Source organism: Vigna angularis, chromosome 5, assembly GCF_016808095.1.
Source record: "Vigna angularis cultivar LongXiaoDou No.4 chromosome 5, ASM1680809v1, whole genome shotgun sequence".
NCBI classification, from domain to species: Eukaryota; Viridiplantae; Streptophyta; class Magnoliopsida; order Fabales; family Fabaceae; genus Vigna; species Vigna angularis.
In genome coordinates, this window is record NC_068974.1 from 9152746 (window position 1) to 9224834 (window position 72089).

Genomic DNA, 72089 nt, shown 5'->3' on the forward strand with positions numbered 1-72089 from the left:
TACAATGTTTAATGGGGACTTGGAATTGTTAGAAAAGTATTTTCCCAAGCAAAAGTTAACGTCATTCAATTTTAAGAACTAATAGTAAGAGTTTCAAAATTATGAGGACTAAAAACCATCAAAGTTTTGAATAGGGACTAAAATCAAAATCGTGTGATCCTTAAGGAATGAAAAACATATTTAACCCTAAAATAAATAAGTATAAATAAACTCTCTCTTTTTTTTTTCTTCTAAAAGTGATGAAGTGATGTAATTATAATTTTAAAAACTTCATACAAAGACCATATATATGTAGTTTAATTGTTCACTCGTTAGTTCGACCACATATCCATCACTTTATGTTATATAACCAAATTGACAATTTAAAATATTTGATGTGATAGTGTGCTAATAATTCATAAAATGTTATCTTCCTTTACTCTAAACCAGAATTGATTAATTAATAAGTAGAATCAAATTGCATGAAAAAAAGGAATAGAACCCAAAGATCACCAATTTTAAACTTAACCCACTTCCTTTCTTTCCTTTTATATGCAGAGAGAATTGAAAAATAAAATTCATGTTATCTTCTAATTTTCAAAAATAAATACATAACTAATAAAAAGGTAATTAATTTATTTTAAAATTTGAAAAAAAAAATTCTTAAAAAGACAGTAAAAGATAAGAAAGATAATCAAAGTAGGTTACTCACTCACCACTCAGAAAGTCTCGCAAGAAATCACATTTCTTATTATCAGCAAATAAATTTCATTAAATGGTTTGAACATTTTTCAATAATAATTAATTGTATGAAATTATTTGAACATTTTTCATTAAATGATATTAATTAATTTTATCACTTTTCGAGAACAGTTACTGAAATTAAATGTTCACGAGCACAATTTATGGCAAGCTCTTAAATTTTAAAATAATGCATCAAATTTCATTCAAGGACATTAAAATAACATTTGTTTGATTAAAACTAAGATCAACTCATTATTTATTTGTTTTTTACATCTCTTTTTCTTTTAAAAATCTTGAAATATACTTCTTATATACTTATTTATAAGTATTTATTTTAGATTTTTTACACTTTTTATAAGACTTTCTTGGAGTTGAACGATGTATTTTTTTTCTTTAATATTTTTAATTAATTTATATGTTTTAAAAAAATAATAAATACTCGTAATTAATAGCATATTTCTTTTCTTTAAACTGATATGAGTGTATAAATACTCAAAGATATCACTCAACTACTTCATATTTCACCGTAAAAGGAGTAATTTTAAATAATAATACAAATTTCTAATAAATTTATAGTTCTGAATTAATTTATTAAAAGTTGTGAATTTGTTGAAAGAGTCCACAAGGAGAATAATAAATAGTACTATGGGCAGGTTTAACTTTCCAACCTTTTTTTTTTTCTGTGGGTTGGTCCGTCCTGCTCCGAATTTGAGTGGAATTGGCTAAAACGAATCGATTAGTCCTTATTATCACACTTTAAAAACAGATTAATACATAATTGATAAAAATAATAATAATTAATGTGATCTAAAACTTTATAAAAATAACAAATAAATAAGAATAATTATTAAACAGATTAATTGTTAAAAAGATAGAAGAGTACTGTTAGGACCCTTAAATTCAGCAACAAAGTGGAATCCAGATGGGTGCATCGGATTGGACCGAGTGGATTTTGACGATAGGATATAATTAGCTTTTTCAAAAACCTCGAGTCATTCTTGCATGCACTTTCTTCTCCAAATGTTTCTGAATTTCAGTTTTCTCCTCCTTCTTTCTAAACTTCTTCTTCTATCTACAAATTCTTATCTTTTCTTCTTCCGATCATCAATCAGGCAACGCCTGAGTCTTCCTGGTGTCAAGGACTTCATTTTTGCACCGATCAAGTTGTTGGTCTGAGCTGGTAAGTTCATTCTCTTCTTAGAATGGTTGTTTTCTATAACATGCAAGGTAGTCTACTGGTTGCATGTGTTCTTCAAACTTCTTTTCCCCTTTCTAACTCCATTTTAGTCCATTGGGTGGTCTTTCCTCACCAATCGGGGAAATATAGGTGTTCTTGGGATTTTCTGGGGAGGAAGCAAAGTTTGGAAAAGAATAATCGTTGATCGGTCCGATCAAGAGGTAATGGAAGCTAGTTAATTTAATTACTTAGTTTTGATGTATGAAACTGTTGTTTGATGATTTTACATGTATGTGAAATTGAATTATTTGATGTTCGGTGATTTTGGGCGTGGACTGTTATATGCAATACTCCGGGTTTGGATGAAATATGTGAAGTGGTTGAGAAGTTCTGCAAGTTTTGTAGAAAATCGATCGATCGGTATAGAACGCTCGTTCTGGTCATATATTTGGGCTTAGCGGTATTAGGCTTCATAGTGATAATGTGGTTATGTGTTGTTCGGTTTAATAGTGACGTTCGGTTTAAAAGTATTCATTTTCAAACTTGATAGTCTTAGGAAGGGTATTATCGGTTGTTATTAGTTGTACTAGGTTTAGCGTTCGTTATTAATAGTACTATGTATTAGCGCTCGGTCTTAACTGAGTTCTACTTTTGTGGATCCTTAGTTAATGACCGATCGGTCTTGTATGGATATCCAGGTGAATATAGTAGTCGGTCTAAGCATATCATTTGGTTTTAAACAACGTTTCAATCTATCATAGGTTTTAACTATTATTGATCGCTTGGTAATGTACTGTCTTGGTAGTGCTCAGTCTTTTACTAGCGCTCATTCTTGGTAAGTGTTTGGTCTTGGACCAATGCTCGTTCGATATAGTGTTCAGTTTTGTACTAGTATTTAGGATAGTGTTAGCGATTGATATTATTGAGTTGTGTGGTCTCTTATGAGCGCTCTTTCTTATACTAGTGCTCGATATCGTACTTGTACTAAGTTAATAGTGTTCGGTCTAAGCTAATATTGTTCGTTCTAAATCATAAGTGCTTGATATAAGTCCAAGTGTTCAACTCCTACTTGAGTCTTATTCTCTAAATGACTATTTGGTCATGTTCTCATATTGGGAGTGCTCTCTCGTTCGATCTTGTTCATAGGTTATGTTGATCTTTCATGTTCGGTCGTGTTCAAAGGTGGGGTTATTGTTTTACTGTTATATGTGATATTTATTTAAAGATGTGATGGATGAGGAATGATCATAATTCTACTGTAATGTGAAAGTATGATGGTATTAAGTTATGATATGATAATTGTGATGGGATGAGAAAGTATGATGTGAAAATTATATTATGGATCTAAAAGAGAATTCCAAGGAGGAAAGTCTCAGTGATTGGTTGTATTGTGGTAAAAGTATGAATAGGGAAAGCTTAGTATTGGCGTTCATTCTGAAATTCTAATGGTCACTGAGTATCAAGTAGAGAATAGTGATGCATATGGTGAGAATAGCAGGAGGCCCTAGCCTGGACAGTATGTATTACCTTGACCTAAGGTGAGGTATAACGAGTTAACCTCGTGTGGCAAGCTCAAGGGTTTTTTCCATGCTGCGGTAATACTGATGATTTTTCCAGGTTACCACCCACGAGTGCACGAACGACCATAGCTCATATTCATACTAGTCCAAACAGTGTAAAGTGATCGGTTATAACATGCTTTTATGATTTCTGTATATGTATAATTGTATTATGTGGGTATCTGAATTGTATGTTAACATAGTCAATTAAATTACACTAGCTTACCCTTATTTTCTTGTCTTGTCATGTTGTCCGTTCGGTCGTCCTTGTCTTTGCGATGATCACCCTGTGAGTGTGAGCAGAAGGTGCAGAAGCTTCTCTAGAGTAGGCGCTGGCAGAAGAGGATGGTCTCCGCTAAGAGTAAGACCGTTTGGTCTTGGCTTTGTTTTGATATTTAGTATAGGACCGTTCGGTTAATACACTTCTTGTATGACCGATCGGTCTACCCTTTTGGGTTATATCAGTGTAGGTTTCTGTAAAGTTTTTAATTTATGGTTATTTAGGATAATTGTAAGTTAATCTTTATTTCCTGTAATTGTTCTATTTTTATTGTAAATGTAAGTACTCTAGAATATAGTTTGCAGCTATATTTTTGGGATGTTACAAGTACTCTCTTTGTTGTTGTTATATATAATAATCACTTCTTCTTTAGAAGAATTTATTTATTTTTATATGTTTCTTTTTAAATTTTAAGATAATATATATTATTTTCAATTATATCTTTATTTTTATTTTTATTATGTGTTATAATTTTTTTGAGAAAGAATACTTAAAGGATATAATAGATAAATAACTTACTTTAATTTACATGAAGAATTAAGTGTTTTCCTGTAAAAACTAATAAAACAAAAGAAGTAAATCTTACATCAAAGTATTAAATCTAATTAAATAACATTAAATTTTTTAAAAATTATATTTTTATAAATTTAATTTATAAATTATATTTTTACTTTTTTTAGGGCAGCATCGAAAGAATACTTTGTTATTATTTGATTGTCGTTTCAAAATTTAGACAATATTAATTATTATTTTGCTATATATATAAAAAATATAAAATAGAAAATAGAAAATATTATAAATACTTTATTAAAGTAAAAAGAAATATGATATGCCTTGATTTTTCTTAAATAAAAAATGCATCAAACCACGCATAGAAAAAAAGGAAGTGAAAAATTACTTTATTTAAAAAAACACAAAAGCCTTATATATGCATGTGTGAGGATGGCAACTCAGAAAGATAAAATGGTCATTAAAAAAATGAACTTTTATATTTATAAAAATAATTAAATATAATGTGAAATAAAATAAATTTAGATGTCAAAAGAATATCATTGCCTATTAAATGTGTTCATTCCCCACATGTACCAACATTCAAGTGTTTTTCTTGAACTTTAACCACTATAGCTGGTGCTATAAAAGCATTCCCAAGTGAGTGAAATCCTCACAATTTGAAAAGTATCAATAAGAAAATCACCTTCTATCTACTCCAATGGCTTCTTCAATAGGTTGGCAACAAGAGAATGAAGAAGAAGATAAGCTCATTTCCTCTCTCCCTAAAGAGAAAGGTTGGTCTTTTCCCTATGTCTATCTATTTGAACACTTTTGGTGTCCATCACCTCTCATCAGAGAAAGAAACATTTTTCAAAAGCACTTTCAAGCAAAACAAAGTGATGTTCTTGTTACAAGCTTTCCAAAATCTGGTACAACATGGTTGAAAGCCCTTACTTTTGCCATTGTCAACCACAAAAACTTCTCCAAAGAGAACCATCCATTGCTTACCTCTAACCCTCACCAACTTGTGCCTCCCCTTTACACATTTCGTGGTAACATCCATGACCAGATTCTTCAATTATCCAACATGCCTGAACCAAGACTTTTTGGTACTCACATTCCGTATCCTTCATTACCCAGGTCAATCGTAGAGTCTCATTGCAGAATAATTTACATTTGCAGGAACCCCTTTGACACTTTTATTTCTGCATGGGCTTTCTATAATAAGATTAAGGTGGAGGCTTCACCGGCATTGACAAAGGAGGAAGCTTTTGAAATGTTTTGCAATGGGGTAATTGAGTTCGGTCCATGGTGGAGTCATGTGTTAGGTTACTGGAACGAAAGTGTAGCCAGACCAAACACTGTCCTATTCTTGAAGTACGAGGATCTTAAAGAAGATGTGAATTCTCAGGTGAAAAAAGTTGCAGAGTTTTTGGGTTGTCCTTTCACTGAAGAGGAAGAAAGTAATGGAGTGATTGAAAGCATAGCCAAGCTGTGTAGCTTTGAGGAGATGAAGGATACGGAAGTCAACAAATCTGGAAAGATAAATTTTGAAATCAAAAGGTTTGAAAATAAGTTGTTTTTCAGAAAGGCAGAAATAGGAGATTGGGTAAATCATTTTTCCCCTTCTATGGTGGAAAAATTATCCAAAATCATTGAAGAAAAATTTAGTGGCTCAGGTCTATCATTTAAAATGCATTCTTAAAACTACTGTTTTACGTGGCTTTGGATTATGTTATTTGTCAAAATAAAGAGGTATCATATGTTGTAATGTAAAGTCAAGTGATTTACCTTTGTAGCTTCCTTCTAAAATAGTTCTATGGAGTTAAATTTTAAGGAAAAGAGGTTATCTTTTTGGATTTTTAGATCTGTATGAATGATCTATTTGTCTTTTTTTTTTCCAGTTCTTACATAAGTTGTTCGATTCTTTTTACTGTGTTTCAATTATTGAACAAGTTTTAATGATAATATTAATAATAATAATAATCATTATTATTGTAATAATATTTTATGCAAATTAAAATTTTATTAATAAATCATTTAAAGAAATTTGTTTCCATTATCATTAAGATCGATATAATGGATCATGATTTATAGGACAGTTGCAGATTTTAACTCGCTAGTTCACTTTGCCTTGTCTCATCTAGTCTGTCAAAAGATAAATCAGGTGAATTCACTGGTCATTTCTAATAAAATTACAAATTAAAATATTAAAAAAATTTAAAAAAATAATTTTTTTATATTATATATATTTCCGATACAAATATGTAATAACATTATGATTTAAATTATTAATATTTACAAATTAAATTTCAATAATTAATTATAATAGAATAATTATATATTGTTTGGGTTATATTGGGGTCCAAGGTGGATTCTCTTCTGTTCTCACCTCGTTCGCATGCAAATATGATTTTCACTATGTCAATCCATTCGTCTAGTGCATAAGTTGTCTTCTCAGTCGATGGTGGTCCTGCAGAAAATACTCCGATAACTCAAGTCACTGTTGCTCAGCCACTGTTTTGACTACGAACCCCTCATGTCGCTCAGTCACTAGGATATAGTACATATATAAATATAATAACTAATTCAATTTATCTAATTAAAGATATTAATTAATTAATTAAAACTTTAAAAAATATTTACATTATTAAATATTTTTTAATAATATATATATATATATATTAAAATCTATTTAATTATATAAATATTTTTAAAAATTTTAATCATATCTTAAAAGCTATTTAAATTTCTGGAAAAAATTTACGGATTCACCTGCCAATTCATTCACTAGTAGAATGAGTCAAGATTTTCAATGCATTGGTGAATGACAAGAGAAAATGGAACGAAGTGAGCATTTTATTATCTCTAACTATCACTTGTACATGTGGTGAAAAGACAAATTAGAAAATGAAAAAAACAATAGAAATAAGAAAAATTGTAACCTTTTATAAAAGCAATATATGAAACGGTGAGGACTTGACACGGTCGATATGGGTGCTTTTTCCACCCATCACTCGTAATCAACTTCATCTTTATAAAACATTATTAGTCAAGTAATCAAATTCCTACACTTTTTTTTTATTTTTTATCTTTTTAATTGAATATTTTAAAATATATTTTCAGATTTGGAAAATATTCTAAACACTCAATCTAAAAATTATGAAAAAATTATATTTCAGATTAAATATTTTGGAAGATATTTTTAAATCTAAACACACATTCCAAAACATTTAATCCAATACACAGGAAGGGAGACGTGGTTGTTGTATGGGAGAGGAAGGAGAAGCGGCTGCATAAAGGATAAAGAATATGATTTTGTTTATTTATAAGAGAGTAAAAATGTCTTTTCACTATACCTAGGGGAGAAAATATGGGGTACACGAAGCATATGTCATAAATCCAAGTTTACATAATTTTTTGAAATTTCAACGCGTAACATGCAATATGCAAATGTGGTATGAAAAGAAAAATAGTGAGATGTGATGTAAAAATGAAATGGGAGTTGCTCCCTCCACCCCCACACATCTCTTCCTCCACCTCCCCTTTACTTTTTTGCCCCTTCCTCCACCTTTCCTTTACTATTTTGCCCCTTAGTAAAATTTTATTTTTAAAATTATTGTTTTTTAATTTTATTCATTTATAACATATTTCACTGATAACCTACGTAGTTCCTTGTATGAGTAAAATATTTTTCTGCAAAGCTTGGTGATCGTGAAAAGAATTATCAAGCAATCTTCCTCTTGTTCTCGGTGCAATACGTGGTGCAGTGCGTTTATGGTGTAGTGTCCTTGTTGTGGTTCCTCTCCAGGTATGTAGTCATAATCCTTCCTATAATTCTAAACCCTAAACCCTTCCCATACTTCCAATAATCCTTTGAATATCCAAGCCTATAATCCTTGCATGAGCCGCAAAACGTAGTAAAATAAAAACGAAACCTAAAAGGAACACTGCCTCTGGACGGATGACTTCCTTCAACGGATGTCAACATCCGTTTAAGGCGAAACGGATGTCGACATCCGTTTTTCCTTAAACGGATGTTGACATCCGTTGAAGGATGTCATCCGTCCAGAGGCAGTGTTCCTTTTACGTTTCGTTTTTATTTTATTTGTTTATTTTATTTACAGTAATTTATATTTAAATTTATAATTTTAAATGTTATATATGGTTAGTTTTTAAACGTAATAATTTTGTTAAAATATGAATTTGTTATAGATGATTTTTGTATCTTTAATTCTTTAATAATTTGATAATTATATAAAAAATTATTTATTACTCTATTTATATCAAATATATAATTTAATTATATTAATATTTTTATATTTGTTTGATTAATTATTAATTATGTTAATAAGGGTCATTATAATTTTGTAGGTGATTATTATTTAAAATGGATGAATATCTTCATATGGATTCTCAGATTGGTTGTAGTTTGAAATCTGATTTGTCTTCATCAATTAGCAAAGTTGTAGAGAGAGATTTAACAAATAGATTTACAACAAATGAAATATTTCATTCACGGGAGCACTTAATTCAATGGGTAAGAGGGATGGCTTTTGATTTAGGATTTGTTATGGTAATAGTAAGATCTGACATAGCTACTGGTGTACGGGGAAGAAAAACGTATGTCATACTTGGATGTGAAAGAGGGGGAAAATATAGGAAATACAAAGCTGATGCAGTGGCTAGTGTATACGACACTCGTAAATGTGAATGTCCGTTTAGATTAAAGGGTAAACCATGTTCAGATGGGGCCGGATGGGTGTTGAAGGTGATGTGTGGACATAACAACCATGAGTTGGCTGAAACTTTAGTGGGTCGCCCTTATGCTGGCAGGTTAAATACGAGTGAGAAGTCATTACTGGTTGATATGACAAAGAGTAAAGTTACACCTGCAAATATTTTATTAACACTCAAACAAAATAATGATCGAAATGTCACAACGATTAAACAAATCTACAACGCAAGGCATGCGTATAAACGATCATTAAGAGGGTCCAGAACTGAACTACAACAACTTATGATGTTGTTGGATCGGGATAAGTACATTCACTGGAGTAGGTGTGTTGATGATTCAAAGGTTGAGTCTAAGCCAGCTTTCTAAGCCAGCTGAGTCTGACTTTCGGACCACATGCGTCCTCCATCTCAGAACCTGCTGTGCCACCATCAACGCCGAGTAGTTGCACAAGGGCTGTACGAGCCTCCTCAAACTCCAACTCCTCCAAATCACACATTTGCCCCATCACGGGTAGGTGAAGTAATGTCGAGACGTCATCAAGAGTAATCGACATCTCCCCTATAGGGAGATGGAAACTACTGGTCTCAAAATGCCACCTCTCTATGAATCCGAGGAGTAACGCCTTATCAACGTAATCATAACAAATCCCTGTAAGAGGCATCAAACTGGAATTCAACACAATGTGTTGAATTCCCTCGTGGCATGGTCCTAACTTATTTACTTTTTTTCCATGAGAGATCAACTTCAGCGTGTCCCCTCGATCCTACACATCAATATTTAATAAATTTTCTATTAAAAAAATAATAAAAAGTTTTATTTTTGCACTCACCCGGCCTTGTGAAATAGCATAAGCTACATGCTGAACATAGTGGGTCAGCAATGAACCATCACGTGGACCTCCAGAAAATCCACCGACATCCTCTTGTATGTCATGAACATCCACATGCTCCTCCTCATCATCATCGTCGTTAGGGGCCGTAAATGCATTCTCTTCACCATGAGTCTCATACGCCTCATATGTTTGTTCCTCAACGGCTCGCTCCTCAACTATGGGGTCATCCTAGATAGGAGCTGCACGACTTCTACGAGCAGAAACGGTAGATCTTCTCCGAGCTTCGCCCTGCGACGAACTCTCTCCTCGAGAACTCTCTCCACGAGAACTAAAAGATGCACCACGTGTTCTTGCCATTTCTAACAATAATTTATTTGTTTAATTTCAAAAATTAAGAAAATTATTATTTTAAATATCATTAATAAACTATAACAAAATACAATTCAAAATAAATTAAACTAATAATAATTATTTTATTAACTACAAAAAAATTAAATAAAATAAACAATTAACTAATTAATTAAAAAAATACATTTAAATATATTTTCATTTAATTATTATTATAAATACAAATTTATTAATATTAAATACAATTAAATTAAGAATATTTATTTCAAGAAATAAAAATAATTTAAATATATAAAAGTTTATATATCTAATTCAAACTTAATCAATTTATTTAAAACATAGCAAAATTTAAAAACTGTAAAAGGTTAAAGAAAATCTAAAAATAATTATATATATCAAATAACTATATTTATATAAAGAATTTAAAATATTAAAAAAAAAATACAGCATCCGAGAGCCAAAACGGATGTGGGATGTCCGATTACCCTTCAACGGATATCCCACATCCGTCGACGGAAGTCCGACATCCGTCGAAGGGTAACGGATCTCCCACATTCGTTTCGGCGCGGACACTGTTGAAACGCGACAAGCACCGGCAGAAAGCACCGAAAACATACTTGTACCACGCCGCACGCTGCAGATCCGCTCCTCTCCCAACTGAACGGCCTCCACCGCACCAAGGCACCAACGGTTCAACGGCTGCTCCGCAAACGCTCTTCCGGAAAATGAAGAAGAAAGAAATGGAGAAATAGAAGTGAAAGGTTGATGAGGCTTGAAGAGAAAATGATAAACAGAAATGGAGAAATGGAGAAGAAGCTTGACGGAAGAGAGAAAGGTAAACGGAAATGGAAGAGAGGAAGAGGTGCAGAGGGAAGTAAATCAGAAGTTTTAAATAAATTAAAATATTAAAATAATAAAAATAAAAAATTTTAACTTTTGAGGATATAATTATCATTTTAGAAGGATATAATTGGTATTTTAGAAAATTGGGAAGGTGGAGGAAGAGACGTGTGGGGGTGGAGGGAGCAACTCCCAAATGAAATAGGCCACTAACCCATAGAATACAAAGAAGGTGTAAAAAGAATGATAGGGAGGTATGGATGTAAAAAAAGTGGTTTGGGGTTCTACCCATAGAGAGGTGTAAAATGAAAAACAGGTGTATATATTAAAATGTGGATTGAGTTGAGATGAAAGAAAAAGAAAACGGGGGGTGTAAAGTAAAGAGTGATTTAGGTCCTACGTTGATTGGGGCCATATTGAGGAGGTTCTAAAAAGAAAACCTGTCGGTGTGAAAAGTAAACATTCTTTTTTTTCTTAATTATTTGTTTATCGTTATTTTTTATTTCACTTCTTTTTATATTGCATTTTTAAAATTAATTAAATATAATTTTTTTTTATATTTTTGGAAATAAATTTTATTTATCTATGAAATTGAGGATTAACAAAGTATTAGATCAATATTGGACAAGTGTTGTCTCCTGAAATTTGCTGCATTTAAAAATAGCATGCACTCCTTGACATATTTGGGTCACTTTTTGCAATCTAAACTTTATTTGCAATATTTAGGACCAATTAGGCATGTAGTTTTACTGAGTAGTTCAAAAAGGGATTTATTTTGTGTATAGAGATTGTTTGAAATATATTTTACTCAGTGTAGAATTGATAAAAAAATATAGGCATAATAGCTTATTTCGTCTCCAAATTAAGAGGTAAATTTCCGTTTAGTATCCGGTTTTAAAAATGAAGATATTCGGTCCCCATATTACGAAAATTGTGTAACTTAAGTCATCACCGTTTAACGGTGTTAAAATCGAAAACGTTGAACTGGGTGTGGATGTGAGGTGTGCAAGAAATGTGGTCGTGACAATGAGTTGGGGTACGTTAGTTGACGTGGCAGACAAAAGAATAAATTATGTGTTATGAAATTAGAGAAATTAAATAATAGGATTTGTTAATCTTCGAATTAAAACATTACGCAAGTTAGGTCATAGATTGGAGATTTTTCACGTTCTGGAAGGATTGACGTTGTGCAAGGATTGACGGTGTCGAAGGAGATTGTTGACCGAAAATGGTTGGTGAAGGAGATTCTTGAGCGAAAAGGATTGACGTTGCAGTGATAGTTCTTCGAAGAGAAAAGGTGCAAGGTATGCTTTTTATCAGTTTTTGATGTAGTTGTTTTCCCCCATGGAAGTATCTTGTCTTCTTGTCCCCTTACTATGTTTTGTTGTGGTCCCCCTTGTTGTCTTGTGGTTCCCCTAATAACGTTGGATTTGTAGTGGTCCCGTTCTTGAGTGCTTTTCGTTTTGTTTTTGGTACTGTTTGTATGGTTTTGGTCCCTAATTAGTGCAAACTGTTTTGTGCTTTTGTCCTCTTAGTGCGTAGTACTATTTTGGATATGGTTTTGTTGAATGTGTGGTTGTTGTTTAACTTGTGGTTGATGCATATTGATTTAAGGTTTAAGCCAAAATGGAATGTTGTAGGTGATACAATGAATGCGTGTGATTACTTTTGTATGCCTACAGGTGTGATAGTTGTTAGTAACGTGGCATCATTACAATGTACATGCATGTGGAGGTCATTAAATACTGATAGTAGATGCATGTGAAGGTCATTAACCAACTGCATGTAGTCTGACACTTTGTTTTATATAGGCATATAATAGTTAACAAATAAAGAAAATGTCTGACTTTGATATTGAGGTGGTGTTTCACCATAGGGGTAAGTTTTTGAATGATGGGTCATTTAGATACCATGGAGGTGATACCAGTACCTTGGTCGTTGACATAGACAGATGGAGTTATTTTGAAATCTTGGCCATACTGAGGGAGATGAGATATATAAATGTTAAGGAGTTGTGGTATTCCCTAGGTGGTTGTGTATTAGAAGATAGGTTGGAATTGTTAAGTGATGACATAAGAGCAATGCATATCGTGAGCATTGCGTTATTGAATGGTAAAGCTCATTTGTTTGTGGTTCACATGGTGTCCGAACTTGATTATATTAATATGTTGCAATATGACGTTGCTGAACAAGGTGAGGATGGTGAAGATAGTGAAGGTCAAGGTAAACTTTGAGAAGAGGTTGAAGAAGAACGGGGTGAGGATGGTGAAGGTGAAGGTGGTGAAGATAGTGAAGTTGGTGAAGTTGGAGAAGATGGTGAAGGTGCTGATGATGGTGAAGTTGGAGATGTTGGTGATGATGGTCATTGGACAGAAGATGGTTTATTTGTAGAAGTTGGTGAAGATGGTCAAGGTGCTGATGATGGTGAAGTTGGTGAAGTTGGAGATGTTGGTGAAGTTGGAGAAGAGGGTGAAGGTGGTGATGATGGTGAAGTTGGTCAAGTTGGAGATGTTGTTGAAGTTGGAGAAGATGGTGAAGGTGCTGATGATGGTGAAGTTGGTCAAGTTGGAGATGTTGGTGAAGTTGGAGAAGAGGGTAAAGGTGTTAATGATGGTGAAGTTGGTCAAGTTGGAGAAGATGGTGAAGGTGTTGATGATGGTGAAGTTGGAGATGTTGGTGATGATGGCATAAGACAGAATATGATTTAGTTGGAGAAGTTGGTGAAATTGGAGAAGATGGTGAAGGTGCTGAAGATGCTGAAGTTGGAGATGTTAGTGAAGTTGGCCATGAGACAAAAGGTGTTGAAGATATGCAGGAGGAGTTTGATGTTAGTAGTTGGATAAGGTCTGATGAAGAGGCTTTTGTTAGTGAAGATGAATTTGTGGATGTTGGTGTGCATGATGATGAACAACTTGAACAACAAGATTGTGAAGGTAGTGTGTTTGTTGAAATGGGTACAGGAAATGGATGCACTACCTCAAAGTTGCATGTACATTAAGTAAACTACACAACGAGTTACTCATTTTCCATTTTACTGATTCCATTTACTAATATTGATTTTTAATACTTTGGCAGTTGGTCAGGTCTACAAGTTTTTGAGATCAACCATGCTTGCAATATTGTTGAAAAGTTTGTGGTTGATGTAGACAAAAGAGATTGTAGCTGCAGGAAGTGGACTGTAACAGGAATACCTTGTTGTGATGCACTCACAGCCATGAGGTTTTTAAACATCAATCCAGAAGACTACATCCCAAATTGGTTTAGAACCTCTACTTATGAAGAAACTTACATTGCATTAATTTTCCATATGAATGGACCTGAACAATGGCAAAAGACTTCATATGCTAATGTTTTGCCTCCTCCGAATAGGGTGTATCCAGGTAGACCAAGGAAAAATGGAAGACTGGAGAGTTGGGAGCAAAAAAGGGATGATACACAACTTAGACAAACCGGAATCCCAAAGAGATGTGGCATTTGTAGACAACTAGGGCATAAAATAACTAATTGCCCTCAAGCACAGCACCAGCAAGCTACAACACACTCCACTCAACCAAGTGAACAACAAGACCACGAAGCTACACCACTACCCACTCAAGCAAGTCAGATTACTCAAGAACCCCAGACCGATCACACTACAACAACACTTTAAAAATTGTTCACCTTTCTGTTTTATTTTGGATATGTACTTTCAACTTTAAGTAGTTTTGCTAAGACATATTCAGGTCATGTTTGACCTTCAATATTATTTTGGATATGATGTATTTTGCACTTAATAACTTTAACATTTTGGATCATCTGTGATGTATTTTGTATAGATTGTTAATATTGATAGTTTGTACAGCTTTATGCTGATGAAATTTTAAACTACTCAATTTAAAAATTAGGCAAACTAAAAAATTGTATTGCCAGCACCGGCTTTCATGTTTTATTCATTCTTTCTATTTTGATGGGTAAACAACTATATTAGATATGATTTTTAGGATTACTTCATTTCATTATTAGTTTACCAAAGCAATGAAAAATAAAGTTATGGAACACTTTAGTGGCTGACAAAAGTAACTGATGACAGAAAGAGAGGGCAATGTAAAATACATAACACATGATCACTACACTTGAAGAATAACACAAACACAATCTCATTACACACACAATGTCATTACAACCAGAATCTTCATTAAGTAACAAACAAACATTACAATATAACCCCATCAAACACCACTTCAACAAAATTAAAACATAAGACATACAAAGATGATGTTAATCAACCCCATCAAACATAAAAACCCCAACAACACCTTCTCCCTTTTCTGACAAACCACAAGTGATTTTTCCAAACAAATAATCTTTCTCCTTTGCCATCCAATTGTACTATCCCTTTCATCTATATAATCTTCAGTGCGTCATTTGAAGAAATTACATCCTCGCACTTCCTCATTTCGACTCCGCTGTTCAAAACATCCAACCGAAAACATCTCAAGATAAAGCGAACTAATGTACCCCAAAATAAAAACACAACGTAGAAAACATACCTTGTAATTAGGGCACCCCAAAAATGTTTCCCCTCGTTCTTAATAGTTTTTGCGACTCTTAATACGGCAAGCTCTCCACAATAGCATATTTGGATGTCAACCATTCCTCGTGATGAACCACCACGCGAGGTCCCCCTTGAGCAAGACGAGCATTGATTCATTGACATTTCCTCTAGGAACCACACAATACTGCTTCCTCCAGACCTACAAAACCACCCCAATCCCAACCACCCAACTTAGGGCACCCACCTCACAAACAACCAACCTTAGAAACAGCGAACTTCACAAACTATGTTAAGATGAACAACTTAGGACACCCCACCTCAGCTCACCACCTTTAGATCAACTCCTTCCCCTAAGCTCGTTGGAGATTAAAATGTTAGGGCAAATCCCTATGCATTTGCTTTTCCAAATTAAAAGGACATTTTCATACCTGGCCAAAGCTAAAAAATGTGTTTTTGCCACGTTGGATAAATAATTTGCCACATCTTTTAACCTTTAACGTCGTTCCTACACCATAACGAAGATGACTTAAGTTACACAATTTTCGTTAAATGGGGACTGAATGTCTTCATTTTTAAAACTGGGTACTAAACAGAAATTCATCTCTTAACTTGGGAACGAAGTAAGCGATTAAGCCAAAAATATAATTATATTGATGTAAGCAATTTTTATGATTTCAATTAAATGAAAACATACAGGATCTTGAATTTCATGTTTCTAACTATTCTCACACACATAGTAGAAAATGACTTACCTGAATTCATTGTATAGTTCTATCCTGTCAATTGTTCTCCCTTCTCTTACTCATCTTTGATCTTTTCTTGATGATATAGAAATTGTCAAGGATGTTTTTTTCTACCAAAGTCACAATTTCTTTTTTCTTTCTGAGAACGTTACTTTTTCTCCCTCATTTTTCAGAAACTTAACGTGTCAACAGAAGTAAACATTTTTTCCTCTTTTATGATATTTAACCAACTTTAATAAAATACCAAAATGTCCTTTATTGAAGTGACAAGAGAGGGATTAATTTTAATAACTCTAAAATAATCCCTATGACTTTAATACATTTATATTCTAATAATCATCACATTAGAATCTTTACATCAAAGTTATACTTTAAATTACATGAACCAATGTTAAATATTAATATAATTCAACATTCTCCCACTTGGTTCATATGATGACTTGAAGATCTAAAACTAAACTTTAAGTGCGCACAATTTATTAGAATTGTCAAGTCATCATCCTTATATGAATTGAAATTATCAGATCATGACGGACAAAAGTCATGAACGACGAGATTCCTTCCATGTATCACATAATTAAACCAACTCAACATAACTTTAATCAATCTTATAACTTTCATGTTTCTAAAAGAGATATAACATGTTACCACAATCAATAATACATGTATATAACTTAATGTGGATAAAAATAGAATAAAGAGAAACATAACTTTAATTGAATTCACAAGTGTCATGACGCTATAAGCATATAATTATACATATCCATATAGATAGATAACATCATCATGTTAATATTGACTTATCCATAATGCCCATACTTTCAACATGGCCAATAAAAGTTTTGGGCGGTAGTCCTTTAGTTAACGAATCTGCTATCATCAAATCAGTACCAATATGCTCAATCAACACTCTATGTTTCTGCACTTCTTCTTTGACTGACAAGTATTTCAAATTCATGTGTTTAGAACCTTTTGAGTACTTATCATATTTAGAAAAGAAGACGGTTGCAGAATTATCACAAAAAATCCTTATCGACCTAACAATACTATCAATAATGCCAAGCCTCGATACAAAGTTCTGCAACCACTAAGCATGATCTGTGGCCTCAAAGCATGCCACAAATTCAACCTCCATGGTGGAAGTAGCAATGACTGATTGTTTTGCACTTTTCCAAGAAATTTCTCCTCCAGCTAATAGATGAACATACCCAAATGTGGATTTTCTTGAATCCACACATCCAACATAGTTTGAATCCAAGTAGCCAATCACCTCAAGATGATCTGACCTTCTGTTGGTGAGCATGTATTCTTTGGTACCTTGTAAGTACTTAAGAACTACTTTGCCATCGCCTTAACCTTCCAACAGCAAAACTGATATATGGTCGAGTACAAGTTTGAGCATACATCAAACTCCCAACCACTGACGCATAAGGAATGGACTCCATGGCCTTTCATTCCAAATCATTCCTAGGACATTGCATTTGACTAAACTTGTCCCCCTTTTGAATTGGAACTACTCCGGAGAGCATTTTTCCATTCTAAATCTCTCTAACACTTTGTTAATATAACCTTTTTGAGACAAGCTTAACAATCCTTGTGATCTATCACAGAATATTTCTATTCCTATCACATAAGATGCCTCATTCATATCTTTCATTTCAAAATTGCTAGAGAGAAACTTCTTTACATCATGTAACATAACAATATTATTAGTAGCAAGAAGAATGTCGTCAACATATAAAACCAATCTAACAAACTTACTCCCACTGATCTTTATATATATATATATACCGGTCAACGGTGTTCTCTACAAAACCATATGAAGTTATGGTATCATTAAATTTTAGATACCATTGTCGAGAAGCTTGTTTCAGTCCATATATTGATTTCTTCAATTTACATACCAAATTTTCTTTTCCTGTTATTGTGAAACCTTCTGGTTGGTCCATATAAACTTGCTCTTCTAAGTCACCATTCAGAAAAGTGGTCTTTACATCCATTTGGTGAAGCTCTAAATCATAATGAGCCACTAAAGCCAAAACAATTCTCAAAGAGTCCTTCTTAGAAACAGGAGAGAAGGTCTCTTTGTCGTCAATGCCATCCTTTTGAGTGAAACCTTTGGCGACTAATCTAGCTTTATACCTTTCAATATTTCCTTTTGAGTCATGTTTAATCTTAAAGACCCATTTACAACTAACTCCTTTTGAACCCTTAGGCAATTCAACTAGATCCCATAGTTTATTGTCATCCGTTGATTTCAATTCTTCTTTCATAGCATTCAACCAATTCTCTGAATTATTACTTTCCATGGCTTGTCTGAAAGAGACTGGATCCTCATCAATGCTTAAGTCATATTCATGTTCAACAGAGTAAACCACATAGTCATTCGAAATAGCAGGTCTTTTTTGCTTTACAGACCTTCTTAATGCTGCTTCTTGTGGTTTCTCTATCAATTGTTCATTTATAACTTGCTCATTTGTTTGCTCATTGCCAATTGACTCAACATTTATATGTTCATTTTGTAGGATTGGATCATTAACTTGTTGTCTATACTTGTTGTATGATTGTAATATAGCAAGAGGGATAACAACTTGAGAAGAAAAATTAGGTGTAGAAACACTATCATTATGCTCTTGAATGTCCAGACTCAACTATTCTTATGGTTAGGGCAATAAAATTTGTATCCCTTTGATTTTTCAGGATAACCGATGAAGTAACCACTAATGGTTCTTGCATCAAGCTTCTTTTCATGTGGATTGTATAACCTTACCTTTGCCGGAAAACCCCAAACATGAAGATGTCTTAAACTGGGTTTCCTTCCAGTCCATAGTTCATAAGGAGCTTTAGAAATTGCTTTGTTAGGAACCCTGTTAAGAAGATATAAAACAGTCTTTAATGAATACATCTACAAAGATAAAGGAATATTACTATGACTTAACATACTCCCACTAGTGCAAAACGGGGTTAAGAACGCGGGTCATATGTCTCGGTTTCTAGAAAATCGAAGCATATGTAAAAGCGGTGGCATTTTTACAATTTCAACGAACTTATACGCCTCGGTTGCAGGGGAACCGAAGCATTTAAGCTAAATTACCTTGGTTAAAAACAAAACCGAGACGTAATGTTCTACCACTTCCCACCTAAAATTGGCTATTCAATTGACGATGTTTTGAAATTGCCCTATTGCCTCGGTTCTCTTACCAACCAAGGTAGAAAGGTTCTGTCCGAAAGGGGTAATTTACCCTAATCAGATTTTATTTTGAAAACCCTTGGCCTTAGGTATCCTTTCTCGCGAGCCTTGGGTATCCTCCATTTCTTTTTTCTCTTCATCATGCGATATCCAGAAGCTTGAAGCTTTTGCACTTTTTCTTCATCGCAACAGACTCAACGTTGGCGGCGAGCGTGGCGAGGCACAGCGAGGGCATCCTGCAACGGTGGCGTTTATGCGAGGGTTCAAACTCCAACTTCTTTCTTTTCTCTTCTTATATTGGATGTAGGCCATCGTCGACGGCCGTCCCTGGCGCTAGTGAAGGAAAACCTCGCAGTAGGCAAGGGGAAGCCGCTGCTGACGAAGACGCAGACGCAAACGCGGAGAGCTAATGAGGGAGGATGGGATGATTGGGACAACGAGGGGAGTTCGGCGGACATCTAAAGTAGGTCAATTGGGGACTTCAGGAGCTTGAACGGCGTGGGTGTGCCGGCGAGGTCTAGGTGGACGGAGGACATCACGCGGTCGTAGGTGGAGGCCTCAACGACGAACAAGGAAAGCTTCTTCGCGAGGAAGATGGTAGAGAACGATTCGAGGTCTGAGGGGCTTCCACCGTCGCAGGGAGGGAAGTACATAGGGTTCAAAGGCTATCACCATTAAACGGCAAAGAAGGATCCTCATTTCTGGATCCATTCATTACCCAAGAAGCACCCATGAGGTATTGTTACTCTCAAATGTGGTTCAAGGTCCTCATATTTTCTTATTTTTCTCAAATGGGTGGCTTAAAGTTTCTTCCTTTTTGCGTTTTTAAGTTGTGGGGTTCCTTTTGTTTTAGATGTGGCCAGATCTTATTTAGAAGGCCAAGGAGGGAGGGTTGGATGTCATTCAGACTTATGTTTTCTGGAATGGGCACGAGCCTTCACCTGGAAGGGTAACTCAAAGTACTAAATAGTGGTTTCTAGTTTTTCTTTCTTGCATTGCTTGGACACTGCACAGTCAGTATGTGAATTATGGAATAATCAATGTTGTTGCTTTCTTGATTGCTGCAGTATTATTTTGAGGGGAACTATGACCTGGTGAAGTTCATAAAGCTGGTGCAGCAAGTGGGCCTTTATGTTCATCTCAGGATTGGTCCTTATGTCTGTGCTGAGTGGAACTTTGGGTAGTGAACGTGTTCGTTGCAGAAACTTTGGTGCCTCTCAAATTATTTTTCTATTCTTGGTGTTTTCCTTTATGCCTCCAAGTATTCAACTTCTAATCTCAAATAAAAATGTTTCCCAAATTAACACTTGCAATGGCTTCTATTGTGATTATTTCTCTCCAAATAAGGCGTACAAGCCAAAGATGTGGGTAGAAGCTTGGACTGGCTGGTTTTTGGTGCCTTGTTTCTTATTTTTTTAGTTTCCATGAGAATGCAAATTATGTGTGCAAATTATGTGTGCATGAGAGAGAAAACGCTCAAAGGTTGAAGGCATTATCACACTTGTATATTTTGTGAATGAAATTGGTATACTTCAAAAATAGCTCATCATTTCTTGTATACAATTTTCGATTTCAATGCTTTGGAGCTTTGCCTAAATGACTGCTGATTAGGAAATAATCCATGTTAGAAGAATATCTTATAAACCCCCTCTATTGTAGAAAGGTTAAGGAAAAAAATAATAATAAACCCTTCTACTACCTCGGTTCAACTACAAACTGAGGCATAAAACCCCTCTATTACCTCAGTTCACCAGAAACCGAGACCAAAAGTCTAGCGAAAAAAAAGAGTAAAAAAGGAACACCCTCTATTGCCTCGGTTGTATTTGAACCGAGGAAAAAGCATACACCTTTTTGCCTCGGTTCAAAATCGAGGCAAAAAGGGGTAGATGTTAACCCTCGACAAGTGTACCGAATCGTATCAAGTAATAATAAAATGGTAAGACCAAGTATCGTTTCCCAAAGGACTCACGGCCTAAACAGTTATATGATTTGTTGATTATCTTAGACTTGTAACCGAAAATATTGTTGTTGAACTATGAAAAATAAACATGAATGCAAAGTTTTGATCAATGGACTTGAAAGATGCAAAAATGGTTGATGTATAATATGAATGATTATGTTGTTGGGGTTTCCGATTCATCTTATCCACTCTCATGTATTCAAGAATTCATCTTTCTTCATTAATGTTAATGCCACTTTCTAATTTACCTTAAACCCGATGTCTTGGTGAAGAAAGCCTACTCCTAATCACTAGTTTACAATGTCTTGTCTCCCTAGCAATTATTCATGCATTACATTCGCACAGAAGCTTAAAGGCAACCAATCCTCCTATCCCTATGTCTAGGCAATATTGCTCTTGGGAGAATTTCTTCAGTTCTAGATTTACTTATATGTGTCCATACAAATAACATCAATGATCATGCAATTGAATGAGTTAAACAAAACATGCATAGAGTATAGAAGAAAAACCCTAACAATTAATGAAAGAAAGCATATAGATTAAAGAAACAATACAATACATGAGAGTTTCAAAGGATTACATCGGTTCCCCAACAACAATAAAGGTTTAGTTCACCATAGACATGGTGAAACTAGATGAAAAACAATGAAAGAATGAAAGATAGAACCCTAGAAGGTGAAGAATAGAGCTTGAGCATCCAAAATCCTCCTCCAAGGAGTGAAGAAAGTGTGATTTTGCCTCTTTCTGTCCAAAGATACTAACCCTAATTCGGCTAAAACCTTATATAGCTTCCTAAAAATTACAGAAAATTGGCCCAAGGCCCAATAAAATGGCGCATTACCGCTCAGCGGAAGTACGATTCTTCTATTTTGACGCTCAGCTACAATTTTGCATCTCGGCGTTGATTGCGGGACTTCAGAGTGCCGCTCAGGGGTAAAATTGGCGCTGAGCGGTACTTCCGGCTCTTCTTTTGTGCACTTTTTCTTCCTTTTCTGAGTCCAACTTCTGGCTACTTCACTTCTTTCATTCAATTCATCTTAAAACCTACACAAACAAGGAAAATCAAGCATAAAACCCATCCAACTCTCTTATTTCCAAAACATAAGCAAAAACATGATTCCAAGCTAGTTTCTAAGTTATAAAGGTTGTTTTTGATGTCAAAATTAAGTATAAAAATAACAGTTTTTCAACTGTTATCAATAGACTTTTTACCTCGCCAGTATATACCTTAGTTGCGGAACCACTGCCTATGAACGAAAATAATCGTTGTCGTTTCCCTTGACTACACTAGTGTCCTAACCATATCCATAAGATTTGATTTCGCCTTTCTGCTACACTATTTTGTTGTGGTGTACCGGGCATTGTATATTGTGCACATATACCCCGACTTTCAAGATACATTGCAAATGGAATGGACCTGGACATTGTCCACTCTCATTAGTTTTACCATAATATTCACCACCTCTATTAGATCTCACCACTTTTACTTTTCTATCTAATTGTCTTTCCATCTCATTTATGAATACCTCAAGGACGTTCATTGATTGAGATTTTTCATGTAATAGATATATATAACAATAACGTGATAAGTCATCAATAAAGGAGATAAAGTATTTTTCACCACTTCAAGATATAATGCCAAAAGGACCGCAAATATCAGTGTGTATTAACTCAAGAAGTTGAATACTTCTTGTGGTAGGATATTTTGATATGTGTTTTGTTTGTTTACCCTTAATACAATGAATACATACATCTTAGTCATAAAAATCCAATTGAGGTAAAATTTCATTTTTTACTAACCTCAACATCCTTTCTTTGGATATGTGACCCAATCTTTTATGTCATAAGAAAGCAGAACATTCATTTCTTGCACTACATTTTCTATCAACAACATGTTCAACATTAAATAGGGATTCAAAAAAATTAACATCAAGATTTAAACGATATAAACCATCCAATAATGTACCAGAACCATAATAGTATGAAAGTTTATACAAATGAAAAATACCATTTTCAATCCTAAAGTTAAAACCTAAATAATCCAACTTTGTAACAAAAATTAAATTCCTAAGACAACCAGGAACATAGAGACAATTTTCAAGATTCAGACAATAACTAGTGTCTATAATCAATCGTTAAGGCCCAATTCCTTCTATCCGTGCCTTCCTTCTGTTCTTCATATATAAAGACTTTTAAATTCCTTTTATGGGCTGGATTAAAAGGAATCCCTACATAATATTAGAAACATGAGTGGTAGCTCCAAAATCCAACCCCCAGGTATTATTAGGCACTTCAATGATATTTGCTTTCAGGAAGTCTTTCTTGAAGTGACCCTTTCTTGCAAAAGAAACATTTCTGGTCATTCTGGATATTGCCCTTATTCACTTTCATTGGGGCTTTGTCCTTCTTGTTCTTTTTTCCTGATTTGGATTTACTAAAGCTAGCACCTTCATTAGTTGTGAGATGGATAAAATGATCTTTCATTTTCTTCAATCTCCCTTCCTCTTGTACCAACATGGCTTTGATTTCTTGAAAGTTCCATTTATCCTTAAGAGTGTTATAGTTCACTTGGAATTGACCAAATTCAAGAGGAAGAGAGTTCATGATAAACTGTACTAGGAAAGACTCATTCACCTCTATTCCCATTGACTTCAATCTTGCTGCTATATTAGCCATTTCAGTTACATGGTCATGTATGGGCTATGACCAGTCCAACTTTTTGGTAGTCAGCTTACTCATAAGAGTTCCCACAATAGACTTTTCAGTTATGTCTGATTATGAGTACTCCTTGATCATTTTCATGAATTCTTTTGTGTTTTTCGTTTTAAGCATAGAAGACTTTACATTCTCTGCCATAGACATGCGCATCAAGTTTAGTGACAGCCTGTTAGACCTATGCCAACCCTCATAAAGAGACTTCTCATTACTTGTACTGGTCTCTGTAATGGCTGCGGGCATTTCATCCATCATAATAGCCATATCCAAGTATAACACACCCAATTGGAACTGAATTTGTTCTTACCAATCAACATAGTTTATCCCATTAAACTTGACCACATTGTTGCTCAAACTTGATAAATTCATGGAAGCTGGAAATAATATACAAGCCCTCATACATTAATGCTTTGATAAAATTAATGGATTCAAATAGAATAACTACACTAGTCATGCATTTAACTTTACTTGTGGATGACACTTAAACTGATAGGTAATCATATAAGTCATTAATTTAAGTTCACCTTTGGGTTATTCTTAAACTGACAAATTCCATACAATTAAGAAACTAAAATGAATATACTTTAATAAACAATCAATCATACTTAAGTCTATATGTATGCTATCTTTGGATATACAAACATATTTACTAAGTATATGAAATGTCTCACTTTAATGTTATCAATTATGAACAATGGTGCACCTTTGGGTAATCCATAACATTCTTATAACAATGACTAATTACTATATATTCACAATTTAATATCCTTTATATTATGAATCATTTTCATAATACTTCTTTAGAAGTTGACCACATTATGGTACACACGGTAAATACACACTTCAATGGAATTTCAAAGTAATGCATATACATTCTCTTAACATTGTTTTTGGATTCAAAACACCATAACATGAGCAATTTAAAAAGAACAGCGGAATTACCAAAAGTTTTAATTTTGATTAGAATTATAACTCACCCGAAATTCAACTTAATTGAATTTTCTTCATCCAAGTTTAATTAACAATTACTTATAATTCATAAAACAAAACATTATATCATGCGTGTTAGTAGATGCACGTTTCTAATTAAAAGCATTCGTAATCGTGAAACCTTTAATTCACATATGCATTCCAACCATCTAATGTAACTTTCACTTTTAATTCACAAAAATAATTTTCATTCAATGCACATTGACAATAACACATTCTTATTTTTGTAGAATATAATATAAGCTGCAGCAATAAAGTTGCTTTACTGTTATAACAAGTGCCGCAACAATAAAGTTGCTTTATGGTGACAACCAAAATTAAAAACCTACGGCTTCTTGGATCAAATTCACGTAACAATGAATTGAATTTTCTTTCATGCCAATCAAAAATAATTAATATCATAGTAAAATTAAACATTTGAAAATTTAAAAATCCCTAAATTTTATAATTCAAAAACTAGGGTTTCTATAATTGAGAAAATTACCATGGAGAATCATAAAATCCAGAACTTGGCTCTGATACCACTTGTAAGCAATTTTTATGATTTCAATTAAATGAAAACATACAGGATCTTGAATTTCATGTTTCTCCCTATTCTCACAGACATAGTAGAAAAGGACTTACCTAAATCCATTGTATAGTTCTTTCCTGTCAATTGTTCTCCCTTTTCTTATTCCTCTTTGATGCTTTCTTGATGATATAGAAATTGCCAAGGATGTTTTTCTCTGTCAAAGTCACAGTTTCTTTTTCTTTCTCAGAACGTTACTTTTTCTCTTTCATTTCTCAGAAACTTAACGTGTCATCAGAAGTAAACATTTTTTCCTCTTTTATGATATTTAACCAACTTCAAAAAAATACCCAAATTCCCTTTATTGAAGTGAGAAGATAGGGATTAATTTTAATAACTCTAAAATAATCCATATAACTTTAATACATTTATATTTTAATAATCATCACATTAGAATCTTTACATCAAGGTTATACTTTAAATTACATGAACCAATGTTAAATATTAATATAATTCAACAATACTATCATAATCCCTATTTTAAATATTATTTATAAGGTTTGGACAATCTAAATTACTCCATATTCATAAATATAGATTTTTCTTTAGTAGTAAAAAGAAAAAATATTGAGTACTACGATGGATACAAAAGTTTAGAGTTTTGAAAAACATTTAATGTTGCGATATGCTATTTTACATTTCAAAATTTTCATTTTTCCGTGTTGTTAGTTTTATGTCTTTAATATCTTTTTCTCTCTGGGCACCTAATGTAATTTTTTTTGCTTAATACCTATTTTAGTTCCTCAAAAGACGGGAAATGTTTAAAGTGTTCCTACCTTTTCAAAAAAGTTGGAAATGGTCCCAATTTGTGAAAAAACGGGTCAAGTTAATCATTTTTGCTTACGACGTCAAATATGTAACGGTGCAGGTGTCCCCCTGAACAAAACATAATGAGTTGTCCAGTTGTTGTCATTGCGTGGCACTGTGAGGTTAAATGATGTGTAAAATTTAAATTTTAAAAAACAAATATTTTGATAGAGGGTTAAAAGAAAAGGGGTTGCTTGCTCTGCGTTGAGGAAGACACATATGTTGATGGCGCGATGAAGACTGGTGATGAAGGGTTTGCTTGCAGGTTTAAAGAGTTTGATGCGCTGATGGTGAATCTTGGTTGGGTGATTTTCCTGAGAGGGTTGGGCGTGTTTTTATTCGCGATGAACTCGCGATAAGGGTTCCTAATTTGGTGTTTCCTGTCATGCGATTAGTGTTCATCTGAAATTTGGTTTCCGCGGGTTCTCGGTGGCTATGGATGAGGCTCGATTTGAGTTTCTTTAGGTCTCTGCGGTTTCTTGCAGGTTTTGAAGGAGGAGATTGGTGGAGGAGCTCACGTTTTGGTTACCATGGAGAATATTGCGATTGGGTTTTGTGGTGAAGGAAATGCGCGATTTGCTCGTAGATTTGGGATTACAGGTTTCACTGTGGTTGAATCGCATGGAAGGAGATGAAAATTGGCCATGTTGGCTGGCCATGATTGCTCGCGGTTGTTGATGGAGTTCACATGGTTGTTTTTGAGTTTTTTCGAAAGTTTGGCGGAGAAGATGGTGGTGGTTTTTTGGTTTCGTTGCGGTGGCACATGGAGGAGGAAAATGTGATCTGGTTGTTAGGAAGAAGCTGTTAGCCTTAGCGATGGTCTGAGGTGTTGACACGACAGTTTGTGGCTCTAACGTTTCTGGAGGTGGCAGATGAAGTTGACGTGACAAGCAATTTTTTTTTAAAATTCAAAATTGACACATCATATTACCTTAGTGTGTCACGTATGAGAAAAAGTGGACAACTCATTAAGTTTTGACTAAGGAGACAGTTGCACCGTTAGATTTTTGACGCCGTAAGCAAAAATGATTAACTTGACATGTTTTTTCACAACTTGGGACTGTTTCCAACTTTTTTAAAAAGATAGGATCACTTTGAAAATCCTACCTCTTTCGAGGGACCAAAAGATGTATTTTTTTTTCATTCTTTAATCATATATTACTCAAACAATTATAATATCAGAATTGGATAAATTTTAGAAAATAATATAATTAATAAATTAAAGAACTTATAATTTAAAATATCTTAAACAACTTTTAAAAATAGTTTGAAAAAATTGTTTGAATAAATGACAAAAATATTACTATCCCAAAGATTGTATGAATAATGATATATCGATGTGGATATTTTATATGAATAATGTAATAGATGTTGATTCATTCTTAATATGTTTTTAATTAAAAATAAATTAAAACCATCGTTGTTATGTACTAAAATAATCTCTTCAATTCAACACCTTTATTAACTGATTATGCAATCACTTCAACCCTCCATACAAATAGGAAAGAAAACAAAGCACTATAGTTAACGTAACATATATAAAAGTAAAAAAGAAAAATAGAGAAAATTAGTCCAGCAAGCAAGAAATAGGTAATCATAAAATTTTGAAATATTTGATTAATAAATTATAATAATGAATAAAAGTGTTTTGATGTTGTAAATATTATTATATTCATAAAATAATCATTTCAATGAAGAAAAATAAATTTCTAGAACATATTTTCAATAAACCCATCATTATATAATAACCTAAATAATATATATATATATATATATATATATATATATATATATATATATATAAATAAAGGGTTTCAATAAATAATTTTAAAATATAAAAAATTAAAAGTAAAATGTATTTTATGTATAAGAATTAAATGAGTAAATTTAATTTATAATCATTAATTAATTAAAGGAATTTGTAGTAGATGACAGTCCCATGTGCTTATCTTCAAGGTTTTCAAATTTAATATGATAATTACAGTTTGATCCTATCTTGATATTGGAGAAAATTATAAACAAGTATTGCTAAACAGCTGCAATTACTTTGATGAAAAATCCAAAATCTTCTCAAGAAACCCTTTTGAAAACTCTATATAATAAAGGTTATTTATCTAACAAGCGTGAAGGAAAAATAGAAGAATCAAATCCAAAAACGTTATACTGAGAATAACACGAAGAAGCTACTTACAAGTTTACAACAGCTAACAATGCAAACTAATCTCTTTTCTAAAATCTCAACTAAAATAAATAAAACAGTTTTGAATCTAGTACTGCCCATAACAATTTTAAATGGCTATTATTTTTCTCCTTTACATTCATAAGCTGCTATATTCTCTACAATCTAAAGCATTAAAGGTAAGATAAAAGCAAAGAAAAATCTGAAGTCATGATATGAACTATACCAAATTCTCACTAATAAACCTAAGAATTTGAATCTGGGAAACAGTAAAAAACTAAAAAGAAAGTGAAACAAAAACAAAACTAGAGCAACAGAGTTCATGCCACTGCTTGAATCTTCATGTATAGCTTCAATCCATTGCATCAGTTCCTCTGCTTATCCTCTTATCCTAGGCTTTAACCTGCTACACATGCACCCTTTGTGATCAAATTTCTAGATATTATGAAACCAGAATGAACAAACACTTGTGAGGAAAAGGGGAATGTTACTTGTTCTGTGTAGGATTTGGTCTGCTGGGTGGTATCCTTCTAAGGTTAGCAGCTACCTCACGAACAGTTGGATTTGGTTTTCTAGGTGGTTTTTTTGTAAGGCTAGCTGCTGCCACAGGCTTCTGAGATGATTTTTGCTCTTCTCTATGAAAATTTGAATATGAAATAGAATTGGAAGTTTGTGACATTTTTGAAACTAAGGATGAAGAAGGAAGAACCCTAGCTTGAGACATAATCACCCCATATGAAAGGATCAATGTCATGGCAAAGATAGCAGCAATCATTGAACTGCATAAGGAATTCATGGTCTTTTCTGACTTGGAGGATGTCTTTCACTTGCTCTATATATGCTTCTTACAATGATAAGAGTGTGTATATATTTACATATATGGATTAAATATATTATAATAAAGTGTTGATTACGTGTATGTGTAACATACTAGTTAGGTTGATGATATATATATTAATATATAGTTTTGTTGGATAGTGGGTTGGACCAAATTTGAAAATGCAGTGAAGGGTATCATGTGAGAAATCTTTGACTAGTTCATGAGCTTACAAGTCCCAAAGCTAAATCAGCATGAGATTAGGAGGATCGTTGATTATAGGTTTGTGGGGTGCATGTCACGTGATGTGGAACGTGGTTTATTTACAGTTGGTGGGTTGGCAGCTTTGGATTCTACTGTTTCAGAGGTTTACAACTGCAATCAACTGATGAATGTTGCTCAAACCAAGGTGATGCAAATGGCTTTGGTTTAAAAAGACTGAGTGAAAATCTTAAAAAATTCTACCTCGTGAAGTGGAGTCATCAGAAAATACTACACGTTGTATGCAGTCCTAAAAGTGCTCTCTAGAAGAACATCAGCATGGTTAAGTTAAGCCACTCTTGGTTTACCTTGCTTGGAGTTTCCTTCCTAATCAAGAGAAGGCAAAAAAAAAAATTTAAACTAATTAAAAAGTAAGTGAAAATAATAATGAGTAATAAAAAAAGTAAGTAAAATTATTTTGAATTTTGAAAATGACAATTAAATAGAAAACTTTAAAATAAAGAAAAGAAGTATTGTTTATGTAGTTTCAAAATTTATAACACAATATTTTTTCAAATTAATATTAAATTATTTTATTTCTGAATATTTTAAATATTCTGTTAATATTTGATTAACTATAATAAATGGATGTAAAGTTTTTTTAAAAATTCAAAAAAAAATTAATCCAACTTTATCTCTTTATAGGAAGACATAAAAATCTATCATAATTATATGAACTAAGGAAGAGTGAAGAACAAAAAAGTGTTTTCATGACGTATTTTTTGATGGTTTTCAAAAAGATGGTTAAAATGTCATAAGAGGTCCAAAAGACGAAACCTTTTCTTATGACGAAACTAACAAAGGAAGAAGGTGTTACTACATTATCGAAAGACACGAGCTGCAGTAAACGTCGCGGTTAATGTCATGTCCGACGTCTATAGAGTCCTTAGACGTTGGTTAATGCCATATCCGACATCTTTATAGACGTCGGACCTGTAGAGTCTGACGTCTCATTAACGTCACCCATAAACACGTCGGATCGGGATCAGACGTTAAAAGCCCAAAATAACAGACGTCTAAAGTTCTTTCTGCACTAGTAACAACATTAAGTTTAATACAAAAATTAAGGTAAGGGGCTATTGAGATGAGCTTAGTAAAAATGTCAACAACTTAAAACATGATAGGAATGTGCTTGACAACAAGTTTGTTTTTTTGCACTTGATCAATAACGTAATGTAGATCGAGTTGAAAGTGTTTGGTGTGAGAATGAAGAAGAGGATCTTGAGTGAGAATCATTGCACTTTGGTTGTCCGAGTAAACAGTTGGTGTAGGCTGAGAAAGACGTTGCAAAGAAAGGGCTGTCAATGCTACCAAAGACAATTGATTCTGAAAGATCACTAGTGTAGCGAAGGGAAACAATAGTGGTTGTTTTTGACAATATGCTTCAGCTTTCAAACCGAGGCATATACTAGCGAGGTAAAAAGGTGGGGGACTTTTGACCTTGGTTCCAACCGAGGTAATATGTCAAAGGCTTTTGCTTCGGTTCCCCTGCACCCGAAGTATTAAGAAAGAAAAAAAGGGGGGTGGAGGGAGAGAGGGGTAATTAATAGCAGGTCTGTTTTTGTGATATCCACTATCACAAAAACAAACCTACATATAAAACACAAAATATACAACACAAAATCAATATTTAATAACACAATGTTTAAAGGATAATGTACAAAGTCTAATAACTATAAATCAACATGTGCTAATGTATTTTAAATCCTAATAACTATGAACTATTGAATAATCTAATTAAATGCTTTGCGAGTGTCTTCCTTAGGTGTGTAAGTGGCTTCTTAGGAAGTGGAGTAAGAGTCTTGAATCTCTACACAAGACACATGATATTAATTAGCGTATATGAATTCTAAATGATGGAGAAAAACAAAATTCATTAAATCTAAATATTACTCTTTCCCATCCTCTTGTGATATGGGAACGAATAATGCGTGTCATCCAATACATTATGTAGTATCTGCACTCATATCACCCACTTTGTTTGTTACACTACAATATATCATCACATTTTCTAAATAGTTAGTGAAAATCATTAAAACAAAACAACTATAAGAAAATATGGCTTTAGCATATGTCAAACCTTGAGAGCAACCCATGCAATCTTTCTATTGTTAGCAACTGATCTCCCAACCAACATCATATGTGCTGCAATGGAACTATAAAAAAAAGGCTTTAGCCTTCATTTATATAACAAAGAAAGTTCAAACATTGAGGTTATTACCAATCAACTATTTTTTTGAGATGTTTGAGAGGAGACTTGTGCAATAAGAAGAACCACACATCATAACTCTCCGGTACGAAAACAATAAGTAGCTGCCAATGGTGCCTGAAATTGATAATAACTTAATTTTTATATATTAAAATCACATATGGAACTTTGAAGTTTACAAACTTCACTTACCCAAATATATAAGGAATAAAATATGTCCTTCCCCCTTGCAAAGCTGCTAGTGAGATATGTTGTGATGTCATCAAAATTATTTGCTTCGTGAGTGACTTGGGGACTAATGAAGCTATAGACATCATTGTACCCCAAGTTGTTACTTACACCAAACATATAATTGAAATAAAAAATTACCTTTGATATAAGTATGCTTGATATATAAATCAATTTTATATAAATAATTGGTCGTAGACTTACATCGTCCATAGCTGAATTAAAGTAATATTCAATTCTTCTCTTTCCGATGCAAGCTCCTTGACATCTTGGCTATGCAGGTATATTGGGACCTCAAAACCTCTCCCAAATACATTAGCATCATATTCAATCTTTATAGGCTCATTTGCAATGATGTCACAAAGTTGTTGCAATGCACCAAGAGGATTGTCCTCAAATAAACGAATCTTCTTCTGTCCATGCTTCTGTTGTTACATGGAAAAATAGGATAAATTTCGACATCAATAACATGTAAACTTTAACATTGAGAAGTGTAAAGTAGGAGTCCATACCGAGGGGTCAGAAATAGAACCAACCAATTGTTTAGGCCAAGCGATAAAAGACTAGAATGCTTGCGCCACAATGAAAATCTCATTTGTGGGCAGAGGAACAGAGACATCTGGTATGATAATGTTGTCTACTGAGGCCTTCACCTCATCCTCTGATAGCTCCATACCATGAACAACAGTCGTTACTTAAAACACAGTTCCACGAGCTACCAACATCGTCCCAGTACCATCTAAAACATATAACAGACATGGACTAGCATCGTTCATGTCATATTTTGGGACAGTTGGTGCTGAACAACTTCCTTTCCTACTTATCCCTGTCAGAGTAAATGTTAGATTATACAAATAATAAATTATTCAACAAAAATGTTTATTAATTTTACCTGTTGGAGGCACAACGAGTTCCTGTACTGGAGATGGCTGTGGACGCATCCCATAACTCTCAAATTGCTGCTAGAATTAGCGCATAACTCTGTTAGTCACTTCTGTAGTGACTTCATCATATAATTATGCCCTGAGTTCCGCCTTAAGCTTTTTTGAGATCTCTTGTGTCAACTTTTGGTCTTGTTCTTCGCTGTATGCATATGAAGTCTGACGCGAAGAACTCCCAAAATAATATTTAATGCCTACTCTAGTACCAGTAACACACACTCGATCAGGGTGCTCAAGTTGTCCAATTGCAGTAGTAAGAATATCCTAGCGACCCTCGGGAGTGAATTGACCTTGGGAGCTGCAAGGAGTCCTAAAACATAAAAAAATACCATTATTCTCTAAAAAGTTCAATGTAGTATGAATAATGGAACTATTATTGTAAGACCCATGAAAAATATTTACCTTAATAGTAAAAAATTTATTACTAGATTTCTTTGTGAATGGAAAATATAATAAGTTTATGTAAAAAAATAAAATGTGGAAAGCTAAATAAGAAATTTTTGTAGCTTAATTGGTAGAAAATTGTGGTGATTTCAAGAACATGGGTTCAAACTCTCTTCTACCTTTTTCTAAAAAAAAATTAAAATATTAATAGTGGATAAAGCACTCAGATTTTAAGGCATTATTGAGGGATCCAATATGTCAAGTGGTGATTAAAATATTAATATAATAAATAATATTAAAATAATAAATAATATTAAAAAAATTGTTGAATAGTAAAATTTTTGGACTATAGATAGCCATGAGAGGGGAGGCTATTCTGCACAAAGAGAGGAAGAATCAAGTGAGAAATCTTGAGAAATAGAGAAGAAAGAGTTAGGAAGAAATTTTTAGTTGGAAGAAGAGTAGAGGTTCTGGAGGGTTTTCGGGGAAACAAATTCTGAGCAAGAGATTAAGTCTGGAATAGAGGTAGGGGAGCTAACCTTTCTAAGATTTTATATTATGATTTAGTATTGTTTTATTACTATTCATGTTTTGAAATTCTGTGTGAATACTATTAATGAAAAACATAGGTGCTTATTGTATATCTATCTATAGTGAATTTCTGTGCTAATATTATATGCTGTTGTTTTGAATCTGTAAATAAGAAATTTGTTAAAACTAGTTGAGGAACACTTTGGCTAAGGAAAGACTTGGTACTTAAGTTGTCCATTGTGACGCACCTCTCTTTCCTGGAAGTCTACTTGACAAATTTTTAACTTAATTCTTGTTGAACAGATTATGTACTGTTAAATTATTGTGCAATATATCTTGTTGGAATGAAAATTTCTGATGAATTCATGTTATTATGGTAGATATGGAATTATGAATTATAATTGTGATGGTAGGATAGAGGAATCTTAAAAACCGGAGTTGGTACATCCCTGATCATAGAGCAGCCCTAGTCAAATCCAGTAAGTTGTGACTAGACATATGTACTAGCGTTTATGGTGAGTTTGATTCGTCAAACATTTGATTCTTCTCCGATGACCATTTATGGTGATATTTTAGTATTGTTAATTTATTTTGTGATAAATTCATTTTGTATGATTTCTGCGATGATTGGATTTTATTGGATTTGACTTTATGCATCTGAACATGATATGAGTATTATGGGGAGATTTTGTAAGGGTATAATGTGAGTTGAGGAATATGAGCATGGTATGAGTCTCGTGGAGAGATTCAGTAATGATATGATATTTGAGTATATGTTGATGTTGAGGGTCCTGTAGTTGGAGGTTATCCTGATACTCTAATAATCATCCAGTCTCAAGTAGAGAAGGAGGAATTATGTGGTGAGAGGGGCAGGAGGTCCTGGTCTATGTGCCGGTTTTGGACATAGTGTTGAGGACTAACCTTGTGGATGGTATGGACTATTTTGGAAGTGTATTTGTAAGAGGAAGTAGAAGTCATCACAAGTGCATAACCTCCCGTGACCGCTCATCAACATATCATCGGAATGAGTGTCTATTGGGTATTGTGGAATGAGTGTCTATTGAGTATTGTGGAACGAGTGTCTATTAAGTATTGTGGGATGAGTGTCTATTAGTAATTGTGGTATTGTGGGATGAGTATCTATGATGCGATTGTTGTATGATGGTATGAGTATCTATGATGCGATTGTTGTATGATGGTATGAGGGTGTCTGACATAATTATTATATTAGGTTTGTTGAGTGTATCAAAGTAATGGATGAGTATCTATGATGCGATTGTTGTATGATGGTATGAGGGTGTCTGACATAATTATTATATGAGGTTTGTTGAGTGTATCAAAGTAATTATGCATGTTTTATAAATGATTGGTTGCATGTTAGCTCACCCTACTTGTTTGTGTTTGTGTATGTGCGACGATCGTATAATTCGTCATACGGGAGCAGGTGGAGGAATGTCGTCTGATTCAGTGCCAATGAAGAAAGAGATAGAAGAATAAATTAGAAGAATTCGAGTTATATTTATGAGTTTATAGTTGAAATCTGAGTTTAAAACATATATATATCAACTACGAATTATCAAGTGTGAGATTAAGGGATGTTACCTTAAATGTAATGCTACAATATATCAATTATGAATTATCAAGTGTGAGATTACGGGATGTTACAATTATTATTTTAGGTATAGTGATAACCTACAATTCTTTTAGATATTTCTTGTGCAGTCTCAGAAGAGTAGTCCCTCGATGATCTTAAACGGGCCAACTTCTACTTGTCATGTGCAAATTGTATAATTCCTCTACCCCTCTCTCGTACTCAGCACTAATGCATGGTAAATTAATCCAATTTCGATCCATACATAAATATTCTAAAATATTCTACAAGATTACAATACAAAAAATAATATTGTATTTATCATTTAACGACAAATTAAGGTTAATTCAATTTAATCATACAATTAATAAGCATTGAAATAATCACATATTCAACCTAAAAAACTTTAAAAATAACATTGTAAAATTAAAAAGTTAAACTTTAAAATCATACTATCATACACAATTATACAATCATACAAAATTTTTCAATCCTACAAAATTATACACATATTATATGATCATCCAATCACATACTCAATCATATAATCATACAAAATTATATGATCCTATTAAAAGGTAAACTTTAAACATTAATATAAGAACTTGATAGTGTGAAAAACCAATAATAAAGAACAACCTGCGATAAAAACTGTATAAAATTCATCTCTGTAAAATTCAAACCTACACAAATATATAAAAAAATATTAGTTTTACAAACAAAATCAAACATCAAAACGAGAGGAATAAAACAACGAAAATTTACCTTTAAGGAGGAGAATCGAATAAAGCAAATCAAAAGCACGTTTGAAATGATTTTGATTGGTTAAAAAGCTTCTTAAACATTGACAATAGCCACGACAACAAGCAAAACAAAATTTAAACGGTGAAAAAGGGTGAAAAATGAAGAAAACGACAATGACACTCGAGAGGATGCGCTGAAATTGTTTTACACGAAGAAGACGATATTGTTCCTTTCGGGTTTTCTTTTTTTTAACCTACGAAAGGTTATTACATCGGTTCCCAATTAAACCGAGGCAATAAAGGGTCTACGACCTCGGTTGACCTCAGTTTCCCAAACAATCGAGGCCTAATCTCGTCAAAAAAAGATTCAAAATTAATATGAAATGACAATTTTAATTTTTTTTAAACCTTTTTGCCTCGGTTTGGCGTCAAACCGAGGCCAAATCCTCTACTAAATATTAAATATTTAAATTTTGTTCAGATTAGGGTCTATGGCCTCAGTTCCCCTAAGAATTAAGGCCAAATCCTTGGCGATCTGACTGCCAAATTTAATGTAAGACTACAAACGTGGAATGTCAGATTTTGGCAGGGGGTTTATGGCCTCGATTTCCTAGAGAATCGAGGCCAAATCCTTGACCATTTGACTGCCACATTTATGGGATCGACTACAAATGTGGAATATCAGGCCTTGCAGGGTTTTTTAGCCTCGGTTATGTACACAACCGAGGCCAAAAGCCCTACACAGAGATTTTCATCAGATAGTTGAGTGGATTGTCAGGTTCTTGTAGTGGTTTTTGGCCTCAGTTTTCAAGATAACCGAGACTAAAAGCCCTATACAGAAATTTACATCAGATAGTTTATTGGAATGTTAGGTTCTTGTAGGGGTTTTTAGCCTCGGTTCTGCAGATAACTAAGGCCAAAAGCCCTGCATAGAGATTTTCATCAAACAATAGAGTGGACTTTCAGGTTCTTGCGGGAGTTTTTGGCCTCGGTTCTGCAGATAACCGAGGCGATATACCCTATACGGCTTCGGTTTCAAACCAACTAAGGCCTATACTGTTGCAAAAATTTCAAAAATGCCACCACGCCATTTTATGTTTCAGTTTCTGCTGAACCGAGGCATAATGGGCGCGGTAATATCCCTTTTTCACTAGTGAATGTATCTTTTTGGAGATGTCAAATCGGTAGAGATTGAAGTCATAAAATGTTTTAGATTATTATTTTGCATTGGTTTTCTACTTTTTGGTTTTGAAAGATACTTCAGTTAGAGCTGTCAAAGCAGCCCATTTTATAAGATTTGGCCCTAGCCCATGTGGGTTGGGGCCAAAAAAGCCCACAGGGCCAAAAAAATTTCTCATTAAAAAAGCCCACAGGGCCAAATAGCCCTAAAGCCCTATGGGTCAGGGCTAGCCCATGGACTTTCCTTTTTACCATGAGAAAAATATAATAATAAAAGTAGAAACAAAAATTACAGTGGAGAAATAGAAATTTGCAATGTTAAACCAAAAATAACAGTATTAACGTAAAAACATATTGTCCCACTTCCAACTTCAGAGAAAATCTAAAGTGAACTCTCCTCCCTCACGTATGAACAACAGTTCAGCTTCAATCTTCTGTCCAGGCCATTGCAAGTCATATCCTCATGCATATTTTGTTTCTTTAAGTTCTTCACTAGATAGCACAGGTCACCAATACAACTCCAGCCATTCTCCAGTCACACTCACGAGCCATGCTTTGCTCACTGATCCAGCTTTTTCAGACTTTAAGACAACATCCAGCACATTCATTCATTGGCTGCACCAAGTGATACTCCTGCTTGTTTTTATGATTAGTTCAATTAAAGCAATCTGGACTAGCTAAAAAATGCACCAAAAACTGATATAACAAGACATTTCAATTATATCAGCCTTCGTCTCTTGAGTAATGTGCACTCTACGTACAAGCTTTCGCAACTCCTGTTAAACATATTCATTATACGTATAGATAACATAAATGAAGGTTGTGCCAATAAATACCACAGCAAGAAGATTTTTTTTAAAAGGTCTATTATACTTTTTGTATAGAATATATAGTGTTTCATTTGAAAGCTAAGATAGCCATAATCCTCAACTTTTTACATGATTTCTGCTCCTGAAGGTTGGTTAATTTGAAATAAGCTCTAGAAATTATTTCCTATACCATGTTAAGATAATGTATGAGTCACAATTGATCAGAATCTGAAAGCACAAGTACACAGATTGACACTTTTCGACACCTGGCGATCATATTCAACTCCTTGGACTGAATAAATTTCATTGGTGATTTCAATGTTCTTGTTGATCATATAACAATACTATAATATTATTTCCAATTTTCATCAGATGTCCATGAAGGGATGCAATGAAAGAATACTGACTTATTATAACTTGACTGGGATATTCTTAGGCAAGTTGCCTTAAACAATTAAAAATACATTCACCAAAATTACACAGAATTTAATTGGGCAATTAAAAATGTCTCCATAAACACATAATAATTATATTATATACTTAGTTTGCACAGACAACTTCTAATTTTTATATTATTAGATTGAGAAGTAGCTTTTGTTTTAGATTTATAAAATGTGATAACATTCAAAGCATAAGAATCAAGGATCTTGAGTTATTTATCCAGACAAGTTCTTCTGCTATGCAAACAGAACAAGCCAAAATTAGGTGAGTTGGAAATACTGTAACTCATCCTGAAATACCAGAATTATACAACCCCCCACAACACCCGCAAATGTTAATCATGTGATCAAATCATTAAATGTCACAAAAACATGCATCATAAAAACAAAATTACAATATTCAATTCGTTATGGCTATAAGTACAACCTAAATAAAGCTATACCTTAATAACATGTATTTTCCCTAGTTATTGATGCCTAATTAAAGAGCATAGAAACTTGGTCAATCAAAAGTTTATTTACCTACTTCCCTTCTTTGGAACAAATACCCCATCTTTGGACTTTTCACCTGTCATCCAAACAATCTAATAAATACTTGAAGAATAAATAACAAAATATATAGACCTTCAGGACTTATCGGTACAATACAACAGCAGAAAGGGCCCTGATGTCATTATCTAATAAATACTTGAAGAATAACCTGCAAACAAAAATAAACTAAACCAACATTATTATACTTCACACTAGTAACAGACAAAATACAGAATAACATTATTATTATGAACAATTCGAGAAACAGCTACACATACATTAGAAGATGCAGCAAATGTAACACAAATAACCAAACACCTATATATTTAACAATTATATGACAAAAATATATAATAATTTGCCTGTAAAGTAATGCAGAACACTATGACTTGCTTTTGAATAAAAATAGAAATACAAGACTAAGCTAAAACTGTATGCTATTTTAACATGCTTATTTAATCTTCCTTTTAAACTGGAGTATTTTTGCTGAATATAAGAAAATAAGAAGACTTCTATAGAAGAAAGATAAAAGGTTCATCCTTCAGAAACATCACCATTCATTATTTCAAGAGCATATGATTGGCAAGTACCTGTTTTGACAAACCAGGTAATATGGCAACCTCATTCAAGAGATTTGCAAGATCAGATCCACTAAAACCAGGCGTTCTCATGGCAATCACATCAAGAGAAACATCATCATCAAACTTTTTTATTGCTACCATGAACCTTTAGAATTTCGGTCCTTCCCCTTATATCTGGAACATCAACAGTAACCTGTAGAAGCATTGATGTTCAGTAATTTAATCATTAACAAAAAGCATTAGGCATTTCATAATATAATCATACCTGTCTATCAAACCGTCCTGGTCTCAATAAGGCAGAGTTAAGAATGTCTGCCCTGTTAGTTGCTGCAATGACAATGATACTAGTATTACCCTTAAAACCATCCATTTATGTCAAAAGTTGGTTGAGGGTCTGCTTTCTTTCATCATTCCCTCCACCAATTCCAGTTCCTCTTTGTCTTCCAACAGCATCAATTTCATCAACAAAGACAATGCAAGGGGCGTTCTCTTTGGCCTTCATGAACAAATCACGAACTCGAGAAGCACCAACACCAACAAACATCTCAACAAACTCAGAACCAGATATTAAAAAAAATGGAACACCAGCTTCACCAGCAATAGCCTTGGCCAACAGGGTCTTCCCAGTTCCTGGAGGACCAACAAGAAGAACTCCTTTAGGCATGCGAGTCCCAACAGCAGTGAACCTCTCAACAGGGTCGTCGTCGGGGAAATTGAGGTTGTTGGTGGGGGTGTTGGGGTTGGTGGCGGCGGTGGTGTCGGTGTGGGGTTTGTTGGGGCCTTTTTCCATGGAATCCATGGATTTGAAGTGAACCCAGGAGGAGGGTGAAGCGGTGATGGAGTTGTTGATGAGGCGAGGGAGAGGGAGGGAGCGGAGGCATTCGATTTCGGTGCGGTAGCGTTTGCGAAGTTTTTCCATTTTGTGGCGGCACTGGACGGCGGTTTTGGCAGTGACAGAAGCGTTGGGGCACTGGGCAGTGACGGCATCGGCGACCTCTTGCCAGTGGATGGCTTTGAGGTTTGTGCGGCCGAGGGAGTACCACTTGTCGCGGTAGGCGTCGATGAGGGCGGAGGTTTCCTCCAGGGTCCAGCATGACGGGGGGAGACAGTGGGAGAAGGTGGAAGGAGGGGTGGCGAGAGTGAGGGAGAGGCCGTTAAGTGCTCAATGAAGTGGTTGTTCAGAAGAAATTGGAGAGAAGAAATTGGGGCTAGGGGGCTAACCCGGCCCTACTTCATTTTCAACCCATCTAATGGGGGCTTTGGGGGCTTTGGGGGCCAGGGGCTTTAAAAAAGCCCCTAAGGTGTGGGTCAACAAAAACAGGGCTAAATATAAATTGGGCCAGGGTTAGCTTTGGGGCTTTGAAAAAAATTGACACCTCTAACTTCAGTTGTATTGTAATTTTAGATTATTATTTTGCATTTGTTTATTTGGACAAATTTTGTTAATTATGTTAGTTTGGAAATAATAAATTCACATTGTCTTTTAAATTCATGTTTTGTTGAAACCATTTCACTTTTTGCAAATAATAATCTATATATTCATCATACGATGACTTCATATTGTGAATCTTAAATATGGAATTGCATGATACTAACCGTAATATTCTTTGAGGATATTGAGTTTGGGAAAAAAATAAGGTTAGAGGAAGAATTAGTGAAAGTGAATCGATTCATAAAGTTGCGTATGATGAAGCAAGTTCAAAACCTTAGTAGGTTCAAAATCTCTATAAGAACAAATTCAAGATCCTTATAAAGTTGTGCCTCACAAGGAGTATAAATATATGCAAGAAAATAAGGTCTGAGAACTTATCCAATTACCAAAAGGTATGAAACCCATTGGAAATAAGTGAATATTTAAGACCAAAAGGGATTCTAATGGTAATATGGAGAGGTATAAAGTTTGTCTTATGGAGAAGGGCTATACTCAAAAGGAAGGGGTTTGTATGTTGATGACATACTTAAAGATTTTAGCGGTAAGGATAATAAACCAAGGGATTCTCTACTTGCTAAAGGAGACGAGTTCACTTTCAATTAATGCCAAAAGGAAATTTAAAAATTTAAGAAATGTAAAAGATTCCCTATGTTTCAGTAGTAAGGAGATTGATGTATGTCCAAATATGTACGCATCCAGATAAAGCATACATAGTTGGGGTTTTAGACAGATATTTAAGCAATTCATGAATTAATCTTTGGAAAACAGCCAATAAAGTTATGAGGTTTCCTTTTTTTTCAAGAGAACAAATAAGCTCACGTATATAGGGTCAGACCAGTTAGAGACCATTTAGTATTTTGACAATTTTGCAGGATCCTAATACAGTATAAGATCCGTTTCAGGATACATTTTCATGTTAGCTAGTGGTGTGCTTTCTTGTAGGATGCTAATAAAATATACCAAGCAAACTCTTATGGCTTTATCGACTATGATGGTAGAATTTGTAGCATCTTATAAGGCATCAAATCAAGGTATATGATTGATTTTGTCATAGGACTTCATATTATGAAAGAAATTGAAAGACCACTTAAGTTATACTCTGACATCAAATCAGTTGTTAAAGAAATATTACAGAGTGGGTGGTTTTTCATAGAACACTTAGGGACAAACTCCTTAATGGTATATTCTCTTAATAAGACTCTTACACCCAAGGTCTTTGATGAGCATATTGCTCATATGGGTGTTTTATGGTTTGAGGAATCTTTGATTTAGTGGGAGTTAGTCACTTTTGTGTGTCTGTATTCTATGTGTGGTTTTTATGTATGCATAAATTCTAGTTTATTATTCAGAAATTACACTATGTATGATATGGTTATTATGTTGATCCCATTAAGATAAAGTAAGGACCAATTGAAAATAGACGTGTATAAGTCACTTTCACGTGATTTTTCTGCTACACATTTCATAATGAATCCATGTCTTTTGGAATTTTGTTAGCATTAGTGATCATTGCCAGGTTTCGTTGCGATTATTACAATGAAAATTGTTTTGGTTCTACATGCGGATATAATCAATGGACGATACTTTTGGATATGCTCAAGGTATATAATGTCAAATTTGAACTCATAAAGTCTAATAAATTTGTAAAGATTTATATGGATATATATATATATATATGTATATATATATGTATGTATATATATATATGTATATATATATATATATATATATATATATATTTGTAACTAGTGGGAGATTGTTAGCAATGTTGGGTCATTAATATATATATATATATAACAAATCATTAAATCTGCCAAGACCATTATATTTTATTAGCCAACTTTATAAAGTGATCTAATTAAGTAAACATGGCTAAGGGTATATTTGTCATAAAAATTATATTGTGTAAAGACCAAAAATAATTTTAATTTGTTGAAGATGCTAAATTATAATTATTGAAACTAAAGAAAAGAATCGTCAAAGCTTACATAAGGGGTTACATTTCTAATACATATTTTGCGCAGAATTTCCTTATGTAATGAATGGACTTGTCATGAATTGGAAGAAGGGTCTTGAATTTATGCACAAAAACACAATTATTTAAATTAATGGTCGTCATCCAATGCATTACATAGTAATCACACTCATATAAGCTAGTTTGTCTACTATACTACAATATATCATCATAATAAATAATTGAAGAACATCATTGGAATAAAAAAATTATAAGAAAGTATGGACCAAACTACAAAACCTTAAGGCTAACTATCCAAGCTTTTTTACCTTAGCAGTTGATTTCACTGAGAACATCATATTTGTTGCAATTGAACTATGAAAAAAAATAATGTTTTAGCATATACTTATATTACTTGTCAGAGATGTTTGGGGGAAGACATGTGCAATGAGCAAAATCACACAATAATGTTGTCTGGCAGGAAAACCATAAGTAGCTAACAATGACGCCTAAATTTATAATAACTTAATTTTTATAGCTTAAAATCACAAATGAAACTTACAAGTTAGCAAACTACACTTGTGCAGCAATATAACGGACGAAATATATTTCCTTCCCTCTTGCAAAGTAGTTGGTGGCGTATGCTTGGATGTCATCAAATTTATTGTCTTCATGAGTGAGTTGGGGGTCTATGAACCCATATACATCATTCACCTCCATATTATTACTTACACCAAACATATACTTGAAAAAAAAAACATTTATTTGATATAAGTAACTAGATAAATCAATTTTATATAAAGAATGGTTTAGAGGCTTACATCTTCCATAACTGAATAAGGATAATATTAAGCTCTTCTTTCCTGATCCAAACCCTAAGATGTATTGGTGGTGTCATAAGTACCAAAGCTCAAGGAAGCCATGGAGGAACAACAACATTAGTGAGTGGTTTTTATTATTATTTATTTATAATTTTATGCTTAAGTTCTTATAGAATCGAGACCTAATAATGAATTTTATGCTTCAATTCATAATTAAGGTAAAAAAACTACTTTTTTTTTTATCTTGTCCAAATATGTTTTTATTGTTAAACTGAGTACAATATTCAAAATAATTGGTGTGAAAACTTTTTCCTTATTCTTATTCCTATCTAATCAAGATCTTTTGAAACTTAGTGATTTTGACTATTAAATAATATTTATCTTCAAGTTATTAATTAATACATGTCTAGTGTTAAGTTACCTTATATTTGTACGTGTGCTTTTAAAAATTTTATCCAATACTTACTTAGATTCGGAAACACATGAAAGATTATGTACTTATATATGGTTACACTCAAGATCATTGAAATTTAAGTATTTATTGACTTTTTATTTAGAATTGTGGCACCCATTATATTGTAATTTTTTTTCTTGTTGACCCAATTAGTCAAAGGAAACGTGTAAATGATAATCTTGGATGAGATTATGAACAGAAAAAAAAAAACAAGGAAATTTTTTTTCTCCTGATGGATTTGTTAATTCGTTAACTTTTTTATATAGTCTTTAATTTAGCTTTTTTTGTGTGTATATTTATTTAGTTATCTCGGTGATCTTTAAGATTTCTTGTTGCTGATAAACAAAGAGCGTTAGTCCCTACACCACCTCACATTGCTTCCTGCACCACAACATTTTTTTTTTAATTCTAAAACTATCCTTTATATTTTAAAATATCCTACACTCCCACCTCTTTTCTTCAACGGATGTACCACATCCGTTAACAGATGTGTCACGTCCGTTGAGTTTTTTTTTTTAGTTTTTAGTTTTTTAATTTATTGTATTTTAAATTAATATATAAATATTATTTAATTTTTTAAAAATTATTACTTAATTATTTATAAATTAATTTTATTTTATTTAATAAAACAATTATTATTAATTTAATTTATGTATTATTATTTAAATAATAATTAAAATATTTTTATAAATGTATTAAAACGGATGTGCCAAATCCGTTAACGTATGTGGCGACATCCGTTAACTTTTTTTTTTTAGTTTTTAGTTTTTTAATTTTTTGTATTTTAAATTAATATATAAATATTATTTAATTATTTTAAAATTATTACTTATTTATTTATAAATTAATTTTATTTTATTTAATAAAATAATTATTATTAATTTAATTTATGTATTATTATTTAAATAATAATTAAAATATTTGTTTTAAATCTATTAAAACGGATGTGTCACATCCATTAACAGATGCGCCACATCCGTTAAAGTTTTTTTTTTTTGTTTTTAGTTTTTTAATTTTTTATATTTTAAATTAATATATAAATATTATTTAATTTTTTTTAAATTATTACTTAATTATTTATAAATTAATTTTATTTTATTTATTAAAATAATTATTATTAATTTAATTTATGTATTATTATTTAAATAATAAATAAAATATTTTTTAAAAATCTATTAAACAGATTTGCCAAATCTGTTAACGGATGTGGTCACATCCGTTGAAGTTTTTTTATTTTTTTAAATAAAAATAATAAACTAAAATATAAAATATGTTCACGGGTGGCAACATCCGTTCACGGATGTCAACATCCGTTGAAGGTGAAACGGATGTTGACATCCGTTTTATAATAAGGGCAAATTAAGTATGGGGTGGTGCAGGGAGTAGTTGGTGGTGGTGTAGGGAGCAACTCTCATAAACAAATAACAATTTTCAAAAGCCGATGATTGATGTAGGCCCGTTTATAGTCTTCGGCCCAAAAATATAAGATGTATTATTCCTAATGATTTTTCTTCCTCCACTTCCACAATTTCTTTGTGCACCTCCAAATTTTCGAAAAGATATTTTACTCTTTGAAAAGGTGACTCTCACAATGCATATTCTGAAAAATTTTCAGAATTTCTAGCATAAAATTAAATTTTCAATCCTACGCCAGTTATCATGATTCATATATCACCATATATTCACACGATACAATATTAATTAATTCTTACTCAAAATAATGATAAAATTTCATAAACAATATTTATCCATAAATGTTGATACTTCAATGCAATTAATTTTCCAAAATGGACGGCAGATTGCAAGAGGCCAGACCATTCATGGTTCTCCTTTATTGCAGAAGGCTAGACAATTGATGATGTTAGAGACCCGCAGGCTCTCGTGCTAGTGCCTACATCTAAGATCCAATTTGTGGGGAGGCCTTAGGCACATTTATAGCTTGGCCTAAGGCTATGGTAATGCCATATTATGGCCAGCCAGCGATATTATATTTTTATTTTTATTATCTTTAATCTTCAAGTTATAATTAAATGATTCCTAACTTTTGTAAATGTGACTTGCAGGTCTATCGTCCTGAGAAACAACCAATGTCTCAACCTATGAATGAGGCTCATGAGGAAGTAGAAGACGATAATGATCCTATATCCATATTGACATCGAGATTAAATAAGTTGAGAAAAGGACCGATAGAGCTGCACTGGGAGTTAAGAACATTTGGCCCCGAGTGCCATATTCCATTGTATATTGCTTTCAATGATGCATTCAAGATCATTGGTGGAGAAATAATGTTGAACATTTCATGCATACAACTATGGTGCATGTAAGTTTTTTAATTGTTATTTTCCAATTTGTATATTAGTATTATTACTTTTTAATAAATATACTTAAGTTTATTGTGATAGGTACATGGACACCGTCGTAGTGGAATCAGGTCGGGCGTTAGTTTATGACTTTCTTGAACCTCAGACCATTCAACCATCTGGAAACACATTAGAGTCCAGAAAATCATATATGCAAACATGGATGTCTGAGTCTAATAGAGAGATGTATATCACGCCATACATTAATGTGTATGTGTTTCCCAATATTGTCAACTTTTATCAAATTTTAATCAATAAACTCACTACTTGTTGGTACATGGCAGGGGACATTGGCAACTAATGGTGATCATTCCAAAAAAAGCACAAGTTGTATGGTTTTATTCTCTTCATAGGAAGATGAAATCGGAGTTGAAGTCCTTGTTACAATCGTAAGTATTACACTCATTCATACCAATTCATGATGATATTAATATATTAACTTATGTTTCTAATGTTTCAAATATTTCAAATTTGTTTAGAGTTGTGGCTAGGACCAGAGGACAACAAATTGAAATTATATATCTTAAGGTAATTCATTGATCTTTAACCATTAATTTTCGTAGTCAAATTTAAACCATTACATTTGACTAAGTTCTTTCACATGTTTAGTGTAACAAGAAGAATGATTCCTGGGCATGTGGCTACTACATCATGTCATGGATGAAGGCAATCATCCGAGCAGAAATCAGAGGAGATTGGACTATGGTACAAATTTACATTTGAAAATCTTACAAATATCAATAAACTTTTCACATTAAAATGAATATAATAGTAAAGTTTCCTTGATTTTGCAGTGGTTCAACACTACTTCTACATTGTCAAATGCAATAATAAAAATGATAAGAGAGGAATGGGCACAATATTTGAATAAATATTTTAAATAGCTATAGCTTTAGGTTTTTCCTTTGATGATAGTAGCATTTGCTTAGCTTTTAGTTTTACTTGTGCAGCTTTTTCAATGCATGAATTGATAATAGCATCATTTAAACTATGAATAGATGAATACTGTGAATAGATGAATGAAAAACTGGATTCTTTTAAGTTTTAATGATAGAATTAACGTCTTTAGTTTTACTATTTAATTGGAATTGATGAATTGATGATAGCATGGTTTAAATTAATTAATTTTGTGAATATATGAATTAGAGAATTGGTTTTTGTATTTCATGTTTGGTAAAATGAGCTATAACGAACCAAATTTTAAAAAAAAAACTAAACCTGACGTTGAACTATACATTATTAGACGTTCATATTGAATCTTAATGTCGCACTATGCACTGATTGACGTTCATATAATTCATTGAATGTAACGATCAAAACCTAACGTCAAGCATAAACTACTTCGACGTTAAACTGACATCAAGCCTCCTCATTTAAATATAAATATTTATTCAAATATAAGGCTTCCTTTCTCTGTTACTCGACGTGTATATCAACAAAACATGACATTGATAGGTTAACTTTGACGTGAAACTTACATCAGCTTTACGTCGTTTGCTTCCAATTGACGCCAAATTTTGCTGTAAATATAAATATTTATTCAAATATTACACGTCAGGCACTCTAATAACGACGTGTCTTTAAACAACAAGTTACGTCACCAGCACAAAATGACGTCAACATTACATCATACATCTTTGTCTTGGACATCAACTTTACGTCCCTCCCCTTACATTGACGTCAAATCTTCCGTTAAATATAACTAGGTATTTAGATATTAGACGTCGAAGTCTATAGAGTAGACGTGGATATAGAAGAGTAACGTCGATCGATTGATGTTCGACGCCAAAATGAATACGTCGTTAAAAGCCAAAAATATTCGACGTTGTACGTTATTTTTGCACCAGTGAAAGTTTGATACATCTTGAAGGTTTCTTGAAGATCTATTTTGGACTTACATTGCTGATCAAATTCTGCACAAGTGAGGTATATTTCTGCATTGATCAGATTCGTTTTCTACAATCGTGGGATTGTGCTTGCATTGGTCGTGTGCGACAGGAAGAAGAGTGAGAAGCTCTTGGACTTTGAGAGGTGTTTCTCAAAGGGTTTCTGCAGCAAGAACATGTGGTTCTGTGTGTCCAGGTGTTTTCTATTCTATATTTGATTGAGTGGAAGAGGTGTTTACATTGTGAGAGTGTGTTCACCGTAAAACCTTTGGTCTAAATCGCAAATCATTATAGTGAATTATCCTTGAATCTAAGGTTGATTGGAAGGGTGACTGGATGTAGACATTGAGGCCGAACCAGGATAAAACATTGTGTTTGTTTTTCTTTCCCTATCTCTTTTACATTTCATTGCATACACACTTTACTTACATTGCAAGAAAGTTTAAAGATCATTCTAATTTTGCAAAAAGATTTGAAAATTGTTCGTTTTTATAAATCACCAATTCAACCCCCTCTTGGTGTTGAGAAACAAGGCTTTCTATTTCTAACAATATCGAAATTTAATGAATAAGATATTGCCACTTACACGGAAGTAGGTCTAAGAAAGAAAATTAAATTATATACCTCCTGCCATAATATACCATTACCTACATGATGAATAAGATACTAAATTACTTAAACCAAATACAGCTTTATGCAGTAACCATTATGGCCCTTTTATGACACGCTTCATAAATAGTTTTATGCGAGAAAAATGTTTGTTAACTATACTTGCATTTGTGGTAAGCCATAAAAACATGAACTAAACACGACATCTTACAATTTTGGCGAGAACGTGTAACAAAGCCTACAACATGTAACTTTTGGGCAGAAATACTGAAACACCCATTAATGACACTTGTGAATCCCACATGTTGGGAAGTGAAAGCACCCAAATTTCAATTTCAGAGTGTACGAATTTTTATGCATGCAAAATGCCTACTTTGTTACTCAAATTGATATGCACTTTGATTTACTTCAATAATGCATCCAAATTAAACTAATCTTCCAAACTCTAAATAAAATAGTTAACCCCTAATTTCCATAATGTAAAACAATTTACTTCCAAAAATTAAAGTAAACAACTAAATACACAAATTCAATCTGTGGTCAAAATGAAAATATGCCCTACTCTCATCCTTTACTAAATCATTCTTATCTCACCTAAATATTTCATCAAACACATTCTATATACTCACATTTCATAACAATCATCAATATTTATATTCAATCTCATTACTTTTTTATGAAATGAAGTAGGAGAGATGACACAGAAATTGAAAAATGGAAGTGCAAAATTCGCTCCTAAAGTCAACAAGAAAAAACCACAAAAAGAGGCACAATCTAGCAAATATTACAAACCCACAATTGAAAAAAATTAACTTAAAACATTTCAAAACAATTTTCCTTTCTTTTTCAAATTTACTCTTAATGAATATTGAAATTTTGAGTGTCAAAGTAAATAATTGTGTCAAAGTGTCAGACCTCGGAAATTTAACCCAAAACCCCACCTATCAAATCTCATTTAATGCGCCCAAAACCCTGTTCAGATTCTTTAAAAATGCACTCAAACTTTGACGCGTAAATTGCCAAGTGTCAAAATGGAACATTCGGAAATCAGATAGTGGAGGGCAGGTGTCAGCGAGTGAGCGGACGTCCGTTTGAACGAGAGAAACAAACTTTAATTTTCTGAAAATCCCGTTTCACTCACTCTGCATGCACCTTCTTCCCTAAATCTCTGATCTTTTCATTTTCTCCTTTTTCTCTCTAGAAACCCTACCTTCTCTCTAAGAGAACTCACCATTCTTCTTCTCTGATCATCATTCAGGCACCAGTTCTACACTTCCGGCGTAGAGGACGATGGTTTGAACCGATCAGTTTAAGATTCTCAACTGGTAAGTTCATCCTCTCTCCATTCGTACCTTTCTCCGTAACATGCAAACCCAGATTTTTGGTTGCATGAGTTGAATCTATCATTCTGAGTAATTGTCTGGTCTATGTTGGTTATAGTTGTAGAAGAGTGTTGTAGAACGTTGAGACCTCTGTTAGAAGCAGAACCCTAGCACACATCTGAGAGCATGCGTTCACTTTAAGAGGTAAGGGAAGCTTATTTAATTTAATTTGAACTGTGTGCTGTAGAACTGTGACGTTCGTTAATTTGATGATGTTGATGCATGATGATTATTATGGTTTGATTAATTGAACGTTCATTTACTTGATGAGTTGATATGATATATGGTTGAGTTAGGTTATGATGCATGAAATATATGAAATCTGTTTGATATGTGAAGTATGAGATATGAATGTTGATCATGATTAAAATTTTATAAAATTCGGAAGTTATGAAAGTATAAGTTGAGAAAAACTTATTTGAAATAAATGATTATGTATAAGAGGTTGTCCTATGATAAAGTACGTTCGTCATCGAATGGTCATTGACCGTTCGGTTTTTCTAATAAACCTAGTTTAAACGGGATTCTGTCATTTGGAGAGAATCCTAGTATAGGACGAGCGCCCTCGTGTGGAAATACTATGTTTGAGCGTTCGGCCAAACATAGTTGTATACGAACGTCCCTTGATAGAGTAATATATATATATATATATATATATATATATATATATTTCTGGTATACCTTAGTCGTTCGTAGTGCTCGGTCTTATATCAAACGCTCGTACTATTTAGTGCTCGGTCTTACACCAAGCGCTCGTACTCGTTTCATTATATAATCTATTTTGATAAATAGTAGCGTTCGTCCAATTTCAGAAGAACCTTCCTTTCCTTGTTCGGTCATTTACTGACATGAGATTTCTGTATATGAATTATCCTAAGTTTGGTCCTTTGACGTTCTAATAGGTCCACCTTATTGTCTTGGACCACGAGTCCCCAGTTCTTTATATTCTTTGAGTATTGATTGGAGTTCACGAGAGTCAGTTCATTTAACTGATTCAGGTTGTAGAAGACGTTCGTCACATATTGCATATGTGTCCTTGATTCCTTTCTAAAGATTTCAGTAAACCTTTCGGTAGTATTCTGTTCTAGGACGAGGGAGTTCTCTGCCTAGTTCCTGTCGTTCGTCCTCGTCATATAGGGGGCTGAATGTTCGTTATTTTTACGTTCCCAGAAATGATTAAGAGAATGACACTAAAGTGAAAGATTATAAATGATGAAAAGTTATTGAGATGAATTTGAGAATAGTGATAATGAAAGATGGAATCGAGAATGTTATGAATGAAATAATAAGAGAATGTGATATGAATGAAATGAGGTGAAGTTGAACGAGCGTTCCGGGGAGGAACGACTCTTGGTTGATATTGTTATAGTAAAGTATGAATGTGGACAAAGCTTGGCCGACGTTTCATCCTGATGTTCTGTGAATACTCGTCCTCACGTAGAGGGGGTACGTCATGTGTGGGAACGGCAGGAGGTCCTAGTCCTTAGGAGTACTTTGGACGGAACGGACTAACCTCGGGTGGCAGCTGATGAGAATTCCAGTTACTACATCACCCGGGTGCACGAACGTAGTAGCTACACAAAATTCATACAGTCCGGACAGTCAGTCTAGTATCAGGGTTTTGATGGAATTGTTTATTGGAATGTATTTTGAATGTGCTTGCATATGAAAATGTATGTTATTAATTGAATTAAATTACATAAGCTTACCCTGTGTATTTCATTGTGTTGTCCTGTATCTGTACGTCCGTCTTGTCTTCGCAATGATCATCCGTGTGGATGTGAGCAGAGGGAGATGTGTTGCTGGAAGAGACGCTTGAGGAAGGGAATTTGGAGGAAGAGAACCTTGTTGATGTTGAAGTGAAGGCCGAACAGTAGTACGTTCGGTTAATTGTTTAGTTTAGTTATATTAGCGTGCTGTATTAGAACGACCCTCCCTTTCTTCTTAATTTGACCGTTCGGTATTTCTGTTTTGTAAACCGTTCGGTCAGGTATGCTTAGATTGAACATCTGTAATATTTGTATTTAGGAAGCTATGTAGGCCGTTCGGCCAAAACCGTATTCTTGTTTAATTAAGACTGATTTGGTTTATCATTAAATGTAATTAATTCTACTATATGATGTTTATTGTATTTTTGGGATGTTACACAAAGTATTATTACTGTTTTTAAAAAGATGTCAGCGAATGTGGCATAGTGCCAACGATACTCTGATGTTTAAATTTCAACATTTGTCCTTAAGCTTTCCGTTCATCTCTTCACCTTTCTCAACTTTTTTATTCATTTTCTACCGGGCATCCTTAGAAATTTTATAAACTAGCTATTTAAGTTGGGTTGTTTTCCTATAGCGCTTGTTATCTAGCACTGTATTTGTCGTAGTCTTAAATCGCCTCTTTGAATCTCTCTGCTATTGATTAGCCATTTCCTCTTTGTCTCATGATCTTTAATTTTAATAGCTGAATATGACTTTATTGCCTTCACAGTGAATATTCCAAACAATTTGAACTTTAACTTCCCTCCAAATAGCCTCAATTTTTAGTTAAGCAACAAAAATAATTGATCTCACTTAAATTCTGACTACGACATCTTTTTGTCATGATAGATTTAACAAAAACTTATCATTTTCTTTCCTCTAACCTCAAAAAATCCATTTCACTATATCAAACAAAAATTAATTAGTAATTTTTTAAACACGATTAAATGGTGAATGATTGGAGGTTAACCATGGTTGAAATTTGGGTTTCTTTTTGTAACATAATATATATATATATATATATATATATATATATATATATATATATATATATATATATAATTAGATTTTTTAAAATATTTTATTTCTTAATATACTTTTAGTCTATATAATATTACTTTATATCCTTTTTTTTGTCTCATTCTCTCGTTCAAGTAATTGTCAATATTAATTTTTCACGCTTCATTCTTTTTATAATTTTTAAGTTCTCTTTTTTTTCAAAATTCAATTTTGTCTCTTTATCTAATTGTTTGTTCTTAAACAATAAAACAAAAATAAAATAAAATATAATAATATTAAATTTTAACTTAACAAAACAAGTTAGTTTGCATAATTAGAATAACATGTTCAAAATAAAAAGGTGTTTTTATTTAATTTATTCTTTATTTCGTAATTTAAACTGTAAACTACATTTTTAATGATTGATATTCATGCAATTGAATCTCAACCACCCAATACTGGTCCAATATTTCTAAAAATATAAATATATAAATTTTGGCATGAAACATTAAATAGAATAAAAAATATTACACACTAACTTCAATAGCATCGAAATTTTAGCTATATTACCATCAAGTTTACACAAGAGAGCCATGTTACTGGTTTGAACAAAAACAAGTTACAACTAGTAATTAAATTTAAGTCTCACAAACATAAATACTTGCTGATTGTAATTACAACAAAAATAACTCGTTAGACTTAAAAAAAAACAATTTTTTTTTTAAAATGAGCTTAAACAAATTTTCATCATCAGCAAACATAAATTCTTATTATTTTTCTCCATTACATTATAGGCTCATACATTTTCTGCAATAGAAAAACATCAACATAAAATAACATAAAGACCAAACTAAATTAAGAACAGTACCATTCTCACTCACAAACCTAAAAATTAAAGCTTGAGAAACATTAAAACCCTGAAAAACAATACCAACAGTTCATGCCATTGGTTTGAATCTTCATATATATGACTCCAATCCATGCCATCAGTTCCTCTTCTTAGCTCCTTTTGCTAGCTTCAATCTGTGATACATACACATGCACCCTTTTCTGTTAATTTATATATATATATGCATGTATGTATGTATGAAAAACAAATTAAGCAGAAACTAATGAAGGAAGGATAAATCTTACTTGTTCTGTGTAGGATTTGGTGTTGGTTTTGGTATCGATCTAAGGCTAAATGCTACCACGCGCTTCTGAGTTATTTTGTGCCCTTCTCTTTGTAGCAAGAGTGAATGTAAATGAGATTGGGAAACAAAGGGTGCAGAAGGGTATGACCTAGCTTGGGACATTACCCCAAATGAAAGGATCACTGTCATGGCATAGACAATTGCAATCAGTGATCTGAATAAGGAGTTCATGGTCTTTGCTGATGTGTTTCTCTTCTTAAGTTACATATATATATATATAAAATTTATAATTGATCACATGCAAGCAATGTTCTTGCTGTATATAAATAATGTGAAAAAATCTGTACTAATTTCACTTATTTAATCAAAATTATATATGCATTTTCTATTGATTTTTATCTTAAGGATTTTAAATATAATTAAATATGTTTTTAATTCTTGATTTTATATGAAAAATTAAAATTCATCTTATTTCAAATTTTGATACAATTTGGTCATTAAATTTAAAAAATGAATAATAATTCTTATAACTCAATTGCGTGAAATTTTCTTCACATGTTAAATGACATTTTAGGTTAATGTATGCACTGTTTATATCATTTAACTAAAATACAATCATAAAATATCGTTTAATATGTAAAAATATTTAATGTTTTTGGATTAAAAAATTATATTTATTTATTTTTTAAATTTCACAACTACAATATATCAAAGTTTGGAAAAGAAATAAATTTTAATTTTACATCTACATTTTGAAACGTAAAACATATTTAACCTTTTTACCCTTTTAAATATCATATGTATTCTGGTTTATGGATGATGATGATATAAAACAATTTCTCATTCAAGTGTTCTTACGTTAAACTTAGGACAGAATTTACCATTCAAAATATATAATGGGATGTTGTATCAGAAAAAAAAAACGTCTTAAATGAAAAAGTTATAAACAAAGTTTTAGAAGTCTTCGTATTGAATCCACTATAAAATTTATAAATTTAAGTTTATTTATTGTAATAACCATATATCAAAATTATTTCTTTTGTAAAAATACTTAAATATGCACTGTATAGGAAGACACTTAAGATTAAAATAAGATATGGATTATCTAATATTAACATGTTATTAACTATATCTATAATTTTTTTGGCTAGTGGGTTACACTAATTAGAAATGCAGCAAGAGTTGCGGAGTCATGTGGGAAATTAATGTTTGACTAATTAAGGTTACGAATCCCAAAGCTACATCAGTGTGAGATTACATGTTAATTTTATTTATCTGAAATTTCACATGATGTGGGATTTCCAAGCTTTGGATTCTAATAATGAATATTTCAGAGGTTTAAAATTGCAATGAACAGATCAACCAACGTTGCTCAAATTCAAACCAAGGTAGGGAAAAAAAATCAATTTTTTGTCTCTACTTTTGGTTCTTTGTTTAAAATAGAGACGTCTGATCCTTGTTAAAAAAATGTGTAATTTTGGTCCAATCTTGCATATATTTTAGTTATTTTATTTTGATTATATTGAATTTAAACTTATCGTATTCATAATAATAAAAATATACTTAATGAATATAAATATAAATGTGAGAAATAAAAATTATGTGGATAAATTTCTGACTTAGATCAAACTTGTTAATTTTTTTTCTCTGTTTTAAAATTGATCCAAAGTTAAATTGCACAAAATAGAAGAGAAAAATTGTTTTTAAGAAAAAATAAATAGCTTCAGTTTAAAAGATTAAGAAATTTTATAATCGTAGGAGATAATGATTAATTATTAGGGTTCTTTTTTGTAGAATTTTCGTTAAGGATTCTTAAAACACGATCTTGCAAGGAGCAGAGATATAAAAGGAAAAAAAATACTTTAATTAATACTCTTCGTTAGCACTTAAAAGCACTACTAGCAACATTAGGAATATAGTTATACATAGTTAATAATATACTAATTTCCTATAGGACAAAAAATAAATCATTGACATATTTTTCTTAGAACATGCTAGTAGGAACTTGTTTTTCCTTTTTCATAAAAAAAAAGTTAATTCTAATAACATTTTTATTACATCAATATCATAGTTTCTTCTATTCTGGATGCAACAAGTTTCTTGATGCATTCCAAAACCTTCAAACTTTTCATCACCGTCAGCTGCAACCAAAATTTTGATATTTATTGTTCACTTTTGCAATCATTGTTGTTAGTGCACCAATGTACCTGTTTACACATTAAACAAACAGTTCAATATTCTCACTAGCTTGTTCTTATCTATTTGCATTGATTTGCACAAGAACACAATCTGTGAACAGATGAAATCAGAAGCTAAACTGAATTTCTAAACTGCAAAAAGGCACTTTACAAGGGTCAGATTCTTTCTCTTGCAACACCATGCAACAGTGTCAAGAGTCATTTCTTCTTTTGCTATGATATCATTGTAAAATTTGGCTTGAAACTTACGAATTTTCAAGAATAATATGGACTTCTTGTGGATACAAGATCATCAATGTTCTGAAAGTTATAAGTTGAAACTTTTTTCTTCTGTCTGAACATAACCTCAACTTCTACATTAAATGTTGAACAAACAGGTCGATGGTCAGAGAACTTAAATTCCTTGCGGACGTATGAAAGTTGATGGATTCCTCTTCCATGCCACAAGATTCTGTCACACCTGCAATATTCTAAATTATTCAGATTTCAAAGAGAGTGAATACACAATTTGGTTTCAAAAGTTCCTGAAAGATTATACACTGACAGTGTAATTACAAAATGTTACATGGACACTGATGTTTGATTGGTTGACAATGAATTTGGATTCTCTATTGAGTTTTTAATGTTGTTCCTCTGTTGAACCTTCAAAATACATTGATGAATACTAATTTTAATGTTTTAAAATATATTAAAACCTTTTTTAATATATTTACATGAGTGTATTTTGAAGGTTCTGGCAGAAGGAGAGTATAAAAAACAACAGAAAATCTGAACTGGTTAACAGTTTCATTAGTTAAACTCTTTAGTTTCTTACACAAATTGGTAATCATTTGCAACATTCATGACATCATATATAAAATCCAAGAAGTGAACTTATTAGCAAGTTATAACAATTTTTGTAAACTGTTAGCTAGTTGACAATTTCAAAGACAAATTGGAATTAGATGGAAACTCTTAGGGACCAAAGTAATGCAAGTAACAAGTTTAATGTTTATTTGAAGAAAATATCTTAATTTCTTCAAACTGAGACATACCAAGCTGGAGTTCTCCTTTTGTTCTTTGAAACCTTTACACCTTCAACATAGTAAGTGTCTGAGTTAAAGGCATATTTGTAGGTTGGTGCAAAGTAGATTTTTCCCTCTTTCCACCCTTTGAATACACGACCTGCTTCCCTTTCCATTTTAAGCTGTGAAAAGAGAAAATTGTACAATGCATCATAATTAGAAATGTAGCTAGAAGTCACAGATGCACACAAATGGAACTCCACTTAAATTTTCAGAAGATTATGAGTATATCAATATGGATATCTTCCATTCCATTTTTCATAAAAATGAAAACCATAAAAGCTCATCACCCAAATGCGCAACAGCAATTACAAATCATAGTCAAATCAGCACAACATTCTTAGTCAAAAGAAACTACCTGATCCTTGTTAAAAAGTGCAGGCCAGTCCTTCTTTTCCACAAGCCTTTTTGCATCCTCATGGCTCAAAGAGATTCTGTAATTCAAGTCCCCAAACCATATGATTCGGCTGGAGGAAAAACATTTCCCACATAATCAGAAAATTATATGAAAATTTCTCAGTGTCATTAAGCACTGGAGAAATTTTTGTATTAAAACTCGTCTTAATTGGTTTCGAAAGATGCTCACTCATGATCTAAGATTCTGTCAGGCATTCTACTATGTGGTGTCTTGCAAATCCTTGGAAACTGAGTGTTCTTCAGAATCTCTATGACATCAAGATTCCTGCGAAGCTCGTCACCCTCTTTCTCTCCAGATGCCAAATGACTACAGATAAAGCAAAAACTTGTCTGATAAAAAGACATGCTCACTGATATACACCCCTGCAGCCACAAAACAAGCATGGTAATGTAGATAGTAACTACAACTTTATGTCAAGAAATTTTTTTCTACCTATTTACACTTTATATTAACTTTAGTTAAATGAAATAGAATCAAGCTTCTTAAGACTACCTTGTTGCCAAGGCAACCCATGATCCCGCGGCTAGTGCAACATACTCTCAGATGGCCAACATACTGAACAAGTTCCCTCTTCATCCAGACACTTACAAAAATTCCAACCATTTGTTTGCATGTAACAAGACTGTATTTCATCTGGCTAGTAGCTAAGGCAACAGGAATTGAAAAATTTTCGTCCTCCTCTTCGGTAGAAGAGTCATCCGAATTGAAGTTAGATTCTTGACAACGGAAACAGAAATCCTTAGAAGCCTTCCTTTCCATTTCAAGAACACAGTTACAACTTTTTAGCCTCTTTCCATTTATTTTCTTGAATGTTTTCTTAATCTTCTTTAGAGAAGGCTTTTGGAAGAATAATGGTCCGCCAAAAGATCCAGTTTGTTTTAGTCCGTTTGAAGCCAAATCTGAAGGGCCATTGAGTGATTGATTGATTAAAGCAAGCCATTTTGCAGCAGGCTCATTATCCTCTAATACCAGCACATTTCCAGCATTTAAAGGAACAATCTCCTGAAAGCTGAAAAATTGGAGAAAGATATATTATATTGTGAATTAGAGTGAGTTTGTTTGAGACTTTTTTTCTTAAACGAATCACTTTTGTATGCTATTATAAAATTAAAAACCACTTTTGAAAAATGTTCACATCATTAATATAACCTTTTAGATTATTTTGAAGAGCTAGAATGAGTAGCTTACTAAAAAATCTCCTAAAAGAAGATTATTTTTTAGACAATCTAAAACACACTTTTTTCCCTTTTAGTTCAGCAAACTTGTAAAGCAGAAATCTACTATTAGACTACCTTTCTGCCTAACAAAGCGCTCCTCAATATTCAAAGCATTTTTATTGCTCAAGCAGACAACATCACATGCACCAACTATATTGGCATATGGCAAATGGTGCAAATAAATTCATTTCATGACAAATCTGAAAGGTCAAAAGTTAAAATTCAAAATGATAAGTGACCTTCTTTTTGAGAAAGTGAAGAAAAAAAGGGGCAATTTGTTGACTAAAATCTTATTCATTGATTAAAATCAGAACTGAGATAGATGGATATATATATATATATATATATATATATATATATATATATATATATATATATATATATATATATATATAAAGAGAGAGAGAGAGAGAGAGCATACCCCAAAACATACATATCTGGTTCATTTCGAACCTGAAGAAAATCACTCAGATCAAGGTTCATAGTGGGGCATTGGCCTCCTACATTCCATGTTGCTGCAAAAACTCTGATATACAAATAACTGCAATCATTAATCTGGTCACCAAATATTATACTTTCTTTATAAAATAAAAAAGATCAATTCTTCATATAAATATACCTGAGATTTTGAACTGCTTCAGTAGAAGACATAGAAGGTTCTGAGCCTCGATTTTCAATGGATGGATCAGAAAGTACATCTACAAGAAAAGTCAGAGATTGGTCTAAGTGATCATAACAAGATGAACCTCTAGAATGGTGTTTCTGAAACATGTGAAGGGTGAGGGTCTATTGCTCTTAACATCATCCTCTAATACTGAGGGAATCTACAAACAGTAAAGGTTAAGATAAGGATAGGTCATTACGGTAAAAAGTTTGTACTGTAATATATTCTCAAATTTGGAGCAAACCAGTAGATGCTCGAATTATTACCGTTAACTAGTCAATGAAGCCATAACAACTACTAATCTATTTTATTTCTCATTTCTAAAAAATATCCTTGTCCAAAGGGAAAATGGAAAGATAAGCTCTAAGAAACAAAGCAGGAAAGGTATATATGCCTTTCTCAATGCCCACTTATTTTCTCTCAACAGTGAGAAAGAATATTTTGTGCCAAGATGAAACAGTGAAAAGGAAAATGAATCCATTCAACTTGCTTCATTTATTTCACCACCTGAGACACAAGTACATGAAGACATTCTTGTGAATTTTCATTAAAAAAACTGAGGATGTTCCCCTCTTACCACACTGAACTTTCAGTTATCAGTTAGGCCAGCTCATCTTCTGATCTTTACAACTAAGATGGTTTTTTTAATAAACGTCGTGCTTGTACAGAAGATGGAAGAAGAAAAGGTTTAAGTCAAAGGGAAATAAAGAAGTAATATATATTCTCTTCAACAGAAAAGTAGTGATTCCAATAAATATTCTCTTTAATGGGATAGTAGTGATTCCACCTTTTCAGGGAAGAGAGCATATTTCTGTATGATATCTCCAACATAGTAACCAAAAGAAATTAACAATGTCTATGTCAAAACACCCATAATTCAAAAATATTATTCTATCTTTTTGACATCTTCGTTCGTAAACATGACCAGAATGTTGTGTAATGCTGTCAACCTCTGTGTCTTGTTAAAAACAGAGTGAATTTCAATAGAACTCACCAAGGGAATAATTTGAACCTCTCTCCATTGTCCTTCCATTTCTCTCTCTCATGGCCAAAACTTTCCACAGAAACGACTGAAATCACATTCAGAGGATTAATTGCCAAAAGAAAAATAGAGTAAACATTTAATCAAGTTATTGAAATAAGCATGAAATTTCATAACCAATACACACTCCGTCACATGACTCGAGTGAATAAGAGACACAAACAAAGGCAAAAAAAAAAAGAAGATTGCAATTAAACTGAAGACAAAATAAACAATATTTTCAAGAAAAGAAAGAGGGAGAAAGAATGAAAGAAACCTGCTTTTTCCTCTGCTGATTGCTTCGTATGATATCTGAAACTGTTTCTTCTTGTCTATCCTCAAATTCGTTGTCCATCTAAATTCCCAATGGATCACACGAAATTAATCAACACCCATTTCATGATTATTTAACTATTCACAAGAAAATTGGCATCTCAAAGCATTCACACCAAACGAAACTGATACGCTCAGATTATTGAAATACATAGAGTATGACACAAATTGGAAAAGAATGAATTCACAAATGCCCAAAAATGTTAAGAAGTGCAGCAAGTATAAATTCTTAGCCATGAACCCAAATCCAACAAATCAGAACAGTATCACACAAAAATGGCATTCACCAAAGAAGAAGATCTCAGTCATTTCGAGAAAACATTGCCACCCCTGAAAAGGGGTATAAATTCCAAATGTGATCCTTACAGAAGTCAACTTGCAATGCAATGCCCTTCAAACATCAATTATCCAACAGAGTATTCCCAGAGAAGGAATATAAACTGAGAAAGGAAGAAAAAGGAACCTGAATAATAGATGTTAAACTGAGAACTCTTACTCTCGTCTGCAACAAAAGGGTCCAAAGTTTCTCTTGCAAAGAACCATAAAACTTGACATATATACCAAACAAAATATTTGATGGTTTCCAAAAGGATAGAAGAGGGGACAAAGAAATAGGAATAGGTGCAAATAGGGAGTAGGGTCCTCTCTACTCAAGAAATTGGAATGAAAAATTCAGAAACAATAAATAGAAAAGAGATAAAAGGGAAACAGTCAAAAGGGAGAATGGAATAGAATCTCATGTGCCCCTTCATTGAGATATATTATTATTTTTTGAGGTGTGTAGCAAAGGCTATGATTCGTCGGCTTGTTCTTTGTTTTACTCTATTGGGAAACCCAAAAGGGGTTGATTTCAAGAATCAACGCAAAAAGGCATTTGTTTTAGCTTCAATGCTGAGAATTGTCTTCGAAGTTTGAACCTCGTCCTTTGTACTAGTTTGAACGTTAAGGGTAGAAAGAAAGGAAGTTACTTTCTTTCTTGTGTGATCTTAGTCCATGGAGAGAGAAAGTAACCAACCCCACGTGTGTGCCTGCAAATAAAATCACAATAGTTTGCTGTGCCATGTTTCCTATGAATGTGACACCAAAAGGTACCTTCTGCCTTGTGCTAAGGAATGGCTTTTACCCATTTCCATGATTTTGTATCACACTAAAAATACAAAATAATGCAAGTTTTTCCAAAATTATCATTATTGATTTTTCATTATCATAATTATGATAAATGCAGTAATAGTAGGTTCAACAAAAAAGATAAGAGAAGGATAAAGCTATTGTGAGAGTGATTATGAGAAAATTCAAAATAAACCCATATTAGCAATCAGGTATAGTTATGTATATTGATATTTCAGTTAATCTGACATTTTCAAAGTATATCAATTATATAAAAGATTTATTAAAATAAAAAATAAAATAAATAAAGAATAAAAAATATAGAAGACTACACCGTATTTATGATAAAAAATATATATAAAAGCAGAAAAAACCTATATTTCACAATACATAGATTATAACAATCATGTAAAAATTCCAAAGAAATAATTATAGCATGACATTATTTTATTTATAATCGTTCTAGTTTATAGTTAATATATATATATATATATATATATATATATATATATATATATATATATATATATACATAGTTTAGTAGTAATGCATGATTATAAGTAAGGTCTATGTCCCTCTAAAATGCAACACAATATGTAATTGACGATTAAACTCAAATATCCAATTGAATATAATCTTGATCAATTCAATTACCTACAATCCAAATTAGATCAATTGTTAATTAAAAAATCACAGAGGAATAAATATTTAAAAGAGTGAGAAATATTTATATGTATCTACTACTTCACAATAATATACCGTCTTCAATCAACCTAATTGACAATTATTTTTGTAATTTTTATTCTCTTACTAATTTAAACATCAGAAGGTCTTTTGTGAGTAAATTTTCTCTGTTTTTCTTTGAAGCATAGTAGTTTTCTTATCAGAAGATATAATTCAACTGAGAGTCCCATACTCTATTCTAAAGACTCCTTAACGAATAGTGATAAGAACACTAGTTTTTGTTGTATTATTTATTTAAGTATTTAAATACTATAAAGGAGGTGTTTGAATATTCACTCAAATACCTTTTTAAGAAATTTTAGAATAAGTTCTTTGGATCATTTCAATATTTCACATAGTATTTAAATGTTTTCCTAATATTTTGATACTTTTTCAAAAATCCCAAGATATCTTTAGGTGAAAAAATGTTAATGCTCACACACTCAAATACTAATTATCAACAAACTTATTTATCCACAAAGAAAAGAACCTAGGACACAGAAAAACAACAACTATTGATAGTACAAGTAAAAAGGAATACAATGAAAGTAAGTACAATGAGTGAGAATCATCGAAACAAGTACAAGTAGATACTCATCTAGTGAAAAGAAACAATAAATCTTCTTCTTCAATGTACTTTCTTTGACAAAGGAATTTTAATAAAACAAATATAAGAAAGAAATGGAAAATAACCCTATGTTTATTTCATAAGGGGAAAAAGAAAGAAAACTGTGTATACATAATAATTAGTCTACCTAAGAATACTAATGCACGATCAAAATAGATACACACTAGTGGAAGATATGATGTAGTAAAGTATAAAAATTTACCTTAATGCAAAAGCACATAGATGGAGCATAATTAAACATTGGTGATGCCCAAGAGAACAAGACGAAAATTAGGGCAACATCTTGATAGAACTCTTAATGTACTTGGTCAAAAAGCAAAAGTGTAGGACTTGGATAATGAACAAGAAAAGTGTAGTGAAACCATATGTTCAGGCTAGAAGGATGTAGGAGAATACCTAATGGGTTTTTTTGCTATATTTTTGTATATATCTTGTTCATAGATTGAAGTATCTCAAATAATTTTAATATAAATCTTTGCTTATAAAATAGACAAACGCATTAAAATATAAATAAATAAATTAGTTTAATTAATAAAGTTTCAGTTTCCTGGTTTATTAAAATATTTTATTACAGTTATTGTTGATTGAATAAATTTAAATCATTAAAAACTTAATAATATTATTTGATTAATAACTACTTCAATATAATATAATTAAAAAAATTCAAATCACATATAAGAAGATTTGAATTTATAATTAATACCGTAGTTGAATATAATAACTACTTCAATATAATATTATTTGATTAATAACTACTTCAATAATAACTTTACTATGTTTTTCTCTTCTTTTCTATAAGCATTGTTTAGTTTCATGATTTCCAAAAATTTTATCAAAAGGTACATAATGCTGTGGAATAAATTTATTTCCATTTTTTTAGTATTTATATTTTTGTTGTTAATCAAGTTGGTACAATTATTACATTTTTAATTTTATTTCACTTTCTTTTGTCTTATTATTTGTGCTTCCTGACAGATGTTGAAGTGTACAAGGGAGAAAAAGATAAAAGTAATTAAGTTTACGTAATAGCAAGAATCATTCTTATAACTCCCAACAATCATGAAAATAGAAAAATGCATTAGTCTTCAAGGAAGAGAAATATTTTAGAAAACTTTCATGACAACCTTTGTAAAAGTAATCATGGTTCCTAAGAAAATAATCAAGAGCAGCATAATGCATGGATTGAGATCTCTATTGGAACATTTTATGAATAAGATTGTTTTGAATTATGTTTAAGACAGCTAATTAATTTCGCATTTATTAAGGAAGGTAATTAATTAATATAGTTAATAATATTAAGTTTTATTATAATGTTTTAAAATTTATCCTTATATAATAAAGAAAGAATGAGGCCATTCATGACTTTTGATTATCATCTACGAAACAAAAGAAGAATATTTTGATGAAAAACAGTGTTATAATTAAATATGGAGGAAAAGTATGGCACATAGTTTCAATTTGATTTACTATTTAGTAAACACATAGTTTCACCAATTTTGAAGAGGAATGGTCCATTGAGAAATAAATAGGGTACATGGGAAAAGAGTGGAAAAGTGGTCCTCAAATCTAACTCCATGAATGAAGATTGCCCTTAAGCAAAATGTTAAAAAAAGCTCAAAACCCTAGAAAAGCAAAGAGCCTCTTCCAAATGAATGACTCAACAGTCAAGGTCAAACTGGTCTCCACATGATGGGGCCACTTTCAAATTTGATAAATCAATGTTGTTGCTTATCATTTTTTTTTTTTACAAATTCAAATCTTAATCTCTCAAAATAAAAGATTCCTTAAGAATTTAATCCCTTTTCACACATAAAAAATTAAGATAAACGGCTCATCATATGTTTAGGAGATACACTTGATTATGATAAAATTTGATCATAATAATAAACATTTTTCAATTTTGTAGTATGCATGGACTTAATTAAACCTTTCTTTCATAAGTGAGACAATTATACGTGTATAAATAAAGTAAATATTTGTATACCCGTTTTCATCTAAACCAACATAAAAAGTATTATCTTGATTCTAAATTAAAGTGCAATAAAAAAATTTATCAGGTAAATTTTATACAACAAAACCATTTCAAGAGTGTTAAACATTGCTTTGTTAGGAGATTAACAAACACTCCATCACCACCATCACCCTAAAATGCATAATTTTTTGAACTATATATATATATATATATAAAAGAAATGAATAAATACAATAAATTATTTTCATTACTAATATAATTAACTTTAGGGTTTTAATGGTGATCACAAGAAGTCATGTTGTAATAATACTAAAAAAATGACTTAAAAGGACATACTTTGACATAGATCAATTATACTATTCATCAACCATTCTACATATATATAGAGAGAGAGGTAGAGAGAGAGAATAAATGCAGGGAAAGAAAAGAAAAAGAGTGAAAATTGAGGGTAGTTATAAAGGTGGTGAGGTAGAGTAGTATGGTCCCAAAAGATGATTATGGTGATGATATATATAAAGTATTGATTCATGCATGGTCTTTTAGCAAAGTGTCTCTAACTTTTGTGGTACTACGCCACTCTGCAAAGAGACGAAGCCAGCTTAGAATAACACAAATATGGCGGCAGTTTTGTTCATTGAAAAAGCACATCATTCTCCCCAAAATAGAGGGTCACCATTTGCTTTTCAAGTGGCACAGTGGGGCCACTTCACCACCATTTCACAGACACACTCCTTGGTATTCCTCTTTTCATGCTCAAACACCTAATATCAAGAACATCTTCACCCATTTTCATCACTTTCATCTTTCCTTCTTCCAATTATTTTACACTCCTAACTAATGTCTTATGACTATTCTTCCTTTTTCAATGTTTCTTTCACTCTTTCGTTTATTTGTCTTCCTAAGATTACATCACTAGTCATTTTGTCAATTCTTCTGTATTCTTCTTATCTTGTAGAAACTGATAAATTACTGGTATATATATGGCAGAAATTTTTTAAATATATAGTTATAAAACAAATGGGGATATTGATTTAATCTTTTAATTCATGTAGATAATATTTACTGAGTAGACAAGAAAAGAAATTAAAACTTGTGATCTCATTAATGAATGTTTTAAAAAAACAATTAAGACTTTATAATACTTTTTATAGATTAAATATGTATTTTAGTTTTTTATTTATTTTTAATTCCTACATTTTTTTAATTTCATCCCTATAAAATATGAAATAATTGATCTAAATTCTTATAAAATGTGAGGATTTTTTGTTTTAGGTTTTGTAACATTTTTTTATTTCTAAAAAAATTTGAATAATTGTTTCTAGTTCACTTTCTTCCCTTTTGAATTGTTTTTTATCAAGTGAAAATGCGAACAAGGTACATCTTAATTTTTTTTTCTCAAAGAGACAAATTGTCCCCCTGGCAAAAATTTGTCTGTATTTGAAGAACATAGGTTGTTCAAGCGATAATAACTTGCTCAAGTTACGTGAGTAAACTGAGAAATATATTTAAGCTCAAATTGATTTGTTTGGCATGCGTGTACATAAATGTTTATTTGTGTAATATATTTTGTTTATTTTAAGCTTGAATTTAAATAATTATTGGTAATGCATTTAATTGACGTATATGTTATGATTGGATTGGATGATTTAATACTTGCATCATATATTGAGTTAGTCGATGATTTGCAGTATTAAGTAATCTATGTTTGGAAAGTAATATTTTGGCTTGATTGATGAGAAGTTGAGACAGAGTTTTGACACTAACACGACACATTTTGTAAGTGTAGAATGATTGTACAATGAACTTACCCTTTGAAGTTGATATCCATCTATAGATCAAAAGTTCTTAGTATATATAAGTGTTAGTCTTTGAAGAATGTGTTTAATCTAAAGTGTTTTGAAATTAATCAAATAGAGTATATTAGATTCATGATATTTGAATTATGATTATCCTTTATACAATTATATTTTCATCTTAATTCTTGATAGTGTTTCTTTCTAGGGTTTGTAGTATGATTTTGGGTTATAATTATATTTGATACATGTATCAAGTTTTGTACCATCATCAATCGTGTAACAATTACCAGTATTTCATTCATGAAGAATATAATTGTTTAAAATAGTAACTAATTCATTGTTACATTTGGTGAGAAAAATCTTAAACATGAGTGTTTTTTTTTCGTATATAACCATTAGAGTTCATAACATGATGATATATTATTTACTATTGTAAATTTATGAAACACATATTTAATATTCTTAATTAAAAACTACCTAGTTTAACAGATGGCATCGACAGTGACAAAAATTCAGACAAGCTGTGTCTGTTTTCCCTTCCGATCCGGATCATGCTATGGAGATTAACAGAAACCTAGAACACATTAACAGTAACAGTGGCATATGTTTCAGCATGTTATAAATCAAATATCATATATTATATATGCCAAGTGTGTGGTTGGTGTGCTGCACTATATGAACTCCTACTTTACTACATTCCAATCTCACTGTTTTCATCCATCATCATGCCATCATACACGCAAAAATAAGAATAAAATAAAACAAAGCTATTTGATTCATGATGTCATCTCGTTCATTATTCAAACACAATTCTAAATTGGAATATCAGGTTGTCATTTGTCAAAATATGATGTAACCTACTTGTTTGAATGATATTTATACAGTAAAATAAGACGTAAACATGTTCTAAGCATAAAAAAGTTATTTGAAATGAGTACCAATGAAAATTTGTTCGTACTTTTAAGTATTATTCAATAACTCTTTAACCCAAGATTTTTGTTAACTAATTAATTTTTGTAGTAACAGACTGACATGGTGTTTAGCATTTTAACATGGCATGACACCAACATTGATTAAGCAATGTAGTAGAGATATCAACACACTAAGGGAAAGATAAAAAAAAAATCTTAAAATGGTAAAAAAATTACAAAAAATTCATAATGCTAAAAAAATAATGTATATGACAGTGTTTTTCATATAACGGAATATATTAGTTCGATAATCATCAAAATATACATCTATAATATGACGTCTACAATCATATTTTTTTATTGTCATATTATTATTTAAAATTGTGTCATTTTGAAATGTCACTTTATATAAAACGTTATCTTTTTTTCATTTGTTTCCATTTTATTACGTGTAAATTTACTGCACTTGGAGTTGATTGTCTTGAGACTATAAAGACTGGCTGGTTTAGAAAATCCTAAACCAGTTTCTGTCAGAAAATATAAAAACAAGTTATATGTATATTAAAGGGAAAACTCAATAAAATTAACTTAAATGTTCTTCAGTTCTTTCTAATATGGTTAAATTTTGTTTAAGTTCTCTAATAAATTTTGCTTAAGTTCTCTAATATTATTTGTAAGTTTGAGCCTTGTAGAGTTTAAGATGTTTGAATTTGTTTTCCAGTAAAAGTTTAACTATCGTTATTTTTTTTTTAAAACATCACTGAATATATATAATATAAAATGACGGTGGTTGTTGTGGTTGTTCATCTTCAACTATCATATTATACTTTATTTTATGAGACAAAATTTATAACATTTTTGGAAACTATCACCTAAATAAATAAAACCAGGTAAATACAAAAATACTCTTTGTTATTTACATGTTTTTTTAGTATAGGATGACATTCTTTATTAGATACCTTTTCCAAATTTTATACGGTTTAAAATTTATTTAAGTCATAAAATAATAATTACAATACTTCTATTCCATTTAAATAAGTTTTTGAAATCCGAAAAACAAATTAAATAATTTATTTCTAGTGGTTGATATTTTTTTACTTTTGACACTCATGAAATAATAAGCTATTGGTGTTAACTATGAACATGAGTTGATCATTTTGACAAATACATAAATAATAAGATAAATAAAATACATATATAAATCAGAAATTGTTATTTTAAAAAATAAAATAATTTTTCTATCAGAAACTTATTTAAGTTGTGTAATTTTATGTGTTTTGGAAGTGATAAAATAGTTAGAAAATAATAAATTTAAATAATTTCCCTTTATTTTTGTCCTATATTTTGTCTTAATGTTCATATTTAAAAACAGCTAGCCTAGGTTTTTAGCCACAGAATAAAAAGGTCTCAATTATATAACTATGATGATAGTTCCATAAATGGTCCCAAAATATGAAATAGACATTCCTGAATAAGACTACACGTGATCACCATATATATTTTCAATCAATGAAAGAACAAAAGAGAACTAACTGACACTATATATATATATATATATATATATATATATATATATATATATATATATATATATATATATATATATATATATATTTGAAGTACTTTCTTCTAGCTGTTGTCAAAAAAATTGTCTTGTAATTTGGTGACTAGAGTTATGAAATCTTTTGACTAGGTTATCAATGAAGAAATCTGTGTGCTACAACTATGTTACTGTAGTTCAAGGGTTACTGTAGTTTGAATTTGAATTTATAATTGTTTTAGCAAAGTTATTTTGTGTTACAGTCTTTAAAAAATGTAGACTTCCAAATAATGATTTCAAAATTCTATTTATAAACTTCAAAATAATTATTTTCTATAAGGGCGATGATTTTGCAAAGTAATAGTGTTTTATTTGATTTAAGGATCGAACGAAAAAGAGAAAGAAAGCAAGATAATATGTTTTGTTTGATTAAAGATTGAAGAAAGAAAGAAAAGAAACAGAAAGAGAAAGAAAATGAAAATTTTGAATATTCGTATTAAACGAAATAAAATAAAAATTATGAGAAGTAATGAAATTTGTTCTTGAATTATTTGATTAATGTAATATTTCTTTTATATTAATATATATATATATATATATATAATACTTTTTTAAATATTCTAATATAAAAAAGTTCTAAAATTCATTTGTAAAATTCCAGAAAATGATATTTTAAAAATGGTTGTAGTCTAAAAATAGTGACACTCGGTTATTATAATATTAAAGAGTTTTATTATAAATAATTGTGATATAAACAAGTTTCATTATTTTAAAATGTATCATTTCTCTAGAAACCACTTTTCTAGAGTTTTCTACTTTCTCTGTAAGAGTTTTAACTTCTGAGTCATCTGTTTGACGAGTGCCTAGACGATCACGATGTCAAGGTCTACAAATCCAACCGATCAATTTCTGTTTTAGAGTAAGTAAATTTATTCTCGTTTTTCTGTCCTCTTTACTTCAGTCAATGATCATGCACAAAAATTGTTATGCATGTATCATTTAGTTCCATTTTCTTGTTCTTGGTGAATTTAGAATTCTAAGAATTCGGTCCATTTTAATTTTGGTGCCTCGTAAGTCGGTTTAGATATCCTAGAAATCGGAGTGTTAAATTATTCACCACATAGTACCATTCATTAATTTTAAACTAAACTTAAGCTCACATGTTATAAATTGACAAACCATACCAACTTGTTCTTGTAACCAAATATGATTGACACAACATGTTCTGCAGCATTTCCATAAAATTGGTAGCAAAATTATGCTAATGAAGCTTACAGAAATTCCCCAAGAATTTGAAGCATCCTACAAAAAAAACAAATTATAACCGTTAATCTTATCTATGCTTTGCTCATACCTTAAAAAAATTGTGGTTATCAGAACAACTAGAATTAATTATATATATTGATAAATATAGATTGAAAAACCTATGCTATGTTACAAAGCAGGTTTAACCATAATCTTGATTAACACAAACTATTACCCATATAATTAGTCTACCGGCTTTGATTAAAATAAGATGATGTTGTGACAAAACCAGTTAAAAATTAATCAAATTACACGACCAAGATTTGAGAATGTATAGAAATTACCTGCAAGTAAGCTAGTGTTTCCCCAAAGAAAAATGTGTTTCCATTTGAACCTGAAGCCTCTATAAGTATTGACTTAAGTTTCTCTTCCAACTCCTAATTTCAATGTGTAATGCAAATATTCCACTGATCTGATTTTGATTAATCAACACTTTTTTGTTAGGCTTCTTGGACTTCAGCAGCTTATCATCAACACTCGCATCTCTAGAA

At 32.0% G+C, this 72089-nt stretch overlaps 5 protein-coding genes and 1 long non-coding RNA gene across 7 annotated transcripts; 2 read left to right on the forward strand and 4 right to left on the reverse strand.

Annotated features, from left to right (window-relative positions):
- Positions 1-4949: 4949 nt before the first annotated feature.
- Positions 4950-5936, forward strand: LOC108339178 (cytosolic sulfotransferase 15). The gene has a single exon (XM_017576321.1). The coding sequence runs from the start codon at positions 4950-4952 to the stop codon at positions 5934-5936; it is 987 nt and encodes a 328-aa protein (XP_017431810.1).
- Positions 5937-9318: 3382 nt separating this feature from the next.
- LOC108339179 (protein MAIN-LIKE 1-like) lies at positions 9319-10764 on the reverse strand. Its single transcript, XM_052878103.1, has 3 exons — positions 10635-10764; positions 9799-10016; positions 9319-9732 (listed from the first exon to the last, which is right to left on the reverse strand). Exons 1-3 carry the CDS (start codon positions 10762-10764, stop codon positions 9319-9321), a joined length of 762 nt encoding a protein of 253 aa, XP_052734063.1.
- A 2063-nt stretch (positions 10765-12827) lies between these two features.
- Positions 12828-14638, forward strand: LOC108339180 (uncharacterized). Its single transcript, XM_017576323.1, has 4 exons — positions 12828-13212; positions 13261-13647; positions 13698-13971; positions 14065-14638. Exons 1-4 carry the CDS (start codon positions 12828-12830, stop codon positions 14636-14638), a joined length of 1620 nt encoding a protein of 539 aa, XP_017431812.1.
- Positions 14639-28644: 14006 nt separating this feature from the next.
- LOC128196569 (uncharacterized) lies at positions 28645-29505 on the reverse strand. The gene is made up of 2 exons (XR_008249018.1): positions 29167-29505; positions 28645-29078 (listed from the first exon to the last, which is right to left on the reverse strand). It is a non-coding gene; the product is annotated as an uncharacterized LOC128196569 (long non-coding RNA).
- Positions 29506-37848: 8343 nt separating this feature from the next.
- LOC108338886 (ATP-dependent zinc metalloprotease FtsH) lies at positions 37849-41167 on the reverse strand. The gene is made up of 5 exons (XM_052878104.1): positions 41164-41167; positions 40186-41081; positions 39930-40113; positions 39331-39508; positions 37849-38335 (listed from the first exon to the last, which is right to left on the reverse strand). Exons 1-2 carry the CDS (start codon positions 41165-41167, stop codon positions 40291-40293), a joined length of 795 nt encoding a protein of 264 aa, XP_052734064.1. The 3' UTR covers positions 37849-38335; positions 39331-39508; positions 39930-40113; positions 40186-40290.
- Positions 41168-56544: 15377 nt separating this feature from the next.
- Positions 56545-62522, reverse strand: LOC108339700 (type I inositol polyphosphate 5-phosphatase 10). 2 transcript variants are annotated; one of them, XM_017576888.2, is made up of 11 exons: positions 62080-62522; positions 61561-61638; positions 61257-61332; positions 60218-60296; positions 60020-60124; positions 58874-59390; positions 58550-58743; positions 58322-58430; positions 57934-58085; positions 57149-57359; positions 56545-56908 (listed from the first exon to the last, which is right to left on the reverse strand). In XM_017576888.2, the coding sequence occupies exons 2-10, from the start codon at positions 61636-61638 to the stop codon at positions 57155-57157; spliced, it is 1515 nt and encodes a 504-aa protein (XP_017432377.1). In that variant the 5' UTR covers positions 62080-62522; the 3' UTR covers positions 56545-56908; positions 57149-57154. The 2 variants fall into 2 exon arrangements, with proteins under 2 accessions (XP_017432377.1, XP_052734500.1); XM_052878540.1 differs by lacking the exon at positions 62080-62522 and adding an exon at positions 61983-62040 and having other exon boundaries at positions 56580-56908.
- Between the last annotated feature and the right edge of the window lie 9567 nt (positions 62523-72089).

Bases quoted from the DNA above. Each gene is read 5' to 3' on its own strand.
- LOC108339178 (XM_017576321.1), top strand. From the start codon at position 4,950: ATGGCTTCTTCAATAGGTTGGCAACAAGAGAATGAAGAAGAAGATAAG.
- LOC108339179 (XM_052878103.1), bottom strand. From the start codon at position 10,764: ATGTTTTCGGTGCTTTCTGCCGGTGCTTGTCGCGTTTCAACAGTGTCC. The intron at 10,017-10,634 runs GTAATCGGACAT...ATGACCCCATAG, and splicing joins TGTGGGATATCCGTTGAAGG to TTGAGGAGCGAGCCGTTGAG. The intron at 9,733-9,798 runs GTGAGTGCAAAA...ATTGATGTGTAG, and splicing joins ATGCTATTTCACAAGGCCGG to GATCGAGGGGACACGCTGAA.
- LOC108339180 (XM_017576323.1), top strand. From the start codon at position 12,828: ATGTCTGACTTTGATATTGAGGTGGTGTTTCACCATAGGGGTAAGTTT. The intron at 13,213-13,260 runs GTAAACTTTGAG...AGGATGGTGAAG, and splicing joins TGAAGATAGTGAAGGTCAAG to GTGAAGGTGGTGAAGATAGT. The intron at 13,972-14,064 runs GTTGCATGTACA...ATACTTTGGCAG, and splicing joins AATGGATGCACTACCTCAAA to TTGGTCAGGTCTACAAGTTT.
- LOC108339700 (XM_017576888.2), bottom strand. From the start codon at position 61,638: ATGGACAACGAATTTGAGGATAGACAAGAAGAAACAGTTTCAGATATC. The intron at 60,297-61,256 runs GTGAGTTCTATT...CTTTTCTTGTAG, and splicing joins AGGTTCAAATTATTCCCTTG to ATGTACTTTCTGATCCATCC. The intron at 58,086-58,321 runs GTAGTTTCTTTT...CTCTTTTCACAG, and splicing joins CACTTTTTAACAAGGATCAG to CTTAAAATGGAAAGGGAAGC.